The 72,089-nt window shown below is 36.1% G+C and overlaps 3 protein-coding genes, 1 long non-coding RNA gene and 2 pseudogenes across 4 annotated transcripts; all 6 read left to right on the forward strand.

Moving 5' to 3' along the window:
* Positions 1-14,602: 14,602 nt before the first annotated feature.
* On the forward strand, positions 14,603-16,237 carry LOC136998794 (uncharacterized). Its single transcript, XR_010889333.1, has 2 exons — positions 14,603-15,124; positions 15,884-16,237. It is a non-coding gene; the product is annotated as an uncharacterized lncRNA (long non-coding RNA).
* A 502-nt stretch (positions 16,238-16,739) lies between these two features.
* LOC136998780 (uncharacterized) lies at positions 16,740-20,751 on the forward strand. The gene is made up of 2 exons (XM_067351973.1): positions 16,740-20,619; positions 20,734-20,751. The coding sequence occupies exon 1, from the start codon at positions 18,560-18,562 to the stop codon at positions 20,570-20,572; it is 2,013 nt and encodes a 670-aa protein (XP_067208074.1). The 5' UTR covers positions 16,740-18,559; the 3' UTR covers positions 20,573-20,619; positions 20,734-20,751.
* On the forward strand, positions 20,614-22,879 carry LOC136998669 (uncharacterized). The gene is made up of 9 exons (XM_067351743.1): positions 20,614-20,619; positions 20,734-20,911; positions 21,040-21,204; positions 21,316-21,462; positions 21,613-21,705; positions 21,762-21,848; positions 21,950-22,453; positions 22,544-22,662; positions 22,786-22,879. The coding sequence occupies exons 1-7, from the start codon at positions 20,614-20,616 to the stop codon at positions 22,210-22,212; spliced, it is 939 nt and encodes a 312-aa protein (XP_067207844.1). The 3' UTR covers positions 22,213-22,453; positions 22,544-22,662; positions 22,786-22,879.
* A 6,944-nt stretch (positions 22,880-29,823) lies between these two features.
* Positions 29,824-35,322, forward strand: LOC136998782 (E3 SUMO-protein ligase ZBED1-like). Its single transcript, XM_067351975.1, has one exon. It carries the CDS (start codon positions 33,310-33,312, stop codon positions 34,636-34,638), a length of 1,329 nt encoding a protein of 442 aa, XP_067208076.1. The 5' UTR covers positions 29,824-33,309; the 3' UTR covers positions 34,639-35,322.
* A 387-nt stretch (positions 35,323-35,709) lies between these two features.
* LOC105668016 (acyl-CoA Delta-9 desaturase-like) lies at positions 35,710-37,167 on the forward strand (annotated as a pseudogene).
* Positions 37,168-59,761: 22,594 nt separating this feature from the next.
* LOC105672252 (acyl-CoA Delta-9 desaturase-like) lies at positions 59,762-66,569 on the forward strand (annotated as a pseudogene).
* Positions 66,570-72,089: the final 5,520 nt, after the last annotated feature.

Raw genomic sequence — 72,089 nt, forward strand, 5'->3', positions numbered from 1 at the left:
ACGGCAATTTTTTTTAAATGTAAAACAATACTGTTTTGTTTTAGTTGTGACAAGAGCGTGTACTTGGCGCCTTTTTCTTTACTTTTTTTTTTTGAAAAGGTTATTTTTTGAGATATTATTTCTTTTTTTTTTAGTAATTTGTTTTGATTGTGACAAGAGCGTGTACTTGGCACCTTTATTTTACTTTTTTTTTTAAAAAAGGTAATTGATAGATTTTTTTTTTTTAATGATATATATACGACAGTGTTTTTTAAAGCTAAAATAATGAAATATCAGTTAGATTTTGCTAAAGACGGCCCATCATCACCCCGGTCGTACTTTCAGTATACAGCATACGACGGTCCTCTTTAATTAATTAAGTTACAAAAATACAAAATTCTATAAATATCATATTGTTTCTAGGCCATTGTGTTTTTCTAATTGAAGCATCATCAGCTTCAATCCAATCATTTTCTTCTCTATACATAGAGTTACCATATGACCTGCATGAAAAATCAGGACACCTACGAAATGCTAACCTAACCTTAACTTAACTTAACCTTAACTTAACTTAACTCAAGCGGCTTGAGTTGAATACTAAGACAATAAACAATACACGTTTTAAGACATTACATTTTATCATTGTTGCTAGTGCTTTGGTACTTTTCGGAGCTACTGATTTTTCGTAGTATTTCTACATATATTTTCCGGTCGTAACAAATATTTATAGATATCTGCACAGGACAAGTTTTTAAGATTAAACTGAACAGTAACAATATGTCGTACAGTTTCTACTGACAGTCGATTACGCTCATCGCTCCACTGAGTATTAATAAGTGAAAATATCCGTTCACAATTCGCGTTATGGCCTGGTATCGCGAAAAAATACTGTGCAATTTTTAATATTTCTGAATACAATTCAGTGTTAGAGTTTGCACAGAAAAAGTTGCATATCTTCGAATTACAGCATTGTTTAAAGAATTCTTCATCGTTCTCTTTTTGATTCAAAAATTTCTTAAGATTTACGAATTGATTGAAAGTTTTTGAATCGTCAAGAACGATATTTTTGGACGCCAGAAATATAATGGTTTCTTCTACATATTTATAATCCAGCACAACTTTCTGTTTGAAATTCAACCATTTGAACACCTAAAGCATAAAAATTATACCATTTTGTAACCAATAAAAAAATTCAGAAAGAAGAAATTTTGAAAAAATTAAATGTATTTACCTCAAACTCGGAAAACGACTCACTCCACTTTCGCAAATACTCTTCCGTTGCTTCGTATACTGACAGTGCCCTTGCTGCAAAATTGTCACAGCTACTGTCTTTCCCATCTTTTTTTAATTTTGAAAATACAAGCTTGATGCTCAATGGCAGAAATTTGGAATCTATCCTTTCGCGTAATGATTCAACAGTGTCTCCAATAATAGCCATTATTTCCAATATGCTGTTGTTTTCTTTCTCCATGTCCTTAATTTTTTCATAGAAAAGTGACATTATAGAATGTACAAAGTACAGATAGCATTCGCTGAAGTCATCGAGAAAAAAAGCTTCGAGTATTTTTGGCGGTTTGTTTTGGGATAAAAAATAGGATTTTAAGGCCGGAAACATTTGTAAAATTCGATGAACAGCAGGCAGCAGGCTCAGCCATCGCGTCTTGCTGTGGTATAATAGGTTACGATAAGTGACTTCGACAAAGTCGCAGAATTCTTTTAATTCATTCGTTCTGACCGTGTAAATTGAAAAAAAATTGAAGATCTTGAGAACCAGGGCATCAATATCAAACAGGCCAAATTGATCGAGACCGTGATGAATCGCATTATGGAGAATATGCGCCGGACAACCAATTCCGACGAGTTCAGAATTTACACGATTTTTTAGTAAATGAAAAATATTCTGTTCACCCTTACGATTCAAACCACCAAAGTTGGTATTTGTATTATCGCCAGAAAATGCAATAATTTTTTTACTTAAATTGTGTTTTGTGATAACACCTTCGATCAAACTTGTGACCGTTTCAGCTGTTTCGTTGTTGGTTTCTTGCAAGTCTAACATACGTACTTGAATTCCTCCCTGAATATGATCAAAGTACTGGACAACAATAGGGAATAATTTTTTATTGCCGTGATTACTGTCCGTACTTATACTCACAAATGGAATATTCTTAAGGTCATTAGAAACCATGAGTATACAGTGGGGTGATAATACACCGTTTATAATTGCTTCAGTTTTTGTACGGGCGCACGATATTTTTTTGGCAATATCAGAGTCGTCGAAAAGGGTACGCAAGAGAGTTGAAGTGCAGTCCATTGATTTAAAGCTGTTATGATGTTTCACGATATGAAATGCTAACGTTCCTTCTGCTGCTGATATTTTTAAAGCAAGGGGTGTCGATTTATGCACAACAAAGTTTGTCATTGATTTAGATGTTGATGCATCTCGAATGTTCCTAGCGTGCTTCGATGTATTAATGTGCTTTTCCAGATTGGTTGATCCTAAAAACGAACGAAAAATAATGAACAAGAAGCTATTATATTAGTAACAAAGCGACGTAATTCATGCGATGTGCACCTGACAATATAGAGCTGATCCGTGTGTCGGTGCAACGCATGTTTTTTCTCTCCCAGAGGAAAAAGTTGAGTATCGCGAGGGAATTCTCTTAAATTCAGTGTATTGTTCAATTATTAATTATGTCTGGTTAAGATAATATAGTTATACATAGAATTAATAAATACCAACCACTATTCGCTATTGAAACATATGAATCACAAATTTGACATTTTGCTTCAAACTCACTTCGACCTTTACCGAAACATGGGTACTTCCGGCGTAAGTCGTCGGTAAAATGACATTTTCTTTTTGGCGGCATCTCGATTTGTCAGTTTTTTCTAAACTTTTCACGAACCAACGAAAAAATATATATTTTAATTTCGCGGATGACGGACATGCATGGATTTTTTTTTATTGTGTATTTAATGTGCCGTCAACCATGTGACGTTTAGTTGGTTTATTGACACTGACAGGGACATGCACTGAGACAACAGGCAAGGTTATGTAACAAAGTACGACACGAATCAAATCCGCAACTCGCAAGAGTCGCAAACAATTAATGCAGAGAACGCGTTGCGCATCACGCGCGTGTTTCGAATTGATGAGCATGGTGTTTTCAAGAAAAGTGATTTTGGCAAAGTTGCACAATTTCATTAATGCATTCGTTCTGACCGTAAATTGCAAAAACATTAAAGATCTTGAGGGACTTATTTGGCGCTTTGGTTTTTCTCTTTCTGAACACACTCACCCGCCCATAAAGCATAGCAGACAAAACGTAAGTTTGCCTATCGGCGATAAATCAGGACATTTCACTTATTTTAAAAAATAAATCAGGACGCTTTTAAAATCATTCAAAATCAGGACATGTCCTGCTAAATCAGGACGGATGGTAAGCCTATCTATACAGGGTGTCCCATTTAACTTGAGACAACTAAATATTTCGAAAAATAAGCATTGTACGAAAAAATGTCCCAAATAAACTTTTAATATTATCAAGGGGGATGTCTGCCTGTATAAAAATTAACCCGCCCCCACCGCCCCTTGGGGGTGGGGCGGGTGGCAACTTTGAAATTTTAAATAGGAACATCTATTTTTTATTACAGATTCGGATTCCTTGGGAAAAAATACGTAAGTTTTGTCCAAGACATTTTTTCGAATCGTGATAGATGGCGCTGTAATCAGTGAAAATTAGTTTTTGCCATTTTCTCTCACCATCGGGGTGCTTTATTTCGGTGAGTCCCCTCGCCTCTCACTATTCAATTACAATAAATGCTCGAAATGATGACTTTCCATTTCGATGCATTTATTAACTTGAGCTTGGAATGCTTGTACACATGTAGAAAGTGTATCTGGCGTTATTTGTGCGCAAGCATATCTAATACGTTCCACCATGTTTTCTCGAGTATTTGGTACTTTTATATACACTTTTTCTTTAAGGTAACATAAAATTATTTCAACTTTCAAAATTATTTCAAAATTATTTCAACTTTCTTCTCTAAAGATAAATAATCCATTATTTATTTGCTGAAATAAAGAACGCGTCCGTAAAAAAACAAGTAGCTAGCGTACCAAAACTATGAGGCATCTACATATGTAGTAAATTTATGAAATACTAAAAATACTGAAAAGGAGAAACAAAATAAATGAAAGAAATTAAGTCAGAACAATTCTTCAATAACTGGATTCTTTAAATTTCAAGTCAAGTAAATTTCAGTAATACGTACGCTAGCTACTTGTTTTTTTACGGACGCGTTCTTTATTTCAGCAAATAAATAATGGATTATTTATCTTTAGAGAAGAAAGTTGAAATAATTTTGAAATAATTTTGAAAGTTGAAATAATTTTATGTTACCTTAAAAAAAAAGTGTATACAAAAGTACCAAATACTCGAGAAAACATGGTGGAACGTATTAGATATGCTTGCGCACAAATAACGCCAGATACACTTTCTACATGTGTACAAGCATTCCAAGCTCGAGTTAATAAATGCATCGAAATGGAAAGTCATCATTTCGAGCATTTATTGTAATTGAATAGTGAGAGGCGAGGGGACTCACCGAAATAAAGCACCCCGATGGTGAGAGAAAATGGCAAAAACTAATTTTCACTGATTACAACGCCATCTATCACGATTCGAAAAAATGTCTCGGACAAAACTTACGTATTTTTTTCCAAGGAATTCACGGTGTAAGAATATAAGGTGGTTTCACGACTATTGCCCAGACAACATGCAAGTCCTAGAGACGGCCGAATGACGTCTTTTTTAAGACGTCTTTCTGACATTATAAAAAGACGTCCTAAGGACGTATCTTTGACAATTTTTTGAGACGCATTAAGGATTTTTAAAATAAGACATCTTACGGCCGTCTTTTGGATAATATTTTTACGACGTCTTAAAATATTAGAAAAAAGACGTCTGTCAGACATTTTTATATGGCAGTTTTGAGACAATTTAATAATTTTTGCATAACAATAAGTGCGTTCATAAAATCACCAGCACAGTACTAATTGGTTATGATTCATACAGCGTAATTCCGCTAATATAACGAGCACCATAAATACAAAAAATATTTCTAATATTAATGTTGCTTATCGGCAATATATTTTTCATATTTATGGCACTCACTATATATATTTGCGGAATTTCGTTGCATGAATCATAATCAATTATAGACTTGTGTTGATGATTTTACGAACGCACTTGCTACGTGCGCGCTCCTTGCGGTCTTGTTCGCGGTTCAGCGTTGCGCCAGCGTTGTTACGGCCATTGCAGCATTCTCGCCATCGCCATGCACATTCTCGTCTGGACGATGGATTCGGTGAGTTTGGTGTGAAGCAGTGATGCAAACTCGAGCCGATTCTCGCTTGTGTGCATGCTTTCCCTACCACGGAGCCCTGATGCTGGCCGGCTCGAGTTTGCATCACTGGTGTGAAGAAATTCATCGTCCAGACGAGATGATTCCGAAAACTCGGGATAGATTGAAAAGTAGTTATACGCATCAAGAAGCTGTGATGAAACTTAAACCAGGAGATCAGATCGTACTTACCATTCAACATGGTTCTCTTCCGGAATGTTATCAGGTAATTATGGCACACACATAGTTTTGAAATCACATTAAAAAAAGATTTAAAAAATATTTACTTTTTGATTATATAGTATATTAAGTATATAAATATATATTTAATAAACATTTTTCAGCGCATTTTGTTTTTCTGTAAACATAGAGAAAATTCTTACACAAGCGCATTTGATGAGCAAATTTGCATTTAAAACGTACTGCTTTATTTTATGCACTTTTAATTTTTATTTATTTTATACATTTGAAGCTATTATTAAAAAGGAAAAAATTGTGAAATAATAGTCATTTTATATTGTAGAAATTTCTTGTTGAAAAAGAAACTTTAAAGATTGGTCTCTATTATACTTGATAAGGGAAGAATTTAACAACGATGTAATATAGTAAATTTCTGATACATAGTGTCGACTTTAAAGAATGGATTATGCGTGCCTGTCACCTATAAATTAGGAGTGTTGTGCCCTTGGTGATAGGACACGGGTTCGGGATCTGCCAAGGAGTTAGGCCGGGAATCCGGGAATAATCCTTTGACGTTTTTTTAATAAAAAACAGTCTTCCACATATTTATTGATCTCTTGATTCATTACAAATTCCCTTACTTCTATGTAATCTAGGTTCCGTCAGGAATCCTTGCCTTAGTGTAGTATCACGGAGCCCCAAGTTACTCTTATTCACTTTTAACGAATTGTTATAATTCGCGTTCTTCTAGATTTGTGGTCCCAACGGACATACGTCTGTTTCTTGTGACTGATAGTTTTAGACCCGCCGTCGTGATCTCGCGACGGCGATTTTATATACGTGAAACTGCACTTGATTGCAGTTTTAACGATCTAACTTGCTGACGAAATTCGATCGTTCGTCAGCATTGTCGCGTAAAAAGTGAATTAGGTTTTAATTTTCGCTGCGCGATTTATCCGGTGTCTCGCATGAACCGGAAACTGAATATTAGATATCTTAATCTGATATGCAATAGATATCTTCTTATATTTTATTAATATATATATATTTTATTATTAATAATTGGTTGTGGTTCTTTGGACCCACAACATCCCCCCCCCCCCCCCGTTGAGAAAAGAAAACGAGGAGATACGAGTTTTCGTAACCTTGAGGCTCCATTTATTTATTCTAAAATGGACTTCGTTCTTTCCATAGTTTTATTCCTAATGGCAAGTATTATGGCAATTACAACAGCTATGCTACTTGTTGTCATAGGATAGACAAATGCTTGTTCTGCGAATGGATTTTTTAGATTGTCGTTAACATCTTTATTTATTTCCTCAAGTTTATTACTGAGGTCCATTAATTCTTTCGGATCTTGTATAATTTTTTTGAATTTTAGTCCTTGCAATGGACTTTTCTTATTTTGTGTATTCTGATCTTTGCTAAATGTTAAATTAAAATTTGGTAAATAAGTTTGTATATTCGCGATTTGCTCAACGTTTTTTGTTTTTATTGTCATATCTGTTGCAATTACCTTACAGTTTTCTTTTAACGTTATTTTTCCTGTTCGCTTAATTACTACAACAGTTTCTTTATTATTTTTACAATGTATATATATTTGTTGTTCCTTAAGTGTAGAGTACAACCATGTATTTGGTGTTCTTAATGCTATCCATAAAGTTTGATTACTCTTAATATAACGCTTATCGCAATTATCCGCGTTTTTTGTTATGTGTGAGTACGTTTGTATTTCGCAAAGAGAATTTGTGTTTACAATATAAATAGGACTATAAGGTTTGCATAAATATGTATTGTGTACATTGATACATTTATTTAAGTTATCTTTTGTTATAGTCATGTATGTCGGTCCGTCTGTACTTATCGCGATTATATGTTGATTTACTTCAGTGAAAACGAAAATATTGTCATGGTCATGTATAGGTAAAGGAATTATTTTTATTATTTTGTATTTAGGAAATGTTATCAAAGGGAATTGTAGTATAGTATAAATATTTGTATTGTCATAGTATGCGCTTGTGGTAATTAATTTTTTGATGGTATTCCATTCTTCTATTTTGAGTCCAAAGGGAAATTGTGTTCCTTGAGGCAAATGAGGCGTCGCTTTTTTTAATTCAGAAATTATTTTTTCTATTGGTGTTATTTTTGGATTTAATATTCCGTTTTGTATTTGTGTCAGAAAATCCATAATATCTTGAATGTCTCGCTGTAGATCAGTTAAAATTGCATTTATTATTAGAAAGTGTTCTAATATATCTTCTCGTTTAATTTCATCTGAGATTCGATTGTAAATATTTTTTGTAGCGTTTTTTAATAATTCGTTATTATGTTCTAGTGTATCTTCTAGCTTATTTATGTGTGTAAGCGTTGTGTTTAATATTTTTATTTGCGTTTTTGCGGCGTGTTGTGTTATTTGTTCGTTATTTTTTATCAAATGTAATTGTTCATTAATATTTTTCTCGTCATCTGCGTCCATGGTTCCAAATAGAGTTTTAGCGATACTACCTATCCCGTTTATTAATCCGCGTCGTTTGTCGGAAGGTTTTTTATAAATGGTATTTATTTGTTTTATCGATTCCGTCAATTGATTAAGGTTCTTTTTGATTATTAACTTTATGTTTCGGCATGGTTGTTTAGTGGATTTATTATTAATTTCATTACAAATTTCATCCGTATCTTGTATTTTTTCCTTAATACGTTTAAATCTTATATTTATTGCCGTAATATCTAATTTTATTACTAGTTTCCATTTTGTTTCGATGAGATTTAGTTCTCCTATTTGTTCATAATATAGCCCTGGTTCTTGTGAGAAGTACTCTATCTTGACTGGGGATATTGTTTCAGTTCTCACCTTGATTAGTTTATCCTCTAGTATAGCGTACCTGGAAGTTTTATGCTACGTGTTATGTTATATCAATAGTGTAGGGTGTTACGATAATTTTTTATATGTGCGTGTTCTGCATTTTGTCCTTTGAAAGGGTCTTGTGATTCTCGCGAGTGCTACTGTGTGTCAGTTCTTGTTAGATCGTGTTTAATAATGGATCCTTCTTTTGAAAATTTAATTATTATTGTGCGGCCTACGACCGGCCAGCGAGTGGTGATTGTGCGTGAGTTAACTACGGCGGAGCTATTGGAGGACGTAGTTCCTGCTTACGTTCAGGGTTCGGTGGAGCGATGTCATATTCGCTGCGAAAGAACGGCCCTTACCCTTGAACTCATCGAAGGGTTGCGTAGTGCGGTGTCGAGGCAGTTTCGATTTGGTGGGCATCGTCGTCGTCGTGTGGGGTATTTAGAGTGGCGACGTGCAATGTTGGCCATACTCGAGGCGACTTGCACCCTGAATCGGATTTTTTGGCTCCAGGAGGAGGCCAGCGAGAACGAGGATTATCCTGATTCTCCATAATGCGGTAAGTGTGATTTAGTTTTCGATAAAATGCTTAATGCGGTTTGCATGCACCAGCATTGTTTTTCGCCCCTTTTTTATGATGTAGTTAACGCTTGATTTTTTCTCAATTACTATGTAAGGTCCTGTCCATAACGCGTCAAGTTTTTTCGAGCGTCCTCGTCTTAGTGTTTCGTCGTATAATAATACCTTGTCGCCTGCTCTAAATGTGCTTATATTAGCCTTTTTGTCGTAGCTTTCTTTTGACTTTGCTTTCTCCTCTTGCATGTTCGCTTTCGCTACCTGGTGTGCTGTACGCAATCTTTCTTTGAACTCGGATATGTAGTCATCATACGTATACGTTAATTTCGGAGGACATGTCAGGGCCGTAGGAAGCGTAACCTGGTGTCCGTACAACAGTTCAAATGGCGTATAACCTGTCGCTGTATGTGGTGTAGTATTGTATATAAACATCGCGTAGGGCAGCCATTCGTCCCAATCGGTCTGATCTCCGTTTATGTAGTGTCGCAAGTACTCTGCTAGTGTCCTGTGCGATCTTTCGAGCGCGCCGTTACTTTCTGGGTGGTACGCGCTTGTACGAATCTTCTCAATTTTTAACAGTTTGCAAGTGCTCTTAAACACTTCGCTCATAAAATTCGTTCCCTGGTCGGTGAGAATTTTATCAGGCACTCCGTATTCCAAAATTATTTTTGTAACGAATGCCTTCGCTACTGTACCAGCTTCCTGATTTTCGATGGGCATTGCCTTGCTCAATTTCGTGAAATGATCTTGGAATGTTAGTACGTATTTGTTTCCGGTTAGAGTTACGGTTAACGGTCTTACTATATCTAGTGCGCATTTTTCGAATGGCCTATCCGGAGTATCGGTAATAATCATTGGCGTTTTACTTCGCCGTTTTAATTTATTCTTTTGGCAATGCTCGCATTTGGCGATGTATTGTTTTACGTCTTTTGTTAACCCTTTCCAGTTGTGAGTTAAACGGATTCGATTTATGGTGCGTTGCACGCCTTGATGCCCGCCTATCGGTGCATCATAATACTCATATAATATTTGCTGTTTCTCTTCCTCCGTGTACCTTTTTATCTCTTTTTCGCTATCTCTTTCTTCTTCCTCTTCATCACTCTCTTTCTCCTTGTCGATTATATGTATAGCGTGAGCGACGTTGCGACTTAGTGCGTCAGCATTTGTATTGTATTTTCCGGCTTTGTGTACGATTTCATAGTCGTACTCTTCCAATTTCAGTCTCCATCTAATTAGACGAGATCCTGGATCGGTCACGTTAAACAACCAAATTAGCGGTTTATGATCGGTGGCAATTTTAAATTTGGTCCCGTATAGGTACGGTCGAAAATGTTTGACCGCCCACACAATCGCGAGTAATTCTTTTTCCGTCGTGTTATAATTTTGTTCTGCACGAGAAAGAATTCTGCTAGCATAAGCTATTGGTCGGTCTTGTCCTATCATTCCTTGTGACAAGATACCTCCTATCGCGAAATCCGATGCGTCGGTAGTTAGTATAAATTCATCGTTGAAATTTGGGTACTGCAAGACGGGGGCGGTAATTAGTTTCTCTTTTAGATTGTCAAAAGCTTTTTGCTGCTCTTGTGTCCACTCGAATTTTACTCCCTTTTTAACTAATTTTGTGAGTGGTTTGACTATTTTCGAAAAATTTTCGATAAACCGTCTATAATAGCCCGCCAGTCCTATGAATGATTGCACATCCTTGACTCGTTTTGGCGTAGGGAAATTCTTTACTGCCTGGATTTTTCCAGGGTCAGGCATAATTCCATGTTCGGTAATTATGTGTCCTAAATATGCCACTTCTTTTCTAAGAAATTCACACTTGTCCGGCTGTAATTTTAGATTATTGTCGCGTATTTTTTGTAATACTTCTAATAGTCGCCGGTTGTGGTCTTCTAAACTAGCGCCGTATATCACGATGTCGTCTAAATAGACCAGACACCGTATTCCTTGTATGCCCGCCAGAATAGTATTCATTAATCTTTGAAACGTTGCCGGGGCATTCTTTAGCCCGAACGGCATCCGATTAAATTCATAATGCCCGTAGGGCGTTGAAAAAGCCGTTTTTTGCTTATCTCTGTCTGCCATGGGTATTTGATGATAGCCCGATGCCAGATCTAACGTTGTAAAATATTTTGAATTCCCTAGTTGATCCAAAATATCTGTTATATTTGGCAGTGGAAAAGAGTCTCCGACTGTTAGGTCGTTTAATTTTCGGAAATCGACCACGACTCTCATTTTAGGTTTTCCCGAAGCGTCTGTTTTCTTCGGTACCACCAAAAGTGGTGCGTTCCATTGGCTCGAGCTTGGACGTACGATATCGTTTCTTAACATTTCCTGTACCTGTCTATTTACTTCGGCCTTATGCTTCTCCGGTAATCTATACGGTCGCGTATTCGCGGGTGCCGTACCGGCTCGAGTTACGATCTCGTGTTGCAGTGTCTCGGTGCAGGTCAGGGGTTCTCCGTCCAAATGGAATACATCATCGAAATCTTCGCAGATTTTAAGTAGAGTTTTTCGCTCTTCGTTATTTAAGTGATCGAGACGAAGCGCCTCTTTAATTCGTTGCATGCGTGACAAGGGAATTTCCTTTGGTATATACGTCTGAGCTATTAATATCTCGGCATTTTCTTCTGTCTTTACTTCTTCAATTTCTACTACTGGAGCTTGCATTTCTATTTTAGTTTCGGTAGTATTTATTATGCTAATCGGGCAACTATTATTTTTTGGCTCGACTAGGCAATTTCCGATAAATATTCCTGGTCTAGTTTCCACTGCTTGGATTATTCCTGCTGTGTTTTCTTTAGTTATGGCTGTTATAATAGTTTCGCTTCTAGCTTCTAAAGTAAACTTTTTGCATGGGAAAAGCGTAAATAAATTTTTATCGATGCGTAGTTTTTTGGTAGTATAGTCCCAAGATGCTTGATATTTTTGTAGGAAGTTGGCTCCGAGGATTCCGTCATATTCGATAGGAAAGTCGTCTTTTATCACGTTTAATTCATGTTTAACATTTCTTGTTTTTAACGGAATAGTTGCTTGCATTACGCCTATAGTATCCGCTTTGTGCCCTGTTGCGCCAATGATTGTTATCTTTTTATCGTATATTATGGTTTCATCTTTCAATTTATTCAATTTTATTAGACTCATGGTAGCTCCTGTGTCGATCAACATATTTATTTTGTCGTCAATCACTTCATTCATGGGTAGTGAAATCAGATCGAGCTCAGTGTGTGCATGATTTATCTCATCAGCTGTTAGTACCTTATGCTCTCGTACTGTCTTAGCTGTTGCTTTAATTGTTTTCCTTTCTGCATCGTCGTCCTCAGTCTTGCGATGCTTATTAGTTTCATTTATGGTATTTCGCGTGTTTGATTCTTCATTTATTTTCTTATTTTTAGTATATTCCGGTTTTCCGTTTAATATCCAACATTCGGTATGGTTATGTCCGGATTTCTTGCAATAATTACAATGTTTATCCAGCGTATTAAATCTTGATCCGCTCGGTTTAGGCAAAGTGAATTGATTACCGTAGCGGCTCGTTCGGCAATCGCGACCGTAATGTCCTTGCTTGCCGCATTTATGGCATTGAATTGCCTTAGGATTATTAAAACTTTTATTCGCGTTGTACGCGGAATCACGTGGTCTCTTTAATTTTTCCTCTGCTTTGGCCCCTTCGATGGCTTCTTGCAGGGTTGCATATCGTTGCGCGCGTATTATCATTCGTATATCCTCGCGCAGTCCATACACAAAGTTTTGTAGCGCTTGCTGTTTAACTGTATCTAATATAGTGCGTTTATCTTGCGGTGTCTTTCCTGGACTGTCTGTTAGAGATTCGTATAGCTGCATCGCTAAATGGTCTGCTCGTACCCCATATTCTACTGCACTTTCTCCGGGTCGTTGTTTCAAATGATTAAATTCAATTTGAATCGATGCAGGATTTTTCTTAGGGTAGTAAAAGCTTTCCAGTTCGTTTTTTAACTGTTCAAACGATCTGATATCTTTGATCTCAAAATTTATTAATGCTCTGCCTTGCAATTTAGTCGACATTATGACGTCGAGTAGCTCGTCTGCGAACTCGGGCTTTACATACTTCATTGCACATGTACAAGCGCTTAGAAATGATTTTAAGTTCGTTCGTGACGTACCGTCAAAAATAGGTATTAAATTTATCGCGTTTTTTGATGTCATGTAGCGTTGTGCGTCAGTGGATTGTCTGTTTCGTATGTCTTCAGTAGTTCGACCGTATGAAATGTCGGTTTCGCGTTCTTGTCGCGGATTTCGTTCGTGATGATGCGCATGAAGATACTCAAATAATGTCGCGATCTGTTCGCGCATTTCGTGCATTGTTTCTTCTAGTGCTGAAATCTGATTTTTATTTTTTGGGCGTGTTCCCGTTCGAAGTCCGCTGGCTTCGTTTTCTCTTGTATTTTGCTCCATTAACGCGGATATTTCGTTTTCTATTTCGATGTCTGCCTCACTCTTCCTTCTTTGAGACATTTTTTCGTTTCTTCTTTCACGGATTTCGTCCGGATCAAATATGCTACTATCGTATGATGTTAGCTCAAACTCGCTGTAATCTGACACGCGGCTTGGTGTTTTACTAATGTAAGGTCTAGTCCTTTTAGTTTTTAATTCTATCACGGTATCGTTAAGAGCGGGAATTAAACTCGAATCGATATCTTCGAAAGTGTAATCTCGTTTAGTTTCTATGTTTGCATCCAATTCGTCGTCGGTATCACCGTCCGAGTTTGTGTATTGTAATGTACGGCGTACGTTATCGCTTATGTCGCGAGTCGCGTCTTCGATAACGCGTATCGGGTTTAACGCTGTGCGGATTGCGTGTCGCGCTTGGTCGCTTAATAGCCACGACCTATTTCGTATGGGACCGGGGTCGCTTTCGCTTTTGTACATTCACGCGTTTTTATATTTTATATAATGGTTCGGACTTACAGTAGTAGTAGTATGATCGCTCGCATGTTGCCTCGTCCTTAGCTGCGGTTCGCTGTCCGGCTGTAGATCGTAGGCTGTAGGTGTAGGTCGCTCGGCTGCTTTCTGCGGCTGGCTCCTATTTCGCTGACTCCGCTCGGCACTGCTTGGCTCTGGATAGTCTGCTGCTGCGCTGCTACTCTGCTTACCGTTGCGTTGGTCGGGGTCTTCTCGTTTCAATAATCTCCGTATTGAAACTTGTCCGCCGACTATTTTGCACTCAATTTTCGGCTGCTTACTGCTGCGTTGGTCGGGGTCTTCTCGTTTCAATAATCTCCGTATTGGAACTTGTCCGCCGACTAATTTTCACTCACTTAAATTTTTTTCTTTTTGTTTCAGGCTCTGGACGTTCTGGATTCCTGGTCCCGAAGGAGAGGCAGATCCCACCGCTGCCACCAGAATTTTGTTGTGCCCTTGGTGATAGGGCACGGGTTCGGGATCTGCCAAGGAGTTAGGCCGGGAATCCGGGAATAATCCTTTTTTGTTCTTCTTAATAAAAAAAACAATCTCCCATATATTTATTGATCTCTTGATTCATTACAAATTCCCTTACTTCTATGTAATCTAGGTTCCGTCAGGAATCCTTGCCTTAGTGTAGTATCACGGAGCCCCAAGTTACTCTTATTCACTTTTAACGAATTGTTATAATTCGCGTTCTGCTAGATTTGTGGTCCCAACGGACATACGTCCGTTTCTTGTGACTGATAGTTTTAGACCCGCCGTCGTGATCTCGCGACGGCGATTTTATATATGTGAAACTGCACTTGATTGCAGTTTTAACGATCTAACTTGCTGACGAAATTCGATCGTTCGTTAGCATTGTCGCGTAAAAAGTGAATTAGGTTTTAATTTTCGCTGCGCGATTTATCCGGTGTCTCGCATGAGCCGGAAACTGAATATTAGATATCTTAATCTGATATGCAATAGATATTTTCTTATATTTTATTAATATATATATATTTTATTATTAATAATTGGTTGTGGTTCTTTGGACCCACAACAGGAGTGTTTCTGGAGATTGGTCGCACTGTAGAATATGCTTGCATGCAGGAGGATGCAGGCGCTAGCTTACTCACTGTCCACGAACATACGAGAGAACAAAAAGGTCCATTGACAAGATTAGCATCTTGGAAACACATTAAAGCTGTAAGATGACTATTTCTTCTTGTTTTTTATTTGACATATTCAATCTTAATGTGTAAAATGAGCCAACAATTCTTTTCTCGTAATATTATGCTTAAACTTGCTGTGCAATTCTGGAATTTTATAATCCATCTGTATATTATGTGTGCAATTATTTGTTTAGCTTTACTATTTAAACTTTTCCAAACTTTATCTCTATTTTATGTTGATTACACATATACGACATTTTCATTTATATGCGTCGAATCATTAGAGAACAAAATTTATACATATTATTTAATTTACAAAACAAAGCAGCGAATAAGTGAAAGATGATGAATTTTCAAAACGCCAATTATATAGATTACATCTTATTGTTAGATTGTCAATATACTTATCAACATAGATTATAGGTATATAAAGAAACAATGAATTTTGATGGAATGTATTATATCTAGAGTTTATGTATTACAAAATTTTACATGTTAATTTTGAAGTTAAAAATTCATAAATTTTCGAAAATAGATTTTATACAACATTTGTAATTTCTAATAGCTATGTATATTACCGAGTATATACAGCCCATAATACAAAATTCTAAAAATTTAACTGCAGATTTGAATTTAGTATTTCCTTATATATAAAATTAGTATTATCTTATAAATAAATTTATAAATTTGTTTTTTTTAGCAAAATCATTTTTAGTGTAATATAGCGCGCAACTACGCATAGTTGAGAAATACAAATATATTGATATTTGATATATAATATTTAAATTTTTAGAGATGCTGTGAAAATTTCTGTAATCACTAACGGTAACATACAATGTATGCAAGATTTGCAGCGGTGTATCGAGGAGATCCAAGTGCAGGGTGTTATGTTGGCAAAAGAAAATCTTTGCAATCCATATGTATTTGAGTCTCGTTATCTCGCTTGCTGGGAGTCCGCCTTGGAATATTTAGAGCTCGTAGAGCAATATCCAACACCGGCTTCGTATATCCGTGGTCACTTATTCAAGCTGTTTCATTATGCGTATGTACCAATCTTTATATTACAGTAAATCGCAAATTGTATCATTTAATATTTAATTGACGCATTATTGCACAGCATGCTTTTAAATAGAAAGTAGATTTTGTTTAGCAGAAAATCAAGAGGAAAGAAAAAATCTTGCCACAAACTTCACTATGGAAGCATTCAGGAGTGTTGCATGTGCCTTAAGGAATTGTTATTTACCGTATCACGAAAGACGTTTAACGTGGCAGATAGAAAAGACCGGTAAATAAAATTTGATATTTAATTTTTCAAGTATTATTCAATACGTCATTAAAAAGAAGAAAAGAGATATTTCCATGTATTAATCTACTCTTTTCACAAAAACATCAAAATATCATGTATAATTTTGACGTAAATTTCATTAACGCGAGGCGCTTGATCATTCTTAGGGTGCGTTCCACTTAATGCCCGCAACGCTCCTAGAATCATTTTATCCTCGTTTAACTTTCGATGAAAAACAAGGATAAAATGATCCTAGGAGCGTTGCGGGCGTTAAGTGGAACGCACCCTTAGAGATCTCTTAAAGAATGATTTCAAGTGTTATTTTAATTATATAATTACATTCTCTCTCTCTCTCTCTCTCTCTCTCTCTCTCTCTCTCTCTCTCTCTCTCTCTCTCTCTCTCGCGCGCGCGCGCGCGCGCGCGCACACACACGCACACACACACACACACACACACACACACACACACACACACACACAGTTCATAATACTTTAAGGGTTTCTTTAGATTATAATTTAGAATTACCACCGTGGTTATGTCAACCTTACGTACGAGAGCTGCCACAAGAACACATACAGATGAAATTACAGATAAAATTAAGCATGATAAATTCGGGAATAGGCGCGTAAATTTCGCTAACATGTTAAAATTTATCTTCAATCTTTTTCTAAAAGAAAATATCACATATATAATAATGTAAAACAGTATTTAAATGGTATTTTAAAAAACTGATTACACTATGGTGTTCATTAATTCTTATTAATAAAATTACTTATTTTTTATATATAAATATTTGTAGAACGCTAAAGACAAATGCTACAGATAAATTTTGGAATTGTATATTGTCGATACATTTATGGCAGTTAAAAGTTTATAAAAGTACTTAGGCTTTGTATATGCGATTATTTTGGTACGTCTTTTGGGAGAAATTTATTAATGAGCAAAATGTATACGCTGATGAGAATTGTATATATTTGTTTCGACATAATTAACGTTTGATCAATTATATATTTATTATAATTAATCAATGATAAACGTTTCAACAATTAAAAAAAATACATTATAAAAAATAACTTTTAAATAATTTTTATTTTACATTTCTCTGCTTATTAGAATAAAAAAACTAATATATTATATTTTTATAATATAAATATAATAATATAATTTGCATTGCATAGTATTATATATATATATATGTATATTAAAATTTTCAATGTTTTTCTGAATTTTTTATAAATACATTTTGCACATAAATTTCATATAATACATTATATATATTGCACATTACAGTCATCTTATATTACAGCTCCCATTAACAAAGGAAGAATAAAAACTTTGAACAAGTGAGTAACGCATCTTTTCTCGACGCTCTTTTGATTCTGTGCCGTTATGGGATATGCATGTCTGCATGGTTTCCTGCGATCAAATCAAATATAATACGGCATATTTCCATCTGTGTCAGAAGAAAGAAATTTTCCACAGAAATAAGGTATGTATATATATTTAAAATAATGTTATGTTGTAAAAAAAATATACATCATAATTATTAAGTATTGACTTTTTAAGACAACGCTGGTTGTTTATGAATGGGCTAAACCGGGGTCATGTCCTGATCTTTTTTTTGGCGTTTTTTCTTTCCTCATTTTTTCTTATATTTTAAGTAAATTTTTGTACACTTTAAGAATCTCGAAAATGAGATCGCGCGGTGCACAATATAAAATGGTCGTGTTTTCTCTCGGTTGCTTGATTTTGCATTCTTACGATTTAGCGTGGGATAGCTCGTCGAATATGCCGAGAATCTTGTAAAACAATAAAGAAATATAATAACAAATATATTCGTAGCTGAGCCATATCTGCAAAATTAATAAAAATGTAGATTATGTTACAATGTAGGTTATAACATGGAGGTAAGAAATAACAGGAGGGAGTGTTAGGGAGGATTGCATCGGCCAGAAGGGGAGGGAGGTTATGGCGCCATATTGCTATCTATAGTACAATTACATTCAAAAATATTTGAGCAGTCATAGAAACAAAAGCATAGAAAAATAGCCGTTTGTGCTACCTCTCTCATTCTAACACTTCCTCCTGTAATTCTTACCTCCATGGGTTATAATGTAGGTTCTGCTTTCGTACTTTTTTGAACAAAAAATATTTTTTTAACAGATAAATATAAGGAAATTACAATGCCCAAAACAAAAAAATTTCGCGATTTATTTCGCAGACAACAAAATCGACGTTTATTGCTTCAAATGAAGTCTGTTACATGTAAACAAAATATTTTTCATATGAAAGATTCTATTCATACGGAATGTACGGATGAAGATACTTTTAATACAATAGGATCACTTAATATAATAAATGAAGCAATAAACGAGGTCCACTCAGAAGATGATGTTGTAGATAATGTATTGGATGTAGAAAATATAAATATAGACTGCATCACAGATAGTACTATAAGTACAGAAAAAAGAACTTTAAATGAAAAGTTGTGTACATGGGCTACTGAGTATAACATTACTCAAAGATCTTTTACGGCTTTATTGCATATATTAAAAGAAGATGGTCGTAATGAATTACCCGGAGATGCTAGGTCACTTCTAAAAACACCAAAGAAAACAATTACTCGCGAATGTGGAAATGGGCATTATTTCCATTACGGTTTGGAAAAAGCGCTGAAAGATAAATTGCAACACTGCACAAATATTAATAATGTGGATGTTATAGAAATTAATATAAATATTGACGGCTTACCTCTTGCCAAAAGTTCACAGAGTCAATTATGGCCTATACTTGGTCAAATATGTAATGTTAGTGTAAAAGATATCTTTCTTATTGGGGCTTATCATGGCTATAAAAAACCCACAAATGCAACAGATTTATTACAAGAATTTTGTGAGGAATATAGAATTCTACATACGGAAGGTATTTTGTTCAAAAATAAAAAATATCTTGTTACGATCAGAGCAGTTATTTGCGATGCTCCCGCTAAATCCTTTGTAACTGCAACAAAAGGCCATAACGCATATTTTGGTTGCGGAAAATGTTGGTGCGAAGGTGATTACTTAAATAACAGAATGGTCTTTTTAGACGAAGATGCCCCATTAAGAACTGATATCAATTTTCGTAATCGAGACAATGAGGATCATCATGTTTCCATTTCGTCTTTCGAAAATTTACCTGTAGATATGGTAAACAATTTTCCTTTAGATTATATGCATCTCATATGTCTGGGAGTTATGAAAAGAATGATACATTTATGGATCAAGGGACATCACATATCTCGGTTACGTGCAATTGCTATAGATTCGTTATCTATAGATATACTAACATTACATAAATATATACCAATTGAGTTTGCTCGTCACACGCGTGGTATAAACGAAGTAGACCAATGGAAAGCAACCGAATTCAGATTGTTTCTTTTATATCTTGGACCTATAATTTTAGATAAATACTTAGACAAAGTTTATTTGAAACATTTTTGCGTTATACATACCGCAGTAAGAATTTTGTGTCATCCAGAAGATTGTTTGCGCAATAACGCGTATGCAAATGAATTAATGACATACTTTGTTAAAACATTCAAAGTATTATATGGTGAATCAAATATAGTTTACAATGTACACAACTTGATACATCTTTGTCAAGATGTTCAGAATAATGGGTGTTTAGATACATTTAGCGCATTTCCATTTGAGAATTATATGAAGACATTAAAAAAAATGTTACGAAAATCTGAAAAACCATTATCGCAATTAAATAACAGGATACATGAATATACAACAAGATGTATGTATAACGTGAACTATCACAGCACAGATAAACCATTACTTTTAAAACCAGATGGAAAAACTTTACCTCTCAATTGTACGCATTCACACAAGAAGATAAAATTCGAAGACTTTGTGCTCACATGTAAATCTCCAAATAATTGCTGCTACTTAAAAGATGGATCGGTTCTTTGTATTAAACATATTGGTTTTAAAAATGACATTCCAGTTGTTTTGGGAAGAAAATATATTGATCTTCGACCCATACCGACATATCCTTGCAATTCACAAAATTTGAATATACACATGTTAAATGGCGAAACACTGGATTTAGAAGTAGTACATTTAACAGAAATTTACATGAAAGGCTTTAAAGTCTTCTTTAATGATATGTACTATGTAATGCCTCTTCTGCATTTAATGTAGAAGCTATGAAAATTTTTATAAGTGATCAAAATATATTTAACATGAAGGTAATTTTTAATATGTGTATTTTTTGCTAAATATTTATATAATAATTATTTTTAAATATATGATATAAATATTTATCTATTATAAATATTTTAATATGTAAAATATTATTTTAGATGTATTACATTATTTTTGTTGATGACTGGTGTTCAATTGTACCACATCTCTGGATCAACGAAATCACAAGAACTTTTAAATGGCCCATAAAACAAGCTAGTACAGCTATTAAGAAAAGTCTTCCGCCCAATAGTAGTTGGAGCACAAAGCATTATCGACGCATTGCAGGGCCGTATGGTAATTATAAATAAGTTGTTAACATTGTTAACATACATGTACATGTATATGTTAAAAATGTAATATATAATATATGAAGACGTTAGATACTGAAAAATTTAATTGAAAAGCTTCATAATTTTTTGCAGACACATATGAGATGGCACGACAAATGGAGAAAAAAGCAGCAAATATTTCTACTTCAGAAGATGGACAATTTGAAATGTTGAGTCAACCTTGTTCTCAAGATAGAGAAAAGAGATTAATAAAAAAACCGAAATTTTATGATGAATTGCAAGATGATTGTGATGAAAGTAAGTTATTGCATTTATTTTTATTATTTTTTTAACTTTACATAAATATATTTATTGTAATTAAATAACAAACTACATTTTAATACAGTAGTATTAATCAATTTTTTACAGCATGTGCCAAAAGAAAAACTTGTGTGCCAGATCCTCCTTGTAATTATATGCAACGTGCAATTAAGCACAATTTAAATGTATCCACTTCTATGCGATCTGCTAGTTGTATTTCAATGTTCAGTGATATTAATCAACAAGAACAAAATGGTACGTATTTGCTTTTACACACACACACGCGCGCGCGCGCGCGCGCGCACACACACACACACACACACACACACACACACACACAGCGCCTTAGTAAATAATAAAAGAAACTGTTTTAAAACTAAACATTATTTGATTTCTAATGTACAGAAAGCTCAACAACAGCCAACAACAATTCATCAGGACCGATTTCTCCCTGTAGTGCAAGCAGTATTTGTAACTATGGAGATGAAGAAGTGGATGGTATGTATAATTAAATCTGAAAAGAAACAAGATAATTAAAAATTATTATATTTTAGATCCGCCTCATGTTAATACTCCTCCTCTTGAATGGGAGTTCGATGTGGCAATTAATAACGATGAAAATGTTTGTCGTACTTGCTGCAGTAAGTTTAATAATTTAGTTATAAATATTTTTTACAAATATATTAATTATAAATTTACAGAGTGTCTAGTAATTAATGCTGCTTTCCTATTTCTATTATAGATTCATGTCGTTTAAAAACTGAAATGAAAATTAGTCAGAAAATTAGTCAATCAGAAGCTAGAGTGATTCGAAAACTAAATATGATTATGAATGTCCTTATCAATCCGGAAACTAAGCAGGAGGTCACAATACAATCAAATTTGTTGCCAGATTTTCCACTTTCAACAATAGAAAAATTTCTTGAATTTGAGAAGGATCTACAAAACGATAGAGACATCCAAAAACAATTTGTAAGTGTTTTATCCATTTCTTTTATAATTTAAAAAAATGCTTTTAAGTTCTTAGTATCACGGCGCAGTTGGTATGTAATTATATAATCACTACTTTATTTGTCTTTATTCCAGAAAAACTATTTAGCTAAAATTGGAGGCAAATCGTTTGCCAATAAAATCAGAAATATCATGAAATATACAGTTCATGATAATGTAGGGAAGATGTTGTCTTGGACAGAGCAAAAGCAATCAAGAGGTATACAAAATACTTCATTTGTCAGCATTATTATAGGTAATTATAAACAAGAACAATTATAAATACACATATTTTTTAAAAAAGTATGTATTATTTAACAAAAAAATTATTTTCTAATTGTTTCAGATTATATATGTAGCACAGAAAAATGCACTCTTACTGATGCGCAGAAGGTTATACAAGAGTGGTTACGGCACGCAGGAGATCGCATAAACTACTTATTAAAAAAAGGAGAACAAAGAACGGTGTGTATAAATTATAATGCATAAAATATTATTTGTTTTATTATAAATATTTGTAAAGTTTTAAGAAATATTTAATTATGTACTATAAATGTTTATTTTAATTTAATATTTTTTATTTTGCAGTAATCGACGATAACGACGGTTTTGCGCTCTCCTCAGAATCGGCATGAAGTGTAAATTAAAATTTTTAAAAATAAATATAATTTTTTAAAATATATTTAAATTTCTATAATTTATTTCACAAATCAATTCTAACCAAGTCCTAAAAACGTCTAAAATTGCGTCCAGGTGTACTAAAAAACGTCTTAAAGGTCGTTTTAATTGACGTCTTTAAGACATGACTTAAGGAGGTCAAAAATCGGGACATAAGACTACCTTAGGACGACTTAAAGTCGTATTTTTGACAGATTTTAAAGACGTCCAAGCTATTTTAGGACGACTATGAGACTACTTTAAGACGTCAAAATGTTCACTGGGTGTATTCTATCAAAAAATCTGTGATCAAGATGTCATAGTTAAGGCATGTCACACAAGATGTCGCGTTGGTGCAAGATCCCAAGTAAAAAAGAATAGAAGATATGGATAGATGTGGATAGAAAAGGATAGATAATGAATCTCTCAAGCACATTCATATATAATTATAGTCCTAAATAATACAAATTTTTTTAAATAAAACTTTTAACATTGTGTATAAAAATATATATTACTGACAAAATATTTTTTTATTTTTTTATAACAAATTATTCTTAGTTAAATTTGCAGAAAAAATAATTAATAATGTATTCCAGTCTTTATAGAAAATTAAGTTTCTTTAAGAAAATGAATATTTATAATTAAGTTCCGCAGGACAATAAAATTTTAATAAAATTTCTATATATGTATATATATATATATATATATATATATATATATATATATATATTTCAAGTGCCTCAACACGTAGCCACCTAGCGGTTCAATGTGGAATAATGACAGGAAAATCACAAAAATTTGTTGCCGTGCAACCACCTTATATTCTTACACCGTGAAGGAATTCGAATCTGCAATAAAAAATGGGGGTTCCCATTTGAAATTTCAAACTTGCCACCCGCCCCACCCCCAAGAGGCGGTGGCGGCGGGTTAATTTTTACACAGGCAGACGTCCCCCTTGATAATATTAAAAGTTTATTTGGGACATTTTTTCGTACAATGCTTATTTTTTGAAATATTTAGTTGTCTCAAGTTAAATGGGACATCCTGTATATATTACAACGTTTATAATTATCCATTTCATTTAGTCTCTATTAGGCCCTGACCTATTATCATCTCTTTCAGTTTAATAAATAATTTAATTATAGTTGTTATAAATAGAATTACAAACTCGTATTACATAGTTAAATTAAATTTGCAATTTATAAGTGGCATTCAAAAACGATATTCAAATACATTGAGTACATGAGTTAGATAATTAATTAAATATGTTAGTACGTATTATTCATTTGATTAGTTATTTAAAAACAATATACTACATATTATTATTTTTAACATGTTCACAATTTATACTGACAATAAGGACAATAAAAAATAGAAACTAGAAGATATTACATTATATTACCACGATTTGGCCGTTCTGCACGTGCGCGACGTCTGTAGCCTGCGTACGGGATATATGTATAGGTACAACGCTTGCGCACAACGCACAGAGTCTGCTCTAGAGTGAGAAACAAATATCATCCGCACCGTAATATTTTTCGAAACTCTCAAGCACAATCAGCAATGTAGGAGTATTACATATATTTTATTTCACACACGTATACCGCTGTGTGGCCAGATTTGAGACACAAACAGCAGCAGCAGCAGCAGGAATGGAAGGATTGCCGCATATATGCGTAAGTCACATTGTACATGTGAGCTCCGCGCTTCGCATGTACATGGCTTGCGCATGCGTTGCCGGCGATACATGTCGATATGTGTACATCTGAGATACTAGCCATCTATCGGCAAGAATTTATAAAGTACATCCCAGACAACTGAAATAATTTTCATAGTTTTCATGACATTTCGACTTTAGACTTTAATATCTTTATTTATACAGCATATAGAGCAAAAACAAGCATACTTTTGTTATATATTTTGGGTATGCGCTATCGATTGAGCCTATTTTTAAATCGATCGGCTCAGGCATTACTGAGATCCGATAATCTCGGCTCGTCTCAACTCTCGGTCTCGCGTAAAGAGACACGGTCGGTCTTGCGCTGCGCGTGAACTTGGCGCGAGACACTGCCGTGTCTCTTGATATCAAAATCAGACCACATTTATAAACATTTGTAAAAATGTATAGAACTTACAGTACATAAAAAATTAAATTTTCGTGATTCGGAGCTATGATTTATTCAAAGCAATCGTTGTAACACTTTCAATAACCTAAAGTATTTTATCAATAGCAAAATGGTAGCCGATATCTACAGTAAGGAACCCAAGATATCCACAGCAAATAATTTTCAAATAGAACCTTTAACAATTACAAAAATAACGGAAGATGAAAATGACGTACAAAATGAAAATGAAATTCATACAGAGGACGAAAAATGGATTAATTATAAACAGAAAGTGAAATGGATAAATGTCGCAATTCTTTTTCTTTTATATGGAGGTTGTCTGTACTCGTTGTTTAATTTTAGTTGGTCTGAAAATTGGAAGACAAGCGTTTGGAGTAAGTATATTCTTTGGAAGATGATTAACTTCAATTTTTCTTCTAAAAAAACTTTAAATAAGCAAAAAACCAGTTTACTAATGGAATAATCATTCTTCTACATTTTTTTACACATAGATGGATATTTTAAATATGATAATTACAATTATATCGCACATTTTTTTAGAACATTGATTGATTTAGTTTCTAATCAAACCAATTATTGCTAAAGATAATATCAATGTTCTAAAAAAATGTGCGATATATATATATATATATATATATATATATATATATTTATATTATATATTAATTGTTACATAATTTTATAACGGTGCGAATTTATCTCGCGGTCTTGTAGCTAAGCGCGGAATAACTCGCCGGTGCCAGGATCCGGGATGAGCGGTCAGATAGGGAGACTCCAATCAAGTAGACCAATTAGGGTAACAAAATAACTATATTCTTAAATAAAGAGTTGGTGATACATTTACAAAGTAATTATGAAAGGCAAGCGATAGCCATTGAACTAGCGAGTGTGCGTAATAAGCGGTGCTTAACCCTAAAGTCCGTTTATACATATCCGTACCGTATCCGTACCGTGTCCGTACCGTACACGTCCGTGCACGGATGCTAGATTCGATTCCATATAATTAAATGTAAATATTTACACTATTCCGTATCCGTGCCGTCCGTGTCCGTACCGGCACCGCAGATGTCGTTGACGACGATATTTTCACGGATCGGACGGCACTGAACGTGCCGGTACTGACAAATGTAAATAGGCTTCAGTGTAGCATTCAGATTTTTGAGTCTCATTTTGTATCAATCTGCGATATCGAGAGCATTCTTTTAAAATTAAAAAATGGATTAAGATAAAATTATTTCAACAAAATTGATAGAATTAGTGCAACAACACATCGAATTATACGATCTTTCCCATCGAAAATATCTTGATGGAATTTATAAAGAAAAACTGTGGCAGAGTATTTCTCAAGAACTTGACCAACCAGGTAATTTTACTCATGATAAATATTATTTTGCAAATAAATTTTTATATTCATTAAACATTATTTTATTTGAAAAAAAAAATACACAATTCTCTTCAAAAATTTATACATATGTAGGAACGTGTTTTCGCTAGCCGGTTCTCTCCATCTTGTATATTGTTTTCGTATTTTATTATCAATTAAATTGAGTAACACATTAAAAGCATGTTCTGACATTCTAAAATATTGATAAAATTTAGTTGCATCATCAACCAATTCTTTATATGTAAAATGTAAAAAATTTACCTTTTGTTTTTCGTTTTGTCCATGCTTTATCAACCCATAAAATCCGTTTTTTTTTTTTTTAAGATTTCTCTTCGTCTAAAATTAATATTATTACCGCTAATTCGTTTATCGATAGCTCTGCCATGTTCACAGTTCAGATGTACACTGCTGGACAAAATTATAAGACACTTGGTATATATCTATATATCATATATTCAAAACAAGAAACTGTACATTTCATATGCCATTTTTATTACTTGTCATCTCTTGGATGAGTAAACAAAATTTCAACTTCGCCGGCAATATAATATAAAAGTGAGGAAAAAAAACGTGAACATAGGCGACTTATGGTTGGACAAAATTATAAGACATCAATCCATGATTAGCATTTCTGCTGTGAAAATTTCTCTCTAAATGGCAAATTCTATTATATTAATATTTGGTGAAACCTCCTTTCAATTGTATCACATCTAACAACCGATTCCGCAGTGTCTTATACAATTTTTTAATACGTTTTTGTGGTAGCGCGTTCCAATTATGAACAATACTCTCTTTCAGTTCATTAATATTGTTGAACTGCTTGCCACCTGCATAAACACTTCTGGATAAATCTCCCCAAATATTTTCTATGATGTTCAGGTCGGGTGAACGGGCAGGCCATTTTAAAACTTGAATTTTCTTTGAAATAAAAAATCTCTGAACAGCTTTTGCGGTATGAATAGCAGCATTGTCTTGCTGAAAAATATAATCTTGGTTTGCAATATGACCTGCATACTTATTTAATTGTTCGTCTATCAATTTAATATATTTTTCGCTATTCATACGGCCTGGTATGAAATTTATTTGTGTTTTTCCGTGGTAACCAATACCGGCCCAAACCATAACACTTCCGCCGCCCATTTGGCGACGACTTAAATATTCTTCATTTTTCCGCAAATCATGGAAATAAAAGTTCCACCCATCAAGCCCGTACAAATTAAACTTTTTTTTATCACTGAAGATGACTTTTTTCCAATTCTTCATCCAGTGAACATGTTGACGACCGAACTCCAATCTTCCTACTTTGTGCTGTTCGGTTAAAGGAGGCCGTTGTTTCAACTTCTTGCGTTTCAGGTGCTTGCTCTTCTGTAGAATACGACGTACGTTTCTCAAATTTGTGTGGACATCAGCTTCTGCGGCGATTTGCCTTGCAGTTCCTTTGAAATTAGAAGCAATTCGCAAAATTTTACGCTTTTCGCGTTCAGATACAGCACGAGGTCTTCCACTCCTCTTAGTTTTCCCATAGGTTTCTGGATCTTTAAGGACATTATAAATAACACACCGACTTCTGTTCAATAATTTCGCAATTTTCGTGATGTTATAGTTTTCTGAGTGCAAGAGGATGATTCGGTCGACTTCACTTTGATTTAATTTGGTCCCACGAGGCATTATATGTTACTATCTTGAATACGTGCACTAATATTATCAAAAATACTGCTGATTTATATTTCTATATCCACTAGAAGTCGAATAGCTACTGATAGGAAGTGTAAGAATGTCAAACAAATCAAGTGTCTTATAATTCTGTCCAACCATCGTCAGCCTTTGTTTACATTTTTTTCCCTGACTTCTGTGTTGTATTTCCGCCGAGTTTGAAATTTTGTGTATCTATTCAGAAAATGGTCAGTTACACATAGCGTGCATAAAATATACACTTGCATAGATTTTTGCAAAAGAATATAGATAAGTGCAAAGTGTCTTATATTTTTGTCCAGCAGTGTATGTCTCAAGACTGATGTTTCAAAATATTCACGGATGCGAGCCGGATATGTGTAAATACTCATATCGAATCTTGCCGGTACGGTACGGACACGGTACGGATACGGTACGGATATGTATAAACGGACCTTAAACGGACCTTAAAGGTTCGTTTATACATATCCGTACCGTATCCGTACCGTGTCCGTACCGTACCGGCAAGATTCGATATGAGTATTTACACATATCCGGCTCGCATCCGTGAATATTTTGAAACATCAGTCTTGAGACATACATCTGAACTGTGAACATGGCAGAGCTATCGATAAACGAATTAGCGGTAATAGTATTAATTTTAGATGAAGAGAAATCTTAAAAAAAAAAAAAAACGGATTTTATGGGTTCATAAAGCATGGACAAACGAAAAACAAAAGGTGAATTTTTTACATTTTACATATAAAGAATTGGTTGATGATGCAACTAAATTTTATCAATATTTTAGAATGTCAGAACATGCTTTTAATGTGTTACTCAATTTAATTGATAATATAATACGAAAACAATATACAAGATGGAGAGAACCGGCTAGCAAAAACACGTTCCTACATATGTATAAATTTTTGAAGAAAATTGTGTATTTTTTTTTCAAATAAAATAATGTTTAATGAATATAAAAATTTATTTGTAAAATAATATTTATCATGAGTAAAATTACCTGGTTGGTCAAGTTCTTGAGAAATACTCTGCCACAGTTTTTCTTTATAAATTCCATCAAGATATTTTCGATGGGAAAGATCGTATAATTCGATGTGTTGTTGCACTAATTTTATCAATTTTGTTGAAATAATTTTATCTTAATCCATTTTTTAATTTTAAAAGAATGCTCTCGATATCGCAGATTGATACAAAATGAGACTCAAAAATCTGAATGCTACACTGAAGCCTATTTACATTTGTCAGTACCGGCACGTTCAGTGCCGTCCGATCCGTGAAAATATCGTCGTCAACGACATCTGCGGTGCCGGTACGGACACGGACGGCACGGATACGGAATAGTGTAAATATTTACATTTAATCATATGGAATCGAATCTAGCATCCGTGCACGAACGTGTACGGTACGGACACGGTACGGATACGGTACGGATATGTATAAACGGACCTTAATTAGTCACACGGGGTGGATTTCACCCCAGCCTTTTTTTGATCTGGAATACGGCCCATTAAATTTGAGAAAATGGGACTTGTTCTACCATATATACCGGTAGTTTGAACCTTTAACTACAGATTCAGGTAGGTATTATTTGAGTTGGCTCTTTAGTGCTTTTCTGGCAGCCATCCAAAGCGGAGCGTCCAAAATTGTGGGGTGGATAACACCCAGTGTGACTATTACGTCAAAATTTTGATTTCCGCAGCAATTTTTTTTCTACTCTTTTTTTGGTGCAACATCTAATTGTAAATATATAATAAATGATTCTGAAAGTTAGAATTATCAAAAAAATTTTTATATTGTTATTTTATCGATTTTATAAATAAAAATTTTTAAATAAGAATTGGCATTGCTAATATTTTAGCGTTGAGAGATTTGCCAACGACTACCGAAGACCGCCCGAAACTAGAGAAGCATAAACGCTGTCAAGTGTGTCTCAGAGGCACCGACAAAAAAATATACCTTGAGTGTCCGAGCTGCAAGCGACCAATGTGCGATAAACATCGCACATATTTATGTGTCGAATGCACTATGGGCATTAAATAATAATTAGAAATGATATATTTACTCTTTTTCTACATCATTATAATTTTTTTATAATTTTTATATTGATTTTTTCAAAATAAACAAAGATTTTTCCATAAATTTATGGGTATCATTCTTTCGTCTAAAATTCTAACTTTATTCGGCAAAATAAATATACTTTTTGGAAAGACCATAAAAGTAATAATATCTGTCTGAAAGCATGTCATTTTAGGTTTATAAAACCTTTTTTTTTTTTTTTTTTTAGGTTAAAAATAAAAAAAGTTATAACGATTTTTGTGAAAAAAGTCATTTTCAAAACGGTTTTTTTTCAACATTTTTTTTGCATATGTAAAATTAAATTTCTTATATATAATAGACATGCTCTTGTAAAAAAGGGCCAAAACTTATCTCAGTATTTTTTTTTTTTTTTTTCTTTGCATTTTACAATAATTTATTGCAGTGCAAAGATGCGGGGGTGGATTTCACCCAGAATGACTATTACGTCATTTTTCGAAAGTGTGACTGAAGAGGGTTAAACGAGAGCGCAAGCTGAGCGGTCTAAAGCGGGGAAGCGCAAGATGAGCGCACAAAAGCGGGAGTAACTAAAAGATTACGATACGCCGCGGAAGAATACAAGCTAGAGAATACAAGCTAGAGAATACAAGCTAGAGAATACAAGCTAGAGAATAGAATACAAGCTAGAGAATACAAATGAGAGAATACAAACTAGAGGATACAAGCTAGAAAATGCGAACTAAAGAATACTTAAATCTACGGAGGAACAGGCGGTGTATACGGGACGTCGAGTGCTCCCGACGGAGACAGAGTGCTCCCTGTCTTGAGAGAGACGGTGAACGGACGTCGAGTGCTCCCTGTCTTGAGAGGGACGGTGAACGGATGCCGAGTGCTCCCGGCGTGGACAGAGTGCTCCCTAATAGGAACGGATTGCTAGGAAGAGCCGAGTCGGAGTGCTCCCCAGTGGCTCGGAAGATCTGCAGCGTGCTCACTGCAGACCGGGATCGGTGCCTACTAGGGATGGGCGATTTTGAATCGATTTTCTGAAGAATTGATCTTTTGCATCCGATTTTCGATTTTTTTAGATCGATCTTACAGCTTCGATTAATCCAGTGAATCATTTCTTGAGACCAAAGATCAATCCTATAAAAATATAAAATCCACTGAACGCATTGGTTGATTTTTCGCGTATGTGCATTATGCATCTATACAAATTTGTTTGCTCTAATGGAGGATTTATACTGCGTCCGATGTCCGACGTACGACGTCCGATATCCAATAATAGAGGTTGTTTTCTAAAAATTTTAGCTAAAAATATTTTATCATCTAGAAAACCAGCTTTATTATTGGATATCGGACGTCGTACGTCGAACATCGGACGCGGTGTGAATCCTCCATAAGCTTTGATACATTTATCGATTGTGGGTATATCAATCACAATAGAGAATATATTCAGAGAGACGCTAACAGTATCACGTGACCAATTCTGATTTTCAGTGCCAGTCAATTATACCGATTCCTGTTCCTATGCAGAATTGTGTCAGCCAATCACAGAACTGGTCACGTGTTCTCGTTGACATCTCTTTTCTACTCGGGACTGTCTATACTTTGTCCAAAGAGAGAACCAGACAGCACACATGTCTAAAATCGGGACATAAGACATCTTAAAGACATCATTAAGACGTCTTTTAGATACCGTGTCTAAAAGGCGTCTTACTGACGTCTTTAAGCCGTCTTATGTCCCGATTTTGGACATACGTGCTGTCTGGGAATATACCTCTTTCTGCGCATAGAAGAAGCATAGCGGCCAAAGTGGGGAGAACGTTGGCATTAACAAGCTGCATGAGCAGTACAGTTATGTGGAATGGGTGGAACGGGGGGGGGGGGTTAGGGGCTTTCTAAGCGTTCCGTAAGGAGAAACCTGCGTAAAATGGACGAGTTTTTGTCCGAGTCAGGTAATTCTCTTGCTGGACGAAGTATAAAAAGGGCGACAAAATACAAAAAAAGTTTGAAATAGGTAAGGTGAAAAAAAGCAGTGTGTGGCAATATTTTTTAAAAGATTTATGTGGTGGTATTTGCAAAATATGCCAAAGGCAAGTTAGATGTAGTGGCAATACCACTAACCTAACTAACCATCTAAAAAGATATCACAAAGCCATTGGGGAAAACATAGCAAACAACCGTGGCATTCAACAAACAACGGATGACCAATTCATTGAAGTGTGTGAAGATATTCCTGCTGAAGCTTCATGTGTAAGTACAATGCGAAGACAAATGTTATTTTCTTGTGCTTTTAATTGGCATGCATGGTCGCAAAGCTCGATCCACGTTGAAGTTTGCACTTTTTTGTTATTTTTGTATGTAATCATTCAGAAAATCTATTTATTAATAGAATAACTCATCACTTATAATTATCACGTCTAAAGTGCAACTTTAACCAGATCATCAATATTATAAATGTTTACATGTGCGGATTGGGGTGATGCAGCTAAATCGAAAGCGCGATTCAATTATATATTTTTGCCCAAAATTTCTGTTATATTTTTAGTACTACTATTACTTAAACAAAATAAAAGAATATTAAAAATATATCGTATTTTTAATGTCCTAATATCTCGAAATTTATTTTTCCAGACTGAAGAGACTGAGAATATTACGCCTAATGCTAATCCTACTCCCAGTACAAGTACGGGAATTAAAGTGAATTCATCATCGGTAATACATGCGAAAAAGAGAGCCATTGTAGTTACATGTTCACGGAATAATTTTAATATTTGTAATGTAACAAAAATGAAATTTATAGGTTACTGATGCGTCAAAAATGTTAATATCTAGTAAACGCAAAAACAGCTCGTCGCAACGGTACTGCAATAAAAATGATCACAGCTTTTGAAGGTAAATTATTAACAACTGCATTTTAATGTTATTTAAATCTGTAAAGAAAAAGTAAGTAGGTTAGAACAATAACAGTAGTTTACAAAAAATATTTTTTTAAATAATTATTCACTAGACAAGATGTTTCTTATAGATTTTTGGATGCTGAAAACCTGACATGCTCGTGGAATTTGATTTGCGCCATTGTTTTCAGCATTCAAAAATCTATAACACTTTGTTTGGTTCAAAATAATTTTTGGCTGTAAACTATTGTAATTGATTGCTAGAATTATGTGTGTGTGGGTGTGTTTTTTTTTACTTGTGTATTTATAAACAATTATTAATATGATAAGTAAGTATATTATATTGACTAATTATTTTACAGATGGAGGTGCTAAAGCAGCGGTAATAACTAATGCCCTTTTATTCATGGTTGCCAAAGATAATATGCCATTAAACACGGTCGAAAAGAATGGCTTTCAATACTTTTTAAAAGTTATTGCTCCTCTCTACAAAATTCCTGCTCGTAAACAATTCACGGAACTAATGGACAATAAGTATGAAATGCTGTCGCTTCTCATGATGAACAAACTGTCGGCTGCAACTACAATTACCTTAACCTGCGATGTGTGGACCGAAGTCCTGAATACGGTCAGTTTTTTGGACGTAACTGTCCACTTTATGTTAGAAGGTGAATTGATTTCCGTGTCAATAGGAGTATACGAATTGGAAGAAAAGCATACCGCAACATATTTAGGAACCGTTTTAAATACAGTCTGTAAGGATTGGAATATTCCGTTATGTAAAATTCAAGCCGTGATAACAGACAATGCTGCGAACATAGTAAAAGCAGTAGAAACTGTTTTTGGCAAAAGTAAACATGTAGCATGTTTCTCGCATTCGATAAATCTTATTCCCGCTAAAATGTTAGAAAAACTGCCAGATTTGAAACTACTTATTCATAAAATTAAATCAATTGTAAGTTACTTTAAACATAGCGTTGTTGCGGCGGATGAATTTCGTAAAAATCAAAGCGTTTCGGGAACTTCTTTGAAATTAGTTCAGGAAGTTTCTACGCGATGGTCATCTACTTACTATATGCTTGAAAGATTCATGCAAGTAATCGATCATGTGAGTGCAGTTTTGATTAATCAACGCAATTCTCCGCTCATGATATCCGCGTTTGAGGTAGCAACTGCTCAAGAAATACTAAAAATGTTAAAACCGTTTGAAACGATTACTGCAGAAATATCTGGCGAAAAATATCCTACAATCAGCAAGGTCATTCCTATGATTTATTTACTACGTGTTCAAATAAACGAGCTAAATCCAGAATCTGATATTGGGAAACATTTAAAAAAGTATATTTTGCAGGAAATTAATGCAAGATTTGGTAATATTGAAAACAATGAGCATTATGCAATTGCAACGATACTTGATCCGCGATTTCGTAAATTATACTTTGAAAGTCAATTGTCATGTTGTAATGCAATTCATAAAATTAATAAATTACTTAAAGATGTGACAAAAAATGAACGAGTAAATGTCGAAAATCAAACTAGTGTGCGTACTGAAGTCGACTCAACTAGTTTGTGGAGTACCCACAGTTTAGTTGCGAAGGCTAATGACTTGATTTTGAAAAATGGTTTTGGACTGGCTTACATAGTCAATTGAAAAATTATCTCAGTCAAGATATTTTGCCATTAGAAACGAATCCAATACAGTACTGGACCTCTTTAGAAAGTACTAGTTTCAACACTTGTCTACTATAGCGACATCGGTTCCTTCGGAACGACTTTTTTCCCGTACAGGTAATATAATGTTAGACAATCGCAATCGGCTGAAAGGCGATAGGCTTTCTAGATTATTATTTTTAAGTTCTTTAAATATGGTAGATTGGCATCTTTCAGATTAAGTTACCCAGATAGCACACATGTCTAAAATCGGGACATAAAACATCTTAAAGACATCATTAAGACGTCTTTTAGATACCGTGTCTAAAAAACGTCTTACTGACGTCTTTAAGCCGTCTTATGTCCCGATTTTGGACATGCGTGCTGTCTGGGTACATTCGTACCTGTTTTAAGTCTATCCTTTTATTTATAAGTTAAAAAAATCGCACAATAATACATATATAAAATATGCAATATTTAGTTTGAGTATTAAATTTAAGTGATAAACTCAGTAATATTAAGAATAATGTTAATAATGCGTGTCTAATGCTGACATTGTAATCAGTGATAAGTAATGTGATAAATAATTTGAAAACTGTGAAACCAAAAAAATAGGATTTACACACACACACACACACGCGCGCGCGCGCGCGCGCACACACACACACACACACACACACATGAATGTTAGTAAAAAATTAATAATAAACATATATTAACAAACAATAATTATTGTTTTGTACTTAAACAAAAATATGCTGTAATTATAAAAAATTGAGTAGTTATCTTAAATAATATTTAATATTTTGTAAAATTTGATAAAAAAGATCGATCTTTAATGGATCGATTTTTTGACAGTCGATTTTTTGGCGAATCGACGTTTAAGTCTTCGATCTAGATCGATTCAAAAAATCTTTTCTTTTGGAAAGATCGCCCATCCCTAGTGCCTACTGGCCGGAACGACGGCCTTATATACCCGGCCGCCCCACTCGGCGGCCGCATTCCGGTGACGTATTGCGGCCGGCGGCTCGATGCGCGGCCGATCGTCGTGGCCGATCGCGCAACTAGTAACATGGGTTAAGCCCATGTTACAATTTTATAATGGCATTGCTTAAATTGTTTATTTACATTAATTTTTCTCACTTCAAGTTTTGGTCGGAATTTTTACGTTACATTCAATCGGTGTGAACGGTGGTGCTCATCGTTTTTGGATCGCCGATCGTTTAAAGCAAAGTGGCCGCTCAGAGTTATATTCCTTATTTGCTACTGCATTTCTGGCATGGTAGATAAATGTTTAGATAATTATTTATTGCATCACGAGGAAGAAGCGTTTTCCTTTATAATGATTCCCTTTTAGAATCCTTTTGAGTGGGTGCGAGATTATCGAGTACACCATAAGCACACAGACACAGACGCGGATCCACACAATAGCAACCAAGGATTCTTTTTCTCTCATGTCGGCTGGCTGATGATGAAAAAGCATCCAAAGGTGATACAAAAAGGTCGTCAGATTGATATGAGTGATGTAATGGACGATCCCGTTTTCGCATTCGGTCGCAAGTAAGTCCGCGTCGAAGAGTTGCTAATTATTCTTCTTTCTGAAATACATTTTTACTCTTGAGAAGTAGTACGAGAGAGAATAAAATTTATAAACACTTGTTTATTTTCCTCCAAATTTTTATAATTGCCGTATCTTTCAATAGAGCTTTTGTGAGACGATGTGTAGCGTTTAAGTTTTTCTTTATTGTAGATATTTTTCGTTAATAATGTTGTTCGCTTACTACCTACCGATTGCAATACTCGTGTACGCATGGAACGAGACTTGGTCCAAGGCCATTATGTCACAACTCATTTGTTATGTACTCTCTTTAAATGGCACGTGGAGCATTAACAGTGCAGCTTATCTGTACGGTACGAAGCCGTATAATGCGTAAGTGTACAACTATATTCGAGATTATTTACTAATGCAGAATAATTTTTTCTTTAATTTCAATTATTTGACATTATAAATGCATTAAATATACTCGATTTGATATAATCGATTTTGAAAAAACTGCAAAAAATTTTTTTTTGCGTCTTTAAAAAATACGGTGCTACTAATATTTATAGAATTCTCGCTATTCTTTTGAATGCCACAAAAAAATTTTTACTCGTATTTTATTTAATCGATAGAGATATAAATTCGCGTGAGAACAAATTCGTGGCGATTATTGCGTGTGGCGAAGCTTGGCACAATTATCATCATGTGTTCCCATGGGACTACAAGGCGTCTGAATTAGGCGATTATAAATGGAATTTCACCGCAATGTACATTGACCTATTCGCGAAGATCGGCTGGACATACGATTTCAAGCAACCATCAGAGAAGCTCGTGAAAACTGTTCTTAAGAAAAAAGGAGACGGGAGTCATCGGAGTATCGTATCGGATACGAACTATCGGATGCGAACTATCGGATGCGGACAATAAAACTAAGTAATGAAGATTAATACTTTTTCAGACGATTCAACAGCGTGTCACGATCATGATAACTTAGACATTTATTCTACGAAAATAAATGTACCTAGTTTTTAAAACTGAAAACGTCTGAGGTAACCGATGTATTTTGGTAAAAAGCGTAACTTTTCTTTGCAATCTTTCTCTTACTGTTTTACTATGAATTTATATATTATATATTTGTATATTATATTATATGAATTTATATATTATATTGTTTTCGTATTATTCATAATATGTACATATTAAATTATATATTGTTTTAAAAAATATTGTTCATAAATAAACATGTTCTTTGTTGAGTATTGAAAGAATGTATTCATTTGTACACACAAACACGCATTATTTGTCGCTTTGATGATCACAAATGACATTGAGTGCGACCAAATATCCATAGGCACTGTACCCAAATCGTTTTATATTTATTTTTTGTATTTTTGTATGTATCTGAAAGACGTCTTTAAAAAATAATGCTGTTTGGACGTCTTTCAGATGCTTTAAAGACATGCGTGCTGTGTCTGGGACTTGTGTCATTTAGTGACACATTCGAATAGTTTTAAATGGGAATACTCTTGTGCGATTCTCTTTTATTTTATTGTATAATATTCGCAGATCTCAATATTAAAAATATCAATATATTCAATGCTTCGATTATTGCAACAGTAAATAATTTTTATGATTAATTGAAAGTAACATTTAAAATAAATGATTAAATATAAAAAACCTGTTCTTTACAAATCAATATTTTAATAATTAATTAAAATATCGTCAAAATATATAATGATAAATAAGATAACGTTCAGTGGCACACATAGTTATATAAATGGAATCACAATACACCAAAATTTTTTATTATACTAAAATAGGTTTATTGTAAATTGTGCACATTATTATATGCAACGTATCTCAAATTTTCGTAACAAAATCTAGAAAGATGATGATATAACATATCAAAATATGCAATCTTCGCAATAACAATCACTTAATAACGTATGGCGAAAAATAGACGATAAATGTCTTTTTTAAGAGTGAATGGATTTTTTCAGTGCAAAGGCATATATAAAACGCAGTTTAAAAAACACTCGCTAAAATCAAATGGTGTGAATAATAAAATGATATTTCTTGTTTATAGATTCGACACGTGTCAACAGGTAACATTTGTTCCGCTCTTTTTCTGCCGCACCGGAAAAACTATAATAATTTATTATTTTTAGCATTAAGCTCTCATTTTTTACCATTACTATATTACCATTAAAACATGATTAACGCTTTCAATTTTCATTTTTTACTGTTGCTATCGCTTCGGATATAGATATTGCTATTGGTGCTCGTTTGATTGTGGCCCCTCGATCTTACAAAGCAAAATAGCCGTTGAAGTTTATTTTCAAGATTTATTTGTAACGCAGCAATCTAGAAAATCATGAGCATCAACGCCATTCTGATTACATCTCACAATTAGGCTTCTGGAACGCGGATTTTGTGGGAACGGGCTTTGTGAGAACATGAATTGATTAATTATATTTTCTTGTTTGTATAATATCACTACATTGTTTTTTTTTCTCATCAGATGGTACTTGATGCCGCTTTATTGTAGAACAGCGCAAGTATATTTCTGTTGTGATCCGTGTTATAATAGGGAAGACGTGCACAGTAACAATTTTTGCAAAATTTATTTCTGCTTTATTATAACATATTAATTTATGGCGTTGAAAAATTTAAAAAGAAATGCCAATTAAACAAAGTTTTGAGTTTCAGGAGATTTATTTATAAAGATCTTTTGTGTACTGTTTTGTGTATTAAAAATATGATTAAAATAAATTAGCATGTGTTAGTTTCTCTTGTATCTTCCTCTTTCTAGCTGCCTTGACAATAATATCATCACATTGTCAATAATTGTCAGTTCTGAATTGTGGCCGTACTTTTTATCTCTATAAGTTGCGTTAGATAGATTTATTGGTATTAATAATGTATATCTCTAAATAAAATTTTAATCGCGTAATCGCTGATTACAAATGTTTGAAAAAGGTATCCTTGTTATTTAATTTTACTGTCCTTATATGACACTGCACCCCACAAAGAGTGACTTCCATCACCCTTCTTCATGACAACGGTTCTCACGAGCTCTTTCGATGGTTGCTTGAGATCGTAAGCCCACCCTATTCTAGCAAAAAAATTAATAAACAGCATGGTGACATTCAGATTATTAACGCCCAATTCGGCCGTCTTGTGGACCGACGGAAACGCGTGATGATAATTATGCCATCTCTCGCCGTACGCCAAAAACGCCGTGAGTTTGCTGTCCGTCCGATTTATATTCCTGTCGTTAAAACGAAAAATATGAAATAATTCTCATATGTGATAATCAATAACGAGAATCTTAATCGATTATATGGCATTATCTTTTACTGATACACAGATGATGATTTTTAATAGAACTACATTTTTACGCATTATATGGTTTCGAGCCCCAGGTATGAGCCGCACTGTTCTACGTAAAATTTAAACTGATGACGTAGTGAATAAAAATCTACGATACAAAAACTCTGGACCAAGTCTTGTTCCATGCATATACAGGTAACATAATAAGCAGTAGAAAAGCGAAGATATGTTTGAGTATCAAAAAACATCTACAAAAAAGCATAGATTAATCGATATGCTTCGAATTGTTTATTTTATAAAAAACTTTATTGCTTGCGAAGCTGAAGGATAAATATAAAAATGTAATAAAACTAAAAAGTGTAAAATAAATGTAAGTGTAATAATTTGTAAAAAAAATTCGCAGATACTTAATGTGAATTAAATATTAATATATTTTCTCTTTTGGTTTCTAAAGTGCAGATGTATTTCCAGTTGTTAATACAGTAGGATTAGTAACTTTTTGATGCGCACTTGCAACCGAATACGGAGACAGAATCCGTCATTGTGTCACTTATAAATATCAATCTGACGACCTCTTCGTATCACATCTGGATGTTTTTTCATCATCAGCCAGCTGACATGAGCAAAGAAGAATCCTCGGTTGCTATTGTGGATTCGTGTCTGTGTCCGTGTACTTGTGGTGTACTCGATGATCTCGTGCCCAGTTATAAGTTATTCTGAAAAGAAACTGTTGTGAACAAAAACACATTTTTTTTAGAAAAATGAAATATTTGAAGCTGTTTTTCTACCTGGCCACTCGCGCAGTAACAAGTAAGTAATATAACTTTAAGACGCCATTTTGCTTTATAAGCTTGATGACTCCAAAGACGATGAATTTCAGCAGTAATGCCAATTTCTTATATAAAGCCCATTGCAAACACTTTAAGCAAGAAAAGTTAATCCAATTAATTAATTCTGTTATTTTATTTTTTATTTTTGTACGATCATTTTCATTGAGTTACGGAGATTTGAAGGTAATCATTCTTATGCGAAGCAATATCATGATTCAATACAACCTGATGTTCTTGCAATGCCATATTCTTGAGCGAATTCTGAGACGATTTTTCCTTTTGCAAAATTTTGTCCGAAGCTTAGTTTCCGAGTTATAATTGAAAATAGTTCGCTACTTACAAGTCCGATACAACGGGCAGGCAGAAACGGCGCAATACGTCATGAGACAATCGTAAACACTAGACAATCTCATTATACGTTAATACAATTATGTTAATTTAATATTGTTAATTTAATATTGGACTTAGGATGGTGATAAAAAAAAATTTCCGAATTCGACAATTTTGTCATTATTATTAAATAATTAATAAGTGAATATATATAATATGATTATATATGTATATTGGCAATATCAAAAAATAAAATTGTAATAATTAGGAAAATTGATATTAAAAATCGCCTAAAAAAAGTGTTGTTCTGGCACATTATACTTCTGGCCTAAAACTTAGATTATCAGTGACATCAATGTATTTAATAAGTCTACATATAATCTATATTTAATACGTTTTATACATCTCGTGGATAAACCAAAGATAACGAACATAAACATAATTTTGGAGAAGCCCTCTTATAACAAAAGATTGATTTCAGAAATGATTTTTATTATGCGTCAAAACATAAGGTTAAACAGTTAAAGTTACTGACTTTTTATCAGAGACTTATCTTCTGATTTTAAATCTATTGGCTCCCCTCTAACTTAAATTTCTTCTCCTCCTTATCGCTCTCATCTCCTACTACCTTTTCCCCCTCTTTATTCTTCTTAAATTTTCCGTTGCTTCTGTTGTTCATTACAGTGCTGATATTAACAATTTGACTCTTAAGCCAGTAACTTACCTTTCGTTCTCTTCTATTTCCTTTTTAGTAAATCGACAAACATCATTATGGATATTGTTAGGGAAGTCAGGTATGTACAACTTATATAATTTTTTATTCTGTAAAAAAGAAATAACAATATAGCAATTGTGTTTCTCAATTTTTCTCAGTTTTAATACTTTAACATTTACAAATATTAAATTACTAATTGTTATTTTGTTCATATTGCGTAGAAACAAAAGCTAAAAAGTAAAATTTATGGGTATATGTTTTTCATGCTTACATAAGTTACAATTAAAACAAAAAGCAATAATGCAAACTAGATTTTCTCATTTCTCAAATAACGGAAGAGCTAAATGCCAATGCTAGATTTTCGTGCAAATAATTTAAAATTTTGACAAAGAACGTTTTGACACATTAAGTTTGATTGATCTATTTTAGTGTAAATCCATTAAATCAAAACTGAATTTAAATGTAAAGTTTATTAAATACAATTTATTTGATCTATTTAAAAGTCACAAATAAAAAAACAAATTATTATTCCACATGCAGAAATCTCTCGTCAACTACTTCATATTTTATTCATTGAGTAAAACATCTTTTTGATTACACCTTCGTTGATTCGTATTTTTCGATCTGTAGTTCTTCGCTGATCTAATACTCGATTTCTTTCTGTAGCATTCTTCCTCTATAAAATTTGTACTATCTTTTCTACTCCGAATTCACTACCTCAATATCAGTCATTACTCTAACGAATAATCGAATTTCTTAGAATTTATTTTATTGTTTATCGATCGTTTAGGTTTATTGATTGTTTATTGTTTATCGATCGTACTTATCGACTTATCGATGCTTACAGTTTTGACATAATTAATTAAAATTTTTTTAGAATTTTTTTTGTTGTTTAAATTCTTATAAGTTTTGTAAAATTACCTATAAAATTCTTTTTAGAAACAAGTAGACATATTAATGAATAAATGTACCTTAGAAAGAATATGTAAATGTTAGTCTTGGCATTAAAAATTTGTTAAGTTATGTAATGTTTATACGCTATATCTTGCAAAAAAAAAGTTTCTGTTTGTTGTAAAAAACGACTTATCGATATCTCACTAAAGTAAAAAACATATGTATGTAGCACTGACATAGTTTGTAATGCAATATCTGATCAATAATGCGTTATTATTTTTTCTAACAATGACATTGCTAAATATCATACATATTCAAACTACTTAAATTTTTATCTACTTATATTTTATCATAATCCTAATCATTTCCATAACAAAAAATATGAATTGTAATGTTGAAACTTAGGATAGTCTGTATTAGATATTTTGTAAATAACAAATATTATGGAAATACACTAAGAAAAATCATTAAAGTTAACAAAATCAATTTTAGCATAACAATTTTCGAAATACATTTTTGCAATTATGTCATTATACTTGCAAGGGTCCCACGACTGGTTGAGATTTACCATCAAATTTCGTCATAACTCTAATAATAAAAAATGCAGAGTGTTACAAGTAATAAATAACAAAATTATTGTTGGTTGATAACAAGTGGATTTTTTTGCTGAAATAAGTTTTTAATAGATTTATAAATCTATGGAATTTAAGAATCGATAGTTTCATAAATTGTAGATTCTTAAAACTACGTACAAAATAGTATCACTACACATTTACAATACATTAAATACAATGTAGAAACTTTTCTTTCTTTTTTCTTTTTTTTGCGTGGTTAATTATCCATTGATTCGAAAGAATAAATATGTAAAGTTATAAAAAAGTTATCTAGTGATATAACGAATAATGTACAATTGTAGATCAATCTTCACACAATTAACAACAGACATGAACGTATCACACGTCGATTTTATCTGCTACATAATAGTGATAGTTCTTGATTTCATTACAATTCATAAACAGGCAATTCACGTGCCTTACAAGTGCATGAACAGAACTCCTGTTCGAAGTTCAAATTAGTGACCAGTTTCCGTGTTATTTTTTTCTTTCTTTTTCAACTTGATTAACTTGCCAAATTTATTCTAAAAATTACCTTTTATAATTACGATACCGATCTGTCACTACTTTTTACGTTATTTCTCTCGTCAGCAGTTGTAAAATCATATGTTTTACTCCATCGTATGTTCGACTCCAATAAACTGCAAAAAATAGCTATCAACGCGAAAAATGAGTTTTTATCGCATTTATTACTTATCGTTTCGATGAAAAAAGAAATATTCAATTTTAAGAAAAACTTGCACGTGAAACAAGAATTATCGTCGTAATCGATGCGATGTGTGTTTACAAGGCTATCACCCTGGCACTCCACTGGCAGCCATTGCCAGTTACCGAACCTGAGAATTAGCGCAATCGCGTTTTCGTCTCTTGCGATGTATCGCGGCAAATTCGTTCAATTCAAACTTTGATAAAAAATATTATAAAATTGACTTATTATTATTTATTAAAAATATCTATTATGTATCTATAATGACACCAAGGATGTTGATGTTTATCGAAATCAGTATAAATTTATCAGATGTATCAGATATCAGAATATGTAATTTCTCAAATTTTTGTATCGTCAGTAGTATATGGCAGGTATGGGGCGTCACAACAAACCCCCACCACCTACCCCATATTTGACCCACTGACCTACATTTGGTCTGGCGTCAAAACAAATGACGTCACAGGGAGGGGAGAGGGAAAAGATGGCGGCAGTGGGTCCAACATGGTGGACGTCTACAAGATGGCGGCTGTTGACAAGATGGCGGCTGTTGACAAGTGATTTTTATTTTTCGGAATTGAGAAAAATCCAAGCTGGGTTCGAACCTGGATCGCTGGATTTCTAGTCCTGGTCCTAGTCTGCTGGGCTACCTATACATCTAATGATAGTAAAATGGTGTATCGTATTTATGGCTATGGGACCTGGCAGGGAAGGGATGTATATATGCTGGGACCGCGTCTATATGATGTACCCCGGACTCTGTGGCAGGTATGGAACATGTAAACAAACGACGTCACACAGTCACCTCTAGTCTGCGAAGGGAAGGGATGTATATATGTTGGGGCCGCGTCTATACGAGGTACCCCGGACTCTCTGGCAGATATGGAGCATGTAAACAAACGACGTCACACAGTCGCCTCTAGTCTGCGAAGGGAAGGGATGTATATGTGCTGGGGCCGCGTCTATATGAGGTACCCCGGACTCTCTGGCACGTATAGCGAACAAAAGAATGACGTCGCAGCGACGAATGATCATTCGACTTTTAGTTTGATATTTGGTGTGATGGTTAAGGGGTCGAGCGCGCGATATTGCGTGAACGGGGTGAGCGTCAGCCACCCGTTTTCGCAGATTGAGCGTGCTGTAAAAATTGACGATGGCGAGTGGAGCGTGCAGGAACATGTGAAAAGGGGAAGGAAACGAATGCAAGAAATGAAATACAAAATCGTTTATTTGGAATTTTTTTTAAAAATACATAATTGAACATTACAGTCAAAATATAAAAATATTTTATTCGACTTACTGAATACATTCTAAAAATATTATTTCAAAGCGCGCATCGAGAAATGTTAAATATATGAAAAAAATGTTTTATTTTAAATTTTTAAAAATACATCGTTGAATATTACAACAAGTACTAGTAGGTAGTTTCGTTTGCTCATTCTTTTTGCAAAGAAAAATTTTGCGATATAAGCATACTATCAGTCTGTCGTTTTGGTTATAATCATCGGTGAAAAGACGAAGAAATTGCTGAAGGCTGTAACCAAGAGACAAATAGTAAAGAAACACGCAGCAATATTGACCGCATGTTTGCGAAAAAAATCCTTGTAGCTGCTCGGTGTTCCATCGATACGTGATGGAATTTCGTCGAAGTCGCAGATGAAATCGTTGATCCGAGTGTGGCGGGATTCCGTAACTATCGAAATATGTGCCGGTACCATGCTCGTCGATGTAAAAGGCGACCCAGTGTCTTCCGGGGCGGTCATGTTCGTCTGTATTAGCGACAATGGCTGTCGACTTCGTCCACACCCTCGGTAGTCTGTCGGCAGGATAGACTCCCGCATATCTGACATTGAGACGATGCAACGCGTGTAAGATTTCCAACGAATTCATTTGTCGCGTAACAAGACGGTGCTCGCGTGCGAGGAATTATTTGTATAGTAGAGTCGCAGGGGTTTACCTCCTTACGCAAAGAGTAGACGTTCTCGAATGATTGTGTGTTAACGGGGATGGTTTGTTGAGCGTAGCTATCGGTAGGATATTCTTCTTCTTTCTTTACGTACGGTGTATCTTTTGCAATGTAATAAAGTGATTGATTCTTCTCTTCTTCTTCTTCTTCCGTAGCGTTACGCCACGCTTCGATATTGCGAATTATATCAAGATTTTTATTCTTTTTCATAAAAACAGCTGTCGGTTTTTTCGCTTACGCTCCAATTCTCATGAGAAAGATCATCGCAGCTCGAAACGATGCTACACTCGCTGCTAGTGTTTTGAGTGACTATCCAGCGTTTCAATTTGCAAGCGTTGCGTAACGCGCAAAGAAATTTGTCTGTAGAGCAAAATCGAAAGCCGTGGTGAGAGCACCGATGTCCGCTCTCTTTGACTTCTGGTAAATTTTTAAATGCCGGAGAAATTCCTTCTAGATTATATACGTTTCTGGAAAGTAGACGCCTCAGATAGTGTGCCTTTTCCTGTCCCCTGCTATAGATGTAGCGCGCTCGACGTGTTATTTCACGTAGTTGTATTACGAAACATTTAAGATCAGTTTCACCATCGAACCACTCGATACCGTGATAATTTCGCGAAAGCCAGTTGTTTTCTCGTCTCGATTTATCGGGTAAATCGTCAAAGGGATAGGGAGGCGTCATAATCCAGTGTCCGATGATTGGTGAGTTAATCGCAACGACAGCTACTTCTTTCGGAATAAACTTCTCGGCGGCATCGCGGAAACCCTGTATATCAATGACTATATCCATAGTTATGTCCAAGTACTCACTCTTTATTTTTAAACGAAGCGACGACGTTCGTATCTCGAACAGGACTGAATCTGTTTCCGCTGCTTCACACGCCATTTAAGAAAACAGACGTGAGGGAAAAATGTGTGTAGTAGTAGTGGTGGGAGGCGGGGGTTTGGTGTTATAAAAGTCTAACCGGCAAAATCGACGATAACTTGTCGAGAGGAGTCTATTTCTAGAATGTTATCGAACTCTGCGTAAACGATACAATTAACGGTCGCGGTAAGCGCCTTTTCAAATTTCACTTCTAATCGCAAACTACCATGTTTCACGAGATTCCAATGTCCGGCGCAATGAGCGGACAAGTCGGGGGTAAGATCGAAAGCGAAAAGAGTGTAGCCCTGGCCATAATCCTCTCTACTTATAGAATTTCCCTCGTTCAAGAAGTGAATGCCGGTTCCCGAGAAGAGCGTGTGGTAGGCTTCGACGTAAAGGCCTTCGTCTTTCGAGAAGTTCGGTTGTAACGGTCTACTGGGAATTTGCATACCATCGGCATACAGAGAAAAGAAATTTATACCGTAGTTTTTGAAATTAAACGGATTCAGTTTTCTATCACCATTAAACGCTCTGTTATCGACAAAACCGACTATTACACGTTTTGGCAGTTGTCCGAGTATTACATTATCTATCGATTCCCCTATGAGTCCAGCGTGAATCGTAAATGTTTTAACCTCGACTTTTGTGAGAGGATATTTGGCGGTGGTTTTACTCAACATTCTCGCATGCGAGAGTAACACACCAGGGCTTATCTTTGCTCTTCTAACGAGCAGACTAGCGTCTAGAAGGCGTATTTTTGACAGTGAATTAGATTCCATAAGGCAAAACAAATCTTTCGAGCGAACGAGCCTCATTCTAACTTCCACCCCGTTGATTAAGAATTTATCCTGATTGAAAACGTCGCAGTGAAGATGGCCTATGAGATCTAGCGCCTGTTCGTCTCGAATGTAACGCGAGCGTCTCACGAGAGCCTGATTTGGGGTTTGCGACTCTAGGAGGGCGTCCATTAAACCTGGGGTATCCATATCCCACAGACAGCAGGTCAGATGGGAGTTTTTTGCGGGTGAAGAATAATTTAATAACGCCTCGATGTAAGCCCGATACGCGTAAGCGTTGTTTGGGGGCGACACAAGTTTTTGATTGAAATATATGTCGATTTGGTTGAACATGGAATGCAGTAAATGATTTACAGGGCCTACTTTGAATTCGGGGGTGCCAACGGCGGTACCACCTCCTGCTAGGGGGGAAGATTCTACGCGTACGCGAAGGCTCAGCATGGTGTGCGTGAGATCTAGATAATCTTCTCCATGACCGGGTATGACGAATTCTATAGGCGCGTCGTCCGCGAGCGACGTTACGGGTTTGTAATAAATCCATTGCGAACTCTCGATGCTGGTTTGTGTGAGTGGTAAAGAAAAGAGATCGAGTTCACTTTTTAAACACTCGTTTGAATGTGTATGAAGAAAGGACATGCTCCGTAAATTCCTAATACACGCACTGATTAAGAGAATATGTCGGCTACACTACGTTTCTTGACTCGACGACGCCTCGTGGTGCCGGATGGCTTTTTGCTGTTGGTCTTTCTAGCCGCTGTGCGAATTTTCTTTTATTTCGTTGTCTTTTTTTTCTTCGTGATTTTCCTTCGCACGCTGCTATTTTTCGACGATTTCTTTTTGCTCGTCTGACGATGAGGACGACGACACTTGGGAACCGCGATGCGTCTTTCGTGACTGAAGAAAGGAAACTGAAGCGCGGCTGTTTTCGCTGATACTTTATAACCTGTACCCTTCATCAAGCTAGTTATTTTTTCTTGGGCTTTTCTTTTGAGATTTCCACTCGATTCCTTGAAACGAGATTTGACCGCCTCCTTGAACGGTGTATTATTTTCAACATCCTCCATCACGCTAATGCCGGCGCGTAAAGCTTCTTTACCAACCGCTCGTACACCTTTACTCAGATAAGGAAGCGCTCTCCTGAATAATCCTCCGAGAAAACTACCGATTCCGTGTCCTCGTTGATAGGGTGCTCCGACGAAAACTCGTGTGATTCCTTCACTCCGACCTCCGTTTTGTATATCGTAATATTCATGGTCCTCCGGTCTAGTCATAGCGTGCGGCTTTTCTGACTGATTTTTTCTTACTGGAAACGTCTAAAGTGCAACGTCACCGTCAGCGTTCCCGATTGGAATGGTATTTTTTTTCCGAATTGATCTTTTATATCTATTTCAATCCTACGAAAATACGTTTGTCGTAATGGTATATAATGCGGGACGGAGAAATGTTTCACTTGATTCGCTCCGTACGCGTAATAATGACCGTAATGCTGCAGCTCGACCGGTACTATTCGAAGAAGTGGAGTTTGCACATCGCCGGTTATATAAGGTTCACAAATATCACAATAAACAAAGAGTTTATCGGGAATACCGCGCAGCAATCCGTGCGGTTCGAGAGTATAGAAATTTCCAGCGCGCCCTCTTTGTTCTCTTTTAAACCCGAGTTTGATAAAAGGTGCTGTAAAAATATCTTTGGAATTAGGATTAGTTGCAGTAAGTGTTGTATAGAATTCGATTTCACTAGTCGTTAGGGCCCCACCGCAACCGAGTATTCGTAGAAGATTATCGGAAACGTTCATATGATGAACCAGATTGCATTTATTTTCATCGCATGTAATCTCGAACAAGATTTTACCACCACTAGCGTCTTCTAGTGTCAAATTAATATGCGAATTCGCATTTTTGCACGCTGAATTAATAGCGGAGATAAGTTCCTCGATATTTTTGTAAATACCATTCGGAATTACGCCTTCCGTCGACGTTAACGTCGTCCCGCCTTTCCTCGTCTCGCGACCATTTTCAATATCGACGAATCTAATGACATTTTCACCGTGATTTATGTGTAAAAAAGTAGTGGGAAATTGGATCTCGTTAAGCGCGACTTCCCATTCGCCGTGTAAGTGTATAGGATGGGGTAATTCTGTAATGAAGGAAGTGGTTGCATTGTCCGGAAAATAGCGCATACTACTATTGCTGGGAAGAATCAAGAGAAATTGATCCGTCCTCATTTCGAACAAGCGGGGTTAAACTCGAAGCAGGGATCCAAGAATCAAACTTGCTGGGATAACCACGCCAACTAACCAGCACCTGTTTATTATTACCGCGACCCCGACTTCTTATCACACGATCGACGATAAACTCCTCCTCCTGCAAGTTTTTCTCAACCCGAGCCAATTCTTGTTCATAAAAAATGCCGTCTATGACTTCTCCCGCTAAATCGCTCAGCTCGTACACACGTGGTTTTCGCCAATCGAGTATACGGTGAATTCGAAATATCTCCTCGCTCCACCGTGCCTCGTATCCTTTCTCGAAGACGACTTTTGCTCTACTGATACGAACGAGATCACCGACGTGGTATTTAGCCTTTCGACGTTTCTCGTTCGCTTCGTCGTCGTTGCTCCTCCATTGGCGCGTTATATTTTCACGTGCGATACGTGCATTTTCTCTCGTAACGACATACGGTTGCATTCTAGTGCTCGAATGACGGGTGTGATTATAGGCGCTTACAATATTTTGCAAAACATCGATGTAGCGTCGCGTATTTTTATGCGTAAAATAACGCCACATTCGTTCTTTCAACGTTCTGTTGAAGCGCTCGACGATGGCGGCTTTGACATCCGGATTGTGGGCTACACGAAAACGAATGTCATTTTCTTCCAAAAGCTTTTGTAGCGGTCGCCCGACAAATTCTTTACCCTTGTCCGTTTGTAGGTATACGGGTACGCGTCCGTTACTTCTCGAGAGCACGCACTGGAAAGCTCCCATTACGGAATTACTCGTCTTGTCGCGCAATGGTTCTACCCAGACGTATTTACTAAGTACATCGATAATCACGAGTAAATACGCATATCCATCGTTGTAACTTTTGAGATTTCGGAGTTCGATCAAATCAGCCTCCCACAGATCGTCGATATTCGTTACGTTGTAATGCATTCGTGGAAATTTCCGTCGCAATGGACGATGTAGTGTGTACGCATCTTGCGCTTCGAGCCATCGCGCGACATTGTTACGGGATAAATTCGCCGCGCGAAACAGATTATCAACAGCCGAATAACCGGCATAATGCGCGGGATCATAGTACAATTTTTCAAGACCCGTCATTCCAATTTATTCCAATCGAGCAGGCGTCTCGCTACCGGTGAATCCGTGTTTCTCTTAGGAGTGGAACTCGCCGTAGGACCGCTAAGTTTCGCGATATTTTGCGAAGAACCGACTGCTAATAATTTTTTATTTCTCACTAGTGTGGAGGGAATGTTCAAGTCGTGAAGTAACCGCGCGAACTGAACTCCTCCCACTGCTTTCACGGTTTTTCTATCGCGCATCGCCTCGTTTATCAGGTCTGAGATATTTGAATCTTTTACGACGTTACCGTCTATAGTCACGACTCCTTGCTCATCCCAGCTAATTCTACTCGACGATGTTTTATCGAGTAGGTGTTTCGTTAGTAAGCGAGCTTCGGCACGGTAAGATTTCGGTACGCTTTCCACTATTCTTCCGACGCTTTTCATCACCTCGAGACTTGTGTCGTGTTCTTTCGGGAAGCTTCTCGTACGACTAGAGTCCGGAACGAATGAGCCCGTGAGATCGTGCGCCGGTACTCCTTCACGTGTGTCCAACGCATTTTCGTCTTTTTCTTCCTCTTCTTCTTCCTCGGCGTTACGCGTGTCGTCCTCTTGATTTCGTCGTCCTCGTGCTACTCGTACAAAGTGAAGATATCGCCAAAGAACCTCTTTGTACATCTTCCATCTCTCGGCTTCATCCTTCGGATAGGGTGAATTAAGAATTTGACTCAACTCCGCATCGAGTCTGGATAAAGGGGTCCCGGGAGTTCGCACGGAATTATTATTATTAGCGCTTTCGTTGTTCCCCGATGTGTTTTCCACCAGAGGTACACCGTCGGTAGTCGGCTGCGGATGATGTAATTGACGCTGCATTCTCTCGAGATTTTCCGTAGAAATTAAAACCATTTTTTTCGCTCTTTCCATAACGCTCAATATTATTTTCTCTCTTGTGTTTTAATCCGTCGCCCTGTCTATAATTCGCGAAAATAAGGCCTCTAATAAAGGAACGATGATATAGGATAAGAATCCACCTCGTTGTACCAATAGCTTTCTTTTATTCTTCCAATTTCCACGCTTTGACGCGATACGACGCAGCGCCGTTTTGTATTTGCTCAGACGATTTTTTTCGCGTCGTTCGAGCGCAACGTTACCATTGAGTGTGTTGAAAACGCATTCGCAAATACAGCGAATAAATTTTTCATCCGCGGTTCGCAGGAAGGAGGTGCGTTGATTTTTGTTCAGATGACACAATGCCTCTAGAAGACAAACGTTTCTCTTTCCGATCGAACGTTTAGCGGTTTTCGTTGCACTGTCTGACGCTGCTACCGCTTCTTTCATCGTGTGAAAGTCTCTCGCAACTGACGTCACGCGAACGCAAGTACATACTTTTTATACGTTTGAGAATGATCTGCGCGGTACGTAGACGTAATGCAACGCATCGTCGGGAAAGATGTTTGTCCGAAATCGATATTTGTCCGGAGTCGATTGTTTCAGATCGAGTAATAAATATCCGTGAGGGCGTGAGGTTGCGTCAAAGTATGCTTTTTCTAGAAACTTTGGGTCATGGGGGTACACTTGTCGCGCGAGATGGCGAATTTGAGCGCGATCGCGCGGGTTCTTGAAGACGGTTATGTAGTTAGAATTAAGAGATATGTCGCGCTGTCTACGTCCCTGGTGAAATAGATTTTGCGTGATGAGTATAACACTGAGATTCTTATGATGACTACCCTTTGTAAAAAGATCCACGATTACGTCGCACGAGGATGATTCTCTCATAAGATCGTCGATTATCATCAATTTTGGTGCGAGAGGATCGCAAGAATAATCGTCCGTTTGCGGTAGCCCTTCGCGAAACTCGATTATATTTCTCTTTATTTTACCCTCCCCTCTTCCATGTCCTCCCACTTTCTCTTTTGTTTTCGCAAACATGTATTGTAGTTGACGATATGCATCTTGCCATTCGGCGTAATAAAATAAGACTCTTTCAAAAGAAACATCGGCCATTTCGGGTAAATATTTGAGAAAGGATTTTACAAAGACCGTTTTACCACAGCCGGTGGGACCGCTGACAATAGCCGTCCAGGGATGTTTCCAGCGTACGTCCATCTTGTGAAATGAACACCGCTCGTGTCTTCACTAACATAAAAAAAGCCGTGTAACGGTACGATGAAGTAAGCTTACCATCGCGGCAGAGGGCACTCCGCGGCGGAGGTGCGCGCGCGCCAGCGTACTTCGCGGCGGTCTTTTACGAGCTAATTCAGACCGGAGAAGCTGGACAAGCGTAAATGCTGAACAAGCGGAATTGCTCGCGTCAGCGCTTGCGCGCGCGGGGGAGTGAGTTCATGAGCTTATGATACTCCCCCACGATGAAAAGCTGCTTTCCACGGAAAGAATTGGGCAAAAATAGTCGTTTTACGTGAATGTATGTGGGGAGAGAGAGAGAGAGAGAGAGAGAAAGGGGAAAATAAACTTGGAGAAAAATCATTGGAGAATTATTTTTTCAGAATATAAATACAAAGCAAAAACGATATAAAATATAAACAATTTTATTATTTCTTAAATCTTTACATGACTTTTTTCTATAATTTTATCATTTTCTTAGCCTATTCTTATTCTATTTTTACAACACAATTTTTATTTACTTTTTACAAAAAAATTTATAAACTTTACATATATGGGGAAAACATGCGTGTAATTATTTAAATAATAAAATAGAGCGAAGGAACAGCATCGTGAAATAACAATTAGCGTTCGGATAAATATCCATAAGGGACGGAACAACGACTGTCGAGAAATCTACGTTTTAGCAACACGGGTGTGCAAGCTTTCACTTCGTCGCGTGTTATTATTTCGTGAAAGGCTGTACGTCGAATTGCTCTGAAACATAGATTTATCGAACGCGATTCTACCGTTGCCGACTCCGTCCCTTCCTCCTCCTTCTCTTGACCTTCTCGCTCTTTACGTAATAATAATTCCCTAATACTATTAAAATTAACTAAGCGTGAGTTTTCGAAATTTAGAGTTATGCCCTTTACCTTGCAAACTTCTCGCGTTTGCCCTTCCGCTGTGCGAACCACGTATGCGTAAAATTTCGGACCACCCGATACAAACGCCTCGATATAGCTACCGCGACCATAGCTCTCGAGTTCGTCCGTCATATCGCCTAGGAAATTACCTTTACGCACTTCGTATTCATCGGAGACACCGCTGCTCACGTAAATACACGAGTCGGTATCGTAATATAAAACGCGACGATTCAATTTATCTAAATATTCGTATAATACAAGACGCGCCTGTGCCGTCGTGAAAGCCGCTATAACTACGTTAGTAAGAGGCGAGGGTACGTCCAGCTCTTCTCGCAGTCGCCACGAAACATACATCACTTCCTCGTTTACGGGTAATATTTTGATTATCTCATGCTGAGGACTCGTGAGTAAACTCGCTAAACGCTGTTGAGTTTTTACGATCTCGGTATTCGGCAGGTTGGATCGTTGACCAAATTTCCCCCAAAAAGAATTTAAACATAGCTTCGCGACCGAGCGCAAACCAGGATTTTTCGCGATGTTTTGCTTATCGAGAACGACACCCTCGGTTTTCTCGTAGTCGCGAAGATATTGTTCTTTAGACACGTCATCCTCACACTCGCTCGGCCATCCGCTGGCTTCTTGTTTCAATTTTAAAAATGTGTTTATATATTCCGTGAATAATCCACCCTGCTGTGTATCGGGATCGTAGCGAGCTGTGGTGTATTGCCAAATCTCACAAACCCTCGTTACGAGATAACCTTTGTCGATGGCTTTGCGCAATTCAAGCGATACCCACGTACCCTCGAATTCTCGCTCGGACGACTCGTGGGTACATTCTTCGTGTGAAAATGTTTCGCAACAACTGCGACACAACGCGAATAGTAGCTTTCCACGCACGCGATAGGGTAATACGGGGTGAAAGAGATCACTCGGAGGGAGTACCCTGCAACGCACGAGACCTTCGACGGAATCAAAATTGTAACACGGTCCTATGCCAATTAGAGTCGAGCATTCCTCCGCGACGTACACCGTGGGATGTCCGATCGGGAAAACCCCGGTCTTCAGTACGTACGGGTACAGAGAACACACATCCACGTAACGTATCTTCTCCGTATCCGTAATCTCGTACCGCGTCACGATGTTCCCCGTACGTCCACCGTAGAACGCATCGCGCGGGTTGAGCGGCTCAATTTCTATCATCGGGTGATTTTGTCAAAATTCACGCATTTCCCTATTTTCCATCATTTCGCGATCAAAGACGCATTCCCATTTCTCTATCACCGAGTACCCCCGTCTTCGAAGACGATACGTTGTTGCGATGGTGCGCTCATAACGCAAATCAATCGTATCGCCGCGTTCGTTGTTTACCGTTAGTTCCCTATCGCGATTAATCTTAAAACACGACGGACATCCGTGCCAAAAACAACCGTGGAATTGCAACACGTGATAGTGTGTTATACCGTTTTCCACCGACTCGTAATAACCATCGACTAGCGTGCCGTCTTGCAGACGATATTCCCGAGTGCGTCCTGCGTGGGTGATGTTATGTCCGAGCTCGCGCTCCTTCCACACCAGCCACTGAAGCGCCTTCCGCGATTGGGTATTCGCGCGTCTGTACCCGCCCGGTGGAATTATTCCAATTTCTCTTTCACGTAAAAAGTTTTTTCTAAAAACCCTCATACACGTGGAAGCGATTGTTGTGCATTCCTCGAACGGACACACGCGACCGCACTTCAAGAAAATCTTTCTGAAAGACATACACGCGCGTCTCAGAATATTCACGTCGTTGCGACAGTAACGCAATATCTCGCATTCGAAATCAAACACATAATTCGTACGAATCATTTCCGCGTGCCACGCTAAAAACTTTTCTCGCTCGTTCGTATTCATACTATCGGGTGAATAATATCGAATATCCGGCAACGGACCGACATATGACTGATTATCGTTGGTATTAAATAAATGCGGAAAAATGCCTTTGTCCGAAGTATTCGTCAGGCCAAAAGCCTTCGGTAACTCCGATAAACGCATTGGCATATAATTAATACTATCGATAAATTTCGTATGTCCCACTGTTAGTACTACAATTTTCGTCCCGTTTAAGATTACCCGCGGTTCTAAGGCGGTTCCGCTCTCAACAATATAGCGTAGGATAAATTGCGCATCGAATGCTTTCGCGTTATGAGCTATACAAATTATGTGTTTAAAATATTTAGTCGGACGTGTCGCGAAATCTACAAACTCCTTTACAGGATCACGACGAAATATGTATTCACGAATACCGCACCACCGACAGCGCACCGAAGTATCCTCAATCTCGGCACACGTTTCGCAAATCTGCTGCGCGACGCAAAGTGTAGGTACGTGAATATTTACACTCGCGGTACCTTGAAGCGTGTCATCCTGTCGCGTCTCGAAATCGTAAAACACGAATGCGACGCGACTTTCTGTTTTAAGTACGCACTCACCCGCGTTTTGTTGTTGCTCTCCTCCCTCTCCCAAAATGTGCTCCGTGTCGTTAGTACGGAAATTAGCTTTGTAGGGGAGAGGAAGCATGTGACAAAGATGATTCAACGGCTGGGCAGAACGACACGTTGAACAGTAAGTCACGCCGCATTCGTGTTGTCTATTACGCTCGATTAAACGACCGCATTCTTCGCAAAAACATACGGTGTTGCAAACGCTACGAGACGATTGCCTATCGTATGATTTTTGCGCACGATGATGCTCAAGACACGCGTGATTGAAAAATTCGCGATTACAATTTTCGCAATGAATACGCTCCGCGTCGAATCGCTCGCACGAAGGTACCGCGTAACACCGAGGACATTTATTTGAGCATCGGTGTCCCCTTACATCGCTGCGGTAACCGACGTTACACGGTACACAATAACCTCGACTACCCGCGGCGGCTCTTAAATTTAAAATAACGCTGTAATGTCGTAATTCAGCGTGATGTAATATGTTTAAACACGCGACCGGTTCGCGATGTAGTGAGGCTAGTATCGCATTTCCATCAAATAAGACTTTACCCCCGTGACCAAAAGTTTCCGCGCTATAAACCATTATCGCGATGTTTTCCGCGGCTAAATATTGCTGAAAATGCTCGATTTCGCGAATACCGCAACCCTCTTCTGGAATTGTAATACCGACTTTCCTCGTTAAATCACGTGCCAACTCACGTTGTAACGAGGAATGACGGTATCTCACGGCGTTCCATCTTTCTTGTAGGCTACCCGTACGTAAATTACCACGTTCATTGTAAATTTGCGCCGTTACGAGTGCGCGAGGAAAACATAAGTTATCCGAGTTGGATATCGTTAAAATCGAGCGTTTACCAGCGATATCAAGCGCATTACCCGCACGACCCGTAGGAGGAGTGACACGGTAAACGTGGATATTGAATTCTTGCGCTACGTTCAAGCCCCCGGAGCTTTGAGCTAACGAACTCACGAGGTTCCAGATATTCTCGTGAGTCAAATCACGAGATGGTCGGAACGAAATACCCGCGGGCCCGTGTGAAAGATTCGGGGAATCGAAACTAAGTCCGATGTAATCACCGGGAACACAGGAAAGTACCGCGTACGCGTGAAGCTCGCGAAACGCGTTTTCTAACCACGCGTAAACCTCCTCCCCCTCTGGTAATGATCGAAGGCGAAAACCAGCCTCTCTCCCTACTACACCGAAATTTCTAAACTCACGCACGTTTTCCCTTATTAAATCTAAATAATTAAAATTATCCCCGTTATGATTCGCGATCTGTTCCGGCGCACCAACCTGATTCTCCGGAAACAACGCTTCCTCATCCTCTTCTCTCTCCAGTCTCCCCTCCCCACGAACTCCTATCTCGTTGTCGTCGGTTTCTTCGGCTTGATTTTCCGCCGACTGCTGCTGCTGCTGCGTGTTTTCTTCCATTTCTCCCTCTCCTCCACCAAACTGAACTGGAAAAATCGAAAACAAACGAATTAGTTTATCTTTAAAATTATTGTTTTTACACTTCCATACTCGAATTTTACGCGTTGTTAAAATTAAAAATAGTAATACATTTCATATTAAATTCTCTCACCTTTATACAGGATTATTCCCTTTCTTGTTCACCGTTGATCATGTTGATCATTGATCACTAATATTCCGGCGAGTAAGAAATTTCCGGGAAAACAATTCCTAAAAATTTCCTCCGGTTAGAATAAAGGTATTCGAGTATGAAAGCGTTATCTATGCAAAAATGTATAATTGTATTTACCTCTTTCCCTCAAAAGTTCCTCTAGAGTCTGTTCTTCCGTTCCACTCAGCTCCTCCCCCATATCTTCCTCTTGTACCTCATTATCATCATCATCCTCATCCTCCTCCTCCTCCTCCGAATCTTCTATTATTATTGTATTTTCACCTTCTTGGTTAAACTCTAAAAAATTCACCATTGTTTTTTAGCGGATAAAAAATTTTTATCCATTTTCTTACTGCGATAAATTTCTCATTACTCACCTGGTGAAAAAATCTCTTCCTCGTCAAATGAACTCACTTCGTGAGTTCCAACTTCTTCTTCCTCGCTCTCGCTATCCAAGTTAACGAGAGGTGGCTCAGGTGTGAGCTCGATACGTGCACGCCCTAAAAACATTTAATATTTCATTATTTTAAAAAAATTTACCAATATGAAATGCTTATTTTTCATAAAAGAATGTGTGATAAGACTCACGTGAGGGTCCGGCTTCGGGTGAAGTATCAGCCCGTCGCCTTATTCCGTGAGGAGGAGTATACTCTTCAGGACGTGCAATACGTTGCACTCCTCTCACCCCCGCGATCCTGCGAGGCGATACGTTCCGATGTTCTACTCCTAAAAGATTTTACTCTTTTAATTTTTGAAAATTATATATACATATATATATAATAAAAATTGGAATATAAACTCACCGTTTTCACTCGCTTCCGAAATCGATCGATGAAAATAAAATAATAGAAAAGCTATATGCCCACCCGCATCCTCCACTTCTCCATCACCGAAAATACTTCTCATTTCGATAACTTCACCCGCGTAGATTACAAGTCTCTGATAGGAGGCAAAATGCCCCAAGCGAAATAGCACCGCTAGCACTGCACTAGGACACAGCCCCGCAAATTTCGCAAACACTTCAAAATTTTTTTCATCGTTGTCTGATAACAGCGATAAATATCTGCTCACATCGAGTCCGCACAAAGCGCGTGACAGTAGTAAGCATGTCTCGACGGTTTTTCTTAAATTCTCAACCATTTTCGCGTACTCAAGATAATTTCGCCCGAATTCACGATACGAAGAAACACGACGCGTGTTGTCCACTACACTGAGAATTTTGAAATGCGATTTTTCTCCGTCTCAAACCTCCTATTTATACCTTCAGTCGGATCAAAAAAATCAATCGGTTTCAAGTTGTACATCTTTCACAAAGATTTCCGCACATTGGCGGCAACTTTACAAGGTGTATATTACTTTAGTGTTCGAAGGGTTTATCAGCCAAAAAATACCCTTCGAACGATGTCGATATTCTTTTCCTATAACTTTTTACAATTTAATTGAGAGTTAGTACGTGAGCAAAACTTAATTTCGAAAACTCACAGTAATAAACTTTCACGTGTAATATAAAAAGGTTTACATTTGCTTACCCTATTGTAAATTGCTTCTTTTTTTAACGGTATGGATATTTCCGATCTTTTTTTTGTCTAACCCTTTAGATTCCATATGTTTAAAATGTAATTTTTCCAGGGTCCAAGTGTAAATAAATAGTTTTATCGGATTGGAGATTTATAGTTTTAGAGCTTTTTAAGATGAAAGCTCGTAAAAATTCCGTTGACTGCAATATTTTAATTTTTTCTCATTCCTCAGTCCTCAGTTTCTCTTCCTTTTGTACCCTTTGATTTTTTTCCGAATAATTGTAATGCGAGACTGTGCAGGATGTAACAGCGCACGAACCGATGTCCTTACTCCTTCTTTTATCAACGGTCGTTTTTAAGAGAGTTCGAGAAAATGTAGAAGCAATAAACATCGTATCCAATCAGATGACTCAAAATTTTTATGCGCACGCATTTTCCCACTACTTTTCCGATTTTCTACTCCATGCGATTGGGAAAATTTTAATCATTCGTTTTCTGACATTCGAACGTGCGGGTTCAGCAGCAGCAGCAACAGCAGTAACAACAGCAGCAACAATAAAGAAGATACAGCATTTTTGTATTTTATTTTGTGTCTACGTGAAAACTAGTATCATGAGTAAACGCAAAGAAATTTTAAATTCTGAACATCACGAAGTGCGCGGTGACGTTTCCGGAGCAAGATACTTCAATGGAGAAAAATTTGAGCAAAATTATATGATGTTAGCCAACACCACTTACGGACTCAATTCCTCATATACGAAAAAAATTCATGTTGGGTTGCAAACTTCAATCAACGATGACGAGTTTGATTTCCAACCCGCTGTTAAATTTACTTCCAAGGGAGCCGAGGGTATTTGCTTCAACATGGTGGAGTGGCAGCAATTTCAAGAAAACATGGAACTTATGACTGATTATTTAAATGGAAATAGTGTTAAGTCTAACTCTATTATTATCAAGAAGATAATTATAAATTTCACCACCACCTATGGAGCAAGAGCCCTGCTATTGAAATATCAGGAGCAAGAAGAGCCTTCTTCGGGAAGTAACTTGGCTGCAGAAGAAATCATCCATACTCCGAAGAAACCACGAACATATTCCTACGCAATAGCAATGCAAAAGACTACTTTTCTCGGACTGGAAAACTTACTCGATTGCGTAAACGCTAATTTAAATCAGTTAAATATAATCGCAAACAGTGTTAATGATTGCTCTAAATATCTTATTAATGAAATACAGATAAATTTACCCACCAAGAACTTCATCGAAAGTAACATTGTAAAACACACTATAAACACTAATTGTCACAATATTCAACATAATGTACGTTTGCAACTAAAAGATTTAACATTTCTCGATACATACTTTGAAATAATATTTTTAGAATTAATTGCACTTTACTTCAATCAAATTGTACGGATAATCAAGTTGCAGCGAAAATTGTAATCTATACGAACGTACATTTTTCTTGCATATATGGATTTGTTTATGACTCTCTGAAAACTCTCCAAATAAATAAAATATTTTTGTCTATAACGTTCGACCATGTACTTTTAAGAAAAATTGTTGCAAATAAACATATTTTTGTATTCCATTTCTTGCATTTGTTTCCTTCCCTTTTCGCATGTTCCTGCACGCTCCACTCGCCATCGTCAATTCTTACAGCACGTTCAATCTGCGAAAACGGGTGGCTGACGCTCACCCCGTTCACGCAATATCACGCGCTCGACCCCTTAACCATCACACCAAATATCAAACTAAAAGTCGAATGATCATTCGTCGCTGCGACGTCATTCTTTTGTTCGCTATACGTGCCAGAGAGTCCGGGGTACCTCATATAGACGCGGCCCCAGCACATATACATCCCTTCCCTTCGCAGACTAGAGGCGACTGTGTGACGTCGTTTGTTTACATGCTCCATATCTGTCAGAGAGTCCGGGGTACCTCGTATAGACGCGGCCCCAACATATATACATCCCTTCCCTTCGCAGACTAGAGGCGACTGTGTGACGTCGTTTGTTTACATGTTCCATACCTGCCACAGAGTCCGGGGTACATCATATAGACGCGGTCCCAGCATATATACATCCCTTCCCTGCCAGGTCCCATAGCCATAAATACGATACACCATTTTACTATCATTAGATGTATAGGTAGCCCAGCAGACTAGGACCAGGACTAGAAATCCAGCGATCCAGGTTCGAACCCAGCTTGGATTTTTCTCAATTCCGAAAAATAAAAATCACTTGTCAACAGCCGCCATCTTGTCAACAGCCGCCATCTTGTAGACGTCCACCATGTTGGACCCACTGCCGCCATCTTTTCCCTCTCCCCTCCCTGTGACGTCATTTGTTTTGACGCCAGACCAAATGTAGGTCAGTGGGTCAAATATGGGGTAGGTGGTGGGGGTTTGTTGTGACGCCCCATACCTGCCATATACTACTATCGTCTATATAGTGTGTCTAATATGTATGTAACGGTGCGTATTTTTACGCCTCACGGGCGGTGCGTAATGATGCGGAATTTTCGACGGTATGCGGATTTTCGATGCGGAATTACGACGGTGTGTAGTTAGCGAAGCGGATTCTTACGACCCGGAATAACTCGTCGGTTTGCCAGAATTCGTTCGTGTGGTTTATCGGGAGACTCCAAATTAAGAAAAATAAAGAAAATAACTATTTATTCAATAGAGCATTATAATTATAAAAGAAAATAGTAACAATGAGTACATGTGTATTTCTGGAACGGTATAATCGGATCTAACTATCGGAAATAAATAAGTAATTTCTTATCGGTTGGACGAGTAAATGTTGCGACGGTACATGTGTATAATTCTAATTGCGAACGAATGAATAATGAACGGAAAACAAACGGCGTAAATTGTTGGTGCGCTTTTGGCTGAATTATAAACAAATTAAATTATTTAATCGGTCGGTTCGTACGGTACGGAGCAAAGTAATAAAAAAATAAGCGATACCGCGTATATCCGAGCCTTGCTGAGTCATCGACGGTTGCCGGTACGCTGTGTCCTAAGACAGTGAGAGACTTCTCTCGTGCAAGGGGTATCGGAAGTCGAACGCCGGGGACACCCGGCCGAGGCAGAGAACGCCCTGCCCCTAGAACGACGGAGAGTCGGAAGTCGAACGCCGAGACACCCGGCCGAGGCAGAGAACGCCCTGCCCCTAGAACGACGGAGAGTCGGGAGTCGAACGCCGAGACACCCGGCCGAGGCAGAGAACGCCCTGCCCCTAGAACGACGGAGAGTCGGAAGTCGAACGCCGAGACACCCGGCCGAGACAGAGAACGCCCTGCTCCTAGAACGACGGAGAGTCGGAAGTCGAACGCCAAGACACCCGGCCGAGACAGAGAACGCCCTGCCCCTAGAACGACGGAGAGTCGGAAGTCGAACGCCGAGACACCCGGCCGAGACAGAGAATGCCCTGCCCCTAGAACGACGAGGTTCGGAAGTCGAACGCCGAGACACCCGGCCGAGACAGAGAACGCCCTGCCCCTAGAACGACGAGGTACAGGAAATCGAACGCCGAGACACCCGGCCGAGACAGAGAACGCCCTGCCCCTAGAACGACTATCGGGATGGGAGCGAGTACGACCGGAGCTTCAGAGTGCGCCCTGAGGCTTGTCCGAGTCGTACTCGGGGAATGGGTCCCGATCTGTTCCGCGAGCCGGCTTTTATACCGGTCGCGCTACCCCCACTTGGGGTGCTACCCTACCCGGCAGCTATCCCTTCTCGAGCTTTTACCCTCGAGTTGGGGGATCGGAATGCGGCCCTAAATGGGGGTGCTCACGTGGAGCCTGCGTGACGCTTTAGTAACAGCGCGTGCTGTTACATGTATATATCGGTAATTATAATATCAAGATTAGACCACATCTATAAAAATTTATAAAAATGTATAGAACTTGCAGTACATAAAAAATGCAATTTTCGTAATTCGGAGCTATAATTTATTCAAAGGAATTATTGTAACACTTCCAATGACCTAAAGTATTTTATCAATAGCAAAATGGTAGCCGATACCTACAATAAGGAACCCAAGATATCCACAGCAAATAATTTTCAAAAAAAACCTTTAACAATTACAAAAATGACGGAAGTTGAAAATGGCGTACAAAATGAAAATGAAATCCATACAGAGGACAAAAAATGGATTAATCACAAACAGGAGGTGAAGTGGATAAATGTCGCAATTCTTTTTCTCTTACATGGAGGTTTCCTGTATTCGTTGTTTAATTTTAATTGGTTTGAAAATTGGAAGACAATCATTTGGAGTAAGTATATTCTTTGGAAGATGATTAACTTCGATTTTTCTTCTAAAAAAACTTTAAATAAGCAAAAAGTCAGTTTATTAATGGAATAATCATTCTTCTACATTTTTTTACACATAGATGGATATTTTAAACATGATAATTACATTTATATTGCACATTTTTTTAAAACATTAATATTATCTTTAGCAATGATTGGTTTGATTAGAAATTAAGCAATGGAATATGTATATATATGCGAAATTATAGAGAGTTAGCAATAATTACTTGACAATAAAGAAGATTTCTGTTTTTACTGTGCAATTTTGATTTTATAACACATCACGCTGTAAAAATAGTTCGCTCTTTGTACTAATTGTGAGAATATTTTATTACTTTAAAATATCAAAGTTGACAACTTGATTTTTATTAAATCAGAAGATTTTGATTTATATTTATAATTAGCTTTTTTTTTAAACATCCTATTTTACATAATTCATTCTAATTTTAACGTAATTAGCAGTATAACTTATTACAGTACTTTAAGATAGATTTATTTTTAGGATAGATATAAAGTATGCATAATTTTATATTATAATTAATTATTACATATAATCTTATAACGGTATTGTTTATTTACCTTGATTTTTCTCACTTCAAGTTTTCGTCGGGATTTATACATTACACTCAATCGGTGTGAACGGTGCTATTCATCGTCATTGGACTCACCAATCGTTTAAAGCAAATTGGCCGCTCAGAGTTATATTTCTTATTTGCTACTGCATAGCTGGCCAGGTAGGTAAATGTTTAGATAATTATTTTTTGCATTACGAGGAAGAAGCGTTTTCCTTCATCATGATTCTCGTTTAGAACAATCCTTTTGAGTGGGTGCGAGATCATCGAGTACACCATAAGTACACAGACACAGACGCGGATCCACACAATAGCAACCGAGGATTCTTTTTCTCTCATGTCGGCTGGCTGATGATGAAAAAGCATCCAGAGGTGATACAAAAAGGTCGTCAGATTGATATGAGTGACGTAATGGCGGATCCCATTTTCATATTCGGTTGCAAGTAAGTCCGCATCGAAGAGTTGCTAATTATTCTTTTCTCTGAAATACATTTTTACTTGAAAAGTAGGACGAGTTAGAAATTTATAAACACTTGTTTATTTTCCTCCAAATTTTTATAATTGCCATGTCTTTTTCAATAGAGCTTTTGTGAGACTTGATGTGTATCGTTCAATTTATTTTTTCTTTTAGACATTTCTTGATATTAAAGATTGTTTTCGCTTTCTTGCTACCGATTTCAATACCCGTGTACGCATGGAACGAGATCTGGTCCAGGGTCGTTATGTCACAGATTTTTCGTTACGTACTCTTTTGCATTTCACGTGGATCGTTAACAGTGCAGCTCACATGTTCGGTTCGAAGCCATACGATGCGTAAGTATGCAGCTATGTTTGACTAATGCAGAATAAATTTTTTTATAACTCATAGATTATGATTGCTATAATTTCAATATTTTAATTATTTTTTATCAAATATAATCAATTTAAAAAAAAAATAAATTTTTTTTTTACGAGTTTAAAAAATACGGTGCTACAAATACTTACAGATTTCTCGCTATTCTTTTGCCTGCAACAAAGTAATTTTGTCTCGTATTTTATTTGAACGATAGAGAAATCAATCCGTCGGAGAACAGACTCGTGGCGTTTTTGGCATGTGGCGAGGGTTGGCACAATTATCATCATGTGTTCCCATGGGACTACAAGGCGGCTGAATTAGGCGATTATAAATTGAATATCACCACGATGTACATTGACCTATTCGCGAAGATCGGCTGGGCATACGATCTCAAGCAACCATCAATGGATCTCGTGAAAGCTGTATTTGCGAAAAAAGGAGACAGGAGTCATTGGAGTATTGTATCGAATGCAAACAATAAAACTGAGTAATAAAGATTAATAATTTTTCAGATGATACAACAACGTGTCACACGATTATGATAACGTAGACATTTATTCTACGAAAATAAATGCATCCAGTTTAAAAACGGGAAACGTCTGATGTAACCGACGTATTTTGGTAAAAAGCGTAACTTTTCTTTGCGAACTTTCTTTTACTGTTTTACTATGAAATTATATATTATATATTTGTATATTATATTATATAAATTTATATATTATATTGTTTACGTATTATTCATAATATGTATCATATTAAATTATATATTGTTTTAAAAAAGATTGTTTATAAATAAATATGTTCTTTGTTGAGTATTGAAAAAATGTATCCATTTGTACACACAAACATGCATTATTTGTCGCTTTGATGACCACAAATGACAATGAGTGCGACCAAATATCCATAGGTGCCCAATACTTTTTGTATTTAGTTTTTGTATTTTTGTATGTATCTGAAAGACGTCTTTAAAAAATGATGCTGTTTGAACGTCTTTCAGATGTTTTAAAGACATGCGTGCTGTGTCTGCGATTTGTGTCATTTAACGATACATTCGAATAGTTTTAAATAGGAATACTCTTGTGCGATTCTTTTTTATTTTATTGTGTAATATTCGCAGATCTCAATATTAAAAATATCAATATATTCGAAGCTTCGATTATTGCAACAGTAAATAATTTTTATGATTAATTGAACGTAACATTTAAAATAAATGATTAAATATGAAAAACCTGTTCTTTACAAATCAATATTTTAATAATTAATCAAAATATCGTCAAAATGTATAATGATAAATAAGAAAACGTTTAGTGATACACATAGTTATATAAATAGAATCAATATACACAAAAATTTTTTATTATACTAAAATAGGTTTATTGTAAATTTTGTACATTATAATATGGAACGTATCCCAAATTTTCGTAACAAAATCTAGAAAGATGATATAACATATTAAAATATGCAATCTTCGCAATAACAATCACTTAATAGTACAAAGTGTTGCACGCGCTTCAAGATAACGTAGGAGTATCGCAAAAAATAGACGATAAATGTCTTTTTTAAGAGTGAATGAATTTTTTCAGTACAAAGGCATATATAAAATGCAGTTTAAAAAACACTCGCTGAGATCAAGTGGTATGCATAATAAAATGATATTTTTTGTTAATAAATTTAACATGTGTCAACAGCGTTTGTTTCACGCTTTTTTTTCTGAAGCACCAGAAAAATTATAATATTTTATTATCTTTAGCGTTAAGCTCTCATTTTTTATTATTACTATTTAAAATATTATTAACGCTTTCAATTTATATTTTTTGCTGTTGCTATTGCTTCGGGTATAGGTGTTGCTATTGATGATCGTAGATTGTGGTCCCACCGATCTTACAAAGCAAAATGGCCGTTGAAGTTTATTTTCATGATTTACTATTAAAGCAGCAATCTAGAAAATCATGAGCATCAACACCATTCTGATCACATCTCAGAATTAAGCTTCTGGAATTGTGGTAAATTTTGGTGGATTCTGGTGGATTTTGTGGGAACGGATTTTGTTGGAACACAAATTAGTAAATTACCTTTTATTGTTTGTATGATATCAATATATTGTTTTTTTTCTAAATCAGATAGTATTTAATTCCGCTTTGCTGCTTTATTATAGAACAGCGTAAGTATAATTCTGTTGTGACCCGTGTTATAATAGAGTAAATAGTAACAATTTTGTACAAAATTTATTTCTGTTTTATTATAACATATTAATTTATAGCGTTGGAACTTTAGAAAAAAATGCCAATTAAACAAAATTTTGAGATTTGGGAGATTTATTTATAAGGATCTTTCGTGTATTCTTTTGTGTATTAAAAATATGATTAAAATAAATTAGCATGTGTTAGTTTCTCTTGTATCTTCCTCTTTCTAGCTGCCTTGACAATAATATCATCACATTGTCAATAATTGTCAGTTCTGAATTGATGCCATGTTTTTTATCTCTATAAGTTGCGTTAGATAGATTTTTTGGTATTAATAACGTATATCTTTAAATAAAATCTTAATCGCGTAACCGCTGATTACAAATGTTTGAAAAAAATATCCTTGTTATTTAATTTTACTGTCCTCATATGACATTGCACGCCACAAAGAGTGACTTCCATCACCCTTCTTCATGACAACGGTTCTCACGAGCTCTTCCGATGGTTGCTTGAGATCGTATGCTCACCTTATTCTAGCAAAGAAATTAATAAACAGCATGGTGACATTCAGATTATTACCGCCTAATTCGGCCGTCTTGTGGACCCACGGAAACGCGTGATGATAATTATGCCATCCTTCGCCGTACGCCAAAAACGCCGTGAGTTTGCTGTCCGTCGGATTTATATTCCTGTCGTTAAAACGAAAAATATGAAATAATTCTCTTATGTGATAATCAATAACGAGAATCTCAACCGATTATATGGCATTATCTTTTACTGATACACAGATGATGATTTTTAATAAAACTACATTTTTACGCATTATATGGCTTCGAGCCCCAGGTATGAACCGCACTGTTAATCATTCACGTGAAATTTAAACTGATGACGTAGCGAGTAAGAATCTGCAATACAAAATCTGGACCAAGTCTTGTTCCATGCATATACAGGTAGCATAATAGGCTGTAGAAAAGCGAAGATGTGTTTGAGTATCAAAAAATATCTACAAAAAAAGCATAGATTAATTGATATGCTTCGAATTGTTTATTTTATAAAAAACTTTATTGCTTGCAAGGCTGAAGGATAAGTATAAAAATGTAATAAAACTGAAAAGTGTAAAATAAATGTAAGTGTTATAATTTGTAAGGAAAATCCGCAGATACTTAAGGTGAATTAAATATATTAATATATTATTATAATATAAAATATAAAAATATATTAATATATTTTCTTTTTTGATTTTTAAAGTGCAGATGTATTTCCAGCTGTTAATACAGTAGGATTAGTAACTTTTTGATGCGCACTTACTTGCAACCGAATACAAAGACAGAATCCGCCATTGTGTTACTTATAAATATTAATCTGACGACCTCTTCGTATCACATGTGGATGTTTTTTCATCATCAGTCAGCCGACATGAGCAAAGAAGAATCCTCGGTTGCTATTGTGGATCCGTGGCTGTGTCCGTGTACTTGTGGTGTACTCGATGATCTCGTACCCAGTCATAACTCAATAAGCAAAAAATCATTGATATAACGTTATTTTAACGATATTTAGTAATATGTAACATTGTTAAATATGTAAGTTTTAACGTTCTAATCGACGTCATTATAAACAAACTTTGACACTGATTTTAAGGTTTCAATAACGTTGAAATGGTAGTGTCTTAATATTACAAATAATGTTGTGCAAATGTTTTTTATAATTTTAATATAATGTTTTTCATATAACATTAAATAAATGATTAGATTTAAACTTACTTTTAACCTAATTCATCATTATATCAACATTCACACAATATTAATATTTTATTATTTATTTCATATTCTTAGTAAATACAAAGTAACATAACATCAATGTTATAATTTTCCACTCAATAAAGTTCTTCCTGAAATCACTTGCAAAAATCAAAGATATATGAGATTATAAATGCACGTGCTTGCACACACATCACGAAGCTGCCGAGAAGGATTACACATACGCTGCGTTCCGAAATTCACTGCTACCAGTGCTGGAAATTTATAGTTCATATCATGTCACATATCTTATAGATTTTCAGTATTGGCAATACTGCACGTTGCGCGTTCATACGAGTTGACGCTTACATTGAGGATAGAAATAGCTATATATAATAGGGCTTTCTCTCGCAAAGAATTTTGACATTACTTATCTGCGAACTTAATGTTAATTTTTTATATAATGTTAGAATTTTGTTGTGCCCTTTGTGGTAGGACACGAGTTCGGGATCTGCCGAGGAGTTAGGCCGGGAATCCGGGAATAATCTTTTGATGTTCTTTCCAATAAAAAACAGTCTCCCGTATATTTATTGGTTTCTTGTTTTATTACAAATTCCCTTATTTCTAGATAAACTAAGTTCCGTCAGGAATCCTTGTCTTAGTGTAGTATCACGAGCCCCAAGTTACTCTTATTCGCTTTTAGCGATTTGTTATAATTCGCGTTCTTCTAGATTTGTGGTCCCGACGGACATACGTCCGTTTCTTTTGACTGATAGTTTTCGACCCGCCGTCGTGATCTCGCGACGGCGATTTTATATGCGCGAAACTGCACTTGATTGCAGTTTTAACGGTCTAACTTGCTGACGAAATTCGATCGTTCGTCAGCATTGTCGCGTTAAAAGTGAATTAGATTTTAATTTTCGCTGCGCGATTCTCCGGTGTCTCGCATGAGCCGGAAACTGAATATTAGATATCTTAATCTGATATGTAATAGATATCTTCTTATATTTTATTAATATATATATATATATATATATTATTATTAATAATTGGTTGTGGTTCTTTGGACCCACAACAGTTACATAAATATTAATATCAATTATTTTTACTTTATATAATTCAATAAAATAGTTTTATAATATTTCTTTCTTATAAATTTAATATTAAAATAATATAAAAAAAATTATTAAATTAAAAAAAAATTATTAAATTAAAACTATTGTAACTATGTTGAACTTGCAGCAAATGGAAGTGTTAAAATAACATTGAAAACAAAGTTTTAAATAATGTTTTAAAAATATTTCTCTGATATTTAAGAAAACTATATTATAAAATAATATATTTAAAATATGTATAACAACACAAAATCTTTATCATTATAACGTTATTTTAAACATAAGATTTCATTAAATTAAAACTATTGTAACTATGTTGAACTTGCAGCAAATGGAAGTGTTAAAATAACATTGAAAACAAAGTTTTAAATAATGTTTTAAAAATATTTCTCTAATATTTAAAAAAACTATATTATAAAATAATATATTTAAAATATGTATACAACATTATATCTAAACATTATAAAAATTTACATAAAATTAATATTTCAGAACGTTGATTTAATGTTTCTTGCTTACTGGGAAGTTATTCTGAAAAGAAACTGTTGTGAACAAAAACACATTTTTTTTAGAAGAATGAAATATTTGAAGTTGTTTCTCTACCTGGCCACTCGCGCAGTAGCAAATAAGTAATATAACTTTAAGACGCCATTTTGCTTTATAAGCTCGATGACTCCAGAGACGATGAATTTTAGCAGTAATGCCGATTCTTTGTATAAAGCCCATGGCAAACACTTTAAGCAAGAAAAGTTAATTTAATTAATTAATCCTGTTATTTTATTTTTTATTTTTGTACAATCATTTTTCATTGAGTTATGGAGATTTGAAGGTAAACATTTTTATGCGAAGCAATATCATGATTCAAAACAATTCAATGTCTTTGCAATGCCATATTCTTGAGCGAATTCTGAGACGATTTTTCCTTTTGCAAAATTTTGTCCGAAGCTTAGTTTCCGAGTTATAATTGAAAATAGTTCGCTACTTACGAGTCCGATACAACGGGCAGGCAGGAACGGCGCAATACGTCATGAGACAATCGTAAACACTAGACCAGTGCTCGGAATTAGTCTGAACCAGTGATGCAAACTCGAGCCGGCCAGCACCCGAGCACCGCGGTAGGGGAAGCACGCACACAAACGAGAAACGTGACGTCACACGTACGTGTGCGCTTCGTCGTTCAGTTTGTAGAAGCGAGTGGACATACGTGTTCCGTCTCCTTTTTATCAAAGCGACGTTGCGCGCTTGTTGCGTATGACAACGTGAAATGCTTTTTCGAGATTTATGTGATCTTGTAAAAAGTAAATAATATTGATATTAATAAAATATCAGAACATTAAATGTTTATGAATTATTAATATGCGTTAATTGCGATAGTTAATACTTTAGAGTTTAATATTATGTTATACAGGGTGTCTCATAACTACCGCTTAATACTTTAATAGTATCTTTTGGAGATAAAATAGAGTAAAGAATCTTAATACAAAAATATCAAGGCTACAATAGTTTTTAAGTTATAAACGATCAAAGATGCTAATGATGTCGCGTAGGACGCTCGCCTGGCACGCTCAGGTCCGCAATTACACGTACACGCGTACCGATCTGTCAACTGCTATTGATTTTTACAAGTCAGGTGATATTGATTTTTACTGCACAGCTGATTTTTCACGGACGTGAAATGCATGTGGATTTTCGTTACTCCAAATGTGAAAGTTGTGGCTGTTAACTACTCCTTCACGAGTAAAACGTGACTCGTCTGTAAATAAAATTTTATGGACAAAATCAGAATCTTTATTTTCATTTTCCAATAATCATGTTGAAAATGATGGGAGATTATACATGAACATTACGATATACTTATTGTATTTTCTGTATCAGATTAAAACGCTTACAATAAATACAATGTAACGCATCTTTATCGAAAACATTTTCATCTAGAAGAATCTAATTTTATACATTGTTATTAGAGAATTAAAATAGAGATTCTGATTTGGTCATTAAAATGTTATTTACGGACGAGTCATGTTTTACTGGTGAAGGAGTATTTAACAGTCACAACTCCCATATTTCGAGTGACGAAAATCCACATGCATTTTGCGTCCGTGGAAAATCAGCTGTGCAGTAAAAATCAATATCACCTGACTTGTAAAAATCAATAACAGTTGACAGATCGGTACGCGT

Source organism: Linepithema humile, chromosome 3 (assembly GCF_040581485.1).
Source record: "Linepithema humile isolate Giens D197 chromosome 3, Lhum_UNIL_v1.0, whole genome shotgun sequence".
In the NCBI taxonomy this organism is placed as follows: Eukaryota; Metazoa; Arthropoda; class Insecta; order Hymenoptera; family Formicidae; genus Linepithema; species Linepithema humile.

Coding starts and splice junctions, on each gene's coding strand:
- LOC136998780 (XM_067351973.1), top strand. CDS start 18,560: ATGCCCAAAACAAAAAAATTTCGCGATTTATTTCGCAGACAACAAAAT.
- LOC136998669 (XM_067351743.1), top strand. Junction 21,706..21,761: donor TGGAGATGAAGAAGTGGATG/GTATGTATAATT, acceptor ATTATATTTTAG/ATCCGCCTCATGTTAATACT. Junction 21,849..21,949: donor TGTTTGTCGTACTTGCTGCA/GTAAGTTTAATA, acceptor TTTCTATTATAG/ATTCATGTCGTTTAAAAACT.
- LOC136998782 (XM_067351975.1), top strand. CDS start 33,310: ATGATAAGTAAGTATATTATATTGACTAATTATTTTACAGATGGAGGT.